We start from the raw sequence: 72,089 nt of genomic DNA, 5'->3' as shown, positions 1-72,089 counted from the left end.
GATCGGAGAGTGGACCCGGCCCAGTATAAAGGATCGGAGAGTGGACCCGGCCCAGTATAAAGGATCGGAGAGTGGACCCGGCCCAGTATAAAGGGTCGGAGAGTGGACCCGGCCCAGTATAAAGGATCGGAGAGTGGACCCGGCCCAGTATAAAGGATCGGAGAGTGGACCCGGCCCAGTATAAAGGATCGGAGAGTGGACCCGGCCCAGTATAAAGGATCGGAGAGTGGACCCGGCCCAGTATAAAGGATCGGAGAGTGGACCCGGCCCAGTATAAAGGGTCGGAGAGTGGACCCGGCCCAGTATAAAGGATCGGAGAGTGGACCCGGCCCAGTATAAAGGATCGGAGTGTGGACCCGGCCCAGTATAAAGGATCGGAGAGTGGACCCGGCCCAGTATAAAGGATCGGAGAGTGGACCCGGCCCAGTATAAAGGATCGGAGAGTGGACCCGGCCCAGTATAAAGGATCGGAGAGTGGACCCGGCCCAGTATAAAGGATCGGAGAGTGGGCCCGGCCCAGTATAAAGGATCGGAGAGTGGACCCGGCCCAGTATAAAGGATCGGAGAGTGGACCCGGCCCAGTATAAAGGATCGGAGAGTGGACCCGGCCCAGTATAATGGATCGGAGAGTGGACCCGGCCCAGTATAAAGGATCGGAGAGTGGACCCGGCCCAGTATAAAGGGTCGGAGAGTGGACCCGGCCCAGTATAAAGGATCGGAGAGTGGACCCGGCCCAGTATAAAGGATCGGAGAGTGGACCCGGCCCAGTATAAAGGATCGGAGAGTGGACCCGGCCCAGTATAAAGGGTCGGAGAGTGGACCCGGCCCAGTATAAAGGGTCGGAGAGTGGACCCGGCCCAGTATAAAGGATCGGAGAGTGGACCCGGCCCAGTATAAAGGATCGGAGAGTGGACCCGGCCCAGTATAAAGGGTCGGAGAGTGGACCCGGCCCAGTATAAAGGATCGGAGAGTGGACCCGGCCCAGTATAAAGGATCGGAGAGTGGACCCGGCCCAGTATAAAGGATCGGAGAGTGGACCCGGCCCAGTATAAAGGATCGGAGAGTGGACCCGGCCCAGTATAAAGGATCGGAGAGTGGACCCGGCCCAGTATAAAGGATCGGAGAGTGGACCCGGCCCAGTATAAAGGATCGGAGAGTGGACCCGGCCCAGTATAAAGGATCGGAGAGTGGACCCGGCCCAGTATAAAGGATCAGAGAGTGGACCCGGCCCAGTATAAAGGATCGGAGAGTGGACCCGGCCCAGTATAAAGGATCGGAGAGTGGACCCGGCCCAGTATAAAGGATCGGAGAGTGGACCCGGCCCAGTATAAAGGATCGGAGAGTGGACCCGGCCCAGTATAAAGGGTCGGAGAGTGGACCCGGCCCAGTATAAAGGATCGGAGAGTGGACCCGGCCCAGTATAAAGGATCGGAGAGTGGACCCGGCCCAGTATAAAGGATCGGAGAGTGGACCCGGCCCAGTATAAAGGATCGGAGAGTGGACCCGGCCCAGTATAAAGGATCGGAGAGTGGACCCGGCCCAGTATAAAGGGTCCGAGAGTGGACCCGGCCCAGTATAAAGGATCGGAGAGTGGACCCGGCCCAGTATAAAGGGTCGGAGAGTGGACCCGGCCCAGTATAAAGGATCGGAGAGTGGACCCGGCCCAGTATAATGGATCGGAGAGTGGACCCGGCCCAGTATAAAGGATCGGAGAGTGGACCCGGCCCAGTATAAAGGATCGGAGAGTGGACCCGGCCCAGTATAAAGGATCGGAGAGTGGACCCGGCCCAGTATAAAGGATCGGAGAGTGGACCCGGCCCAGTATAAAGGATCGGAGAGTGGACCCGGCCCAGTATAAAGGATCGGAGAGTGGACCCGGCCCAGTATAAAGGATCGGAGAGTGGACCCGGCCCAGTATAAAGGGTCGGAGAGTGGACCCGGCCCAGTATAAAGGATCAGAGAGTGGACCCGGCCCAGTATAAAGGATCGGAGAGTGGACCCGGCCCAGTATAAAGGATCGGAGAGTGGACCCGGCCCAGTATAAAGGATCAGAGAGTGGACCCGGCCCAGTATAAAGGATCGGAGAGTGGACCCGGCCCAGTATAAAGGATCGGAGAGTGGACCCGACCCAGTATAAAGGATCGGAGAGTGGACCCGGCCCAGTATAAAGGATCGGAGAGTGGACCCGGCCCAGTATAAAGGATCGGAGAGTGGACCCGGCCCAGTATAAAGGATCAGAGAGTGGACCCGGCCCAGTATAAAGGATCGGAGAGTGGACCCGGCCCAGTATAAAGGATCGGAGAGTGGACCCGGCCCAGTATAAAGGATCGGAGAGTGGACCCGGCCCAGTATAAAGGGTCGGAGAGTGGACCCGGCCCAGTATAAAGGATCGGAGAGGGGACCCGGCCCAGTATAAAGGATCGGAGAGTGGACACGGCCCAGTATAAAGGATCGGAGAGTGGACCCGGCCCAGTATAAAGGATCGGAGAGTGGACCCGGCCCAGTATAAAGGATCGGAGAGTGGACCCGGCCCAGTATAAAGGATCGGAGAGTGGACCCGGCCCAGTATAAAGGATCGGAGAGTGGACCCGGCCCAGTATAAAGGATCGGAGAGTGGACCCGGCCCAGTATAAAGGATCGGAGAGTGGACCCGGCCCAGTATAAAGGGTCGGAGAGTGGACCCGGCCCAGTATAAAGGATCGGAGAGTGGACCCGGCCCAGTATAAAGGATCGGAGAGTGGACCCGGCCCAGTATAAAGGATCGGAGAGTGGACCCGGCCCAGTATAAAGGATCGGAGAGTGGACCCGGCCCAGTATAAAGGATCGGAGAGTGGACCCGGCCCAGTATAAAGGATCAGAGTGTGGACCCGGCCCAGTATAAAGGATCAGAGAGTGGACCCGGCCCAGTATAAAGGATCGGAGAGTGGACCCGGCCCAGTATAAAGGATCAGAGAGTGGACCCGGCCCAGTATAAAGGATCGGAGAGTGGACCCGGCCCAGTATAAAGGGTCGGAGAGTGGACCTGGCCCAGTATAAAGGATCAGAGAGTGGACCCGGCCCAGTATAAAGGATCGGAGAGTGGACCCGGCCCAGTATAAAGGATCGGAGAGTGGACCCGGCCCAGTATAAAGGGTCGGAGAGTGGACCCGGCCCAGTATAAAGGATCGGAGAGTGGACCCGGCCCAGTATAAAGGGTCGGAGAGTGGACACAGCCCAGTATAAAGGATCGGAGAGTGGACCCGGCCCAGTATAAAGGATCGGAGAGTGGACCCGGCCCAGTATAAAGGATCGGAGAGTGGACCCGGCCCAGTATAAAGGATCGGAGAGTGGACCCGGCCCAATATAAAGGATCGGAGAGTGGACACAGCCCAGTATAAAGGATCGGAGAGTGGACCCGGCCCAGTATAAAGGATCAGAGTGTGGACCCGGCCCAGTATAAAGGATCGGAGAGTGGACCCGGCCCAGTATAAAGGATCAGAGAGTGGACCCGGCCCAGTATAAAGGATCGGAGAGTGGACCCGGCCCAGTATAAAGGATCGGAGAGTGGACCCGGCCCAGTATAAAGGATCGGAGAGTGGACCCGGCCCAGTATAAAGGATCGGAGAGTGGACCCGGCCTAGTATAAAGGATCGGAGAGTGGACCCGGCCCAGTATAAAGGATCGGAGAGTGGACCCGGCCCAGTATAAAGGATCAGAGAGTGGACCCGGCCCAGTATAAAGGATCGGAGAGTGGACCCGGCCCAGTATAAAGGATCGGAGAGTGGACCCGGCCCAGTATAAAGGATCGGAGAGTGGACCCGGCCCAGTATAAAGGATCGGAGAGTGGACCCGGCCCAGTATAAAGGATCGGAGAGTGGACCCGGCCCAGTATAAAGGATCGGAGAGTGGACCCGGCCCAGTATAAAGGATCGGAGAGTGGACCCGGCCCAGTATAAAGGATCGGAGAGTGGACCCGGCCCAGTATAAAGGATCGGAGAGTGGACCCGGCCCAGTATAAAGGATCGGAGAGTGGACCCGGCCCAGTATAAAGGGTCGGAGAGTGGACCCGGCCCAGTATAAAGGGTCGGAGAGTGGACCCGGCCCAGTATAAAGGATCGGAGAGTGGACCCGGCCCAGTATAAAGGATCAGAGAGTGGACCCGGCCCAGTATAAAGGATCGGAGAGTGGACCCGGCCCAGTATAAAGGATCGGAGAGTGGACCCGGCCCAGTATAAAGGATCGGAGAGTGGACCCGGCCCAGTATAAAGGATCGGAGAGTGGACCCGGCCCAGTATAAAGGGTCGGAGAGTGGACCCGGCCCAGTATAAAGGGTCGGAGAGTGGACCCGGCCCAGTATAAAGGATCGGAGAGTGGACCCGGCCCAGTATAAAGGATCGGAGAGTGGACCCGGCCCAGTATAAAGGATCGGAGAGTGGACCCGGCCCAGTATAAAGGATCGGAGAGTGGACCCGGCCCAGTATAAAGGATCGGAGAGTGGACCCGGCCCAGTATAAAGGATCGGAGAGTGGACCCGGCCCAGTATAAAGGGTCGGAGAGTGGACCCGGCCCAGTATAAAGGATCGGAGAGTGGACCCGGCCCAGTATAAAGGATCGGAGAGTGGACCCGGCCCAGTATAAAGGATCGGAGAGTGGACCCGGCCCAGTATAAAGGGTCGGAGAGTGGACCCGGCCCAGTATAAAGGATCGGAGAGTGGACCCGGCCCAGTATAAAGGATCGGAGAGTGGACCCGGCCCAGTATAAAGGATCGGAGAGTGGACCCGGCCCAGTATAAAGGATCGGAGAGTGGACCCGGCCCAGTATAAAGGGTCGGAGAGTGGACCCGGCCCAGTATAAAGGATCAGAGAGTGGACCCGGCCCAGTATAAAGGGTCGGAGAGTGGACCCGGCCCAGTATAAAGGATCGGAGAGTGGACCCGGCCCAGTATAAAGGATCGGAGAGTGGACCCGGCCCAGTATAAAGGATCGGAGAGTGGACCCGGCCCAGTATAAAGGGTCGGAGAGTGGACCCGGCCCAGTATAAAGGATCAGAGAGTGGACCCGGCCCAGTATAAAGGATCGGAGAGTGGACCCGGCCCAGTATAAAGGATCGGAGAGTGGACCCGGCCCAGTATAAAGGATCGGAGAGTGGACCCGGCCCAGTATAAAGGATCGGAGAGTGGACCCGGCCCAGTATAAAGGGTCGGAGAGTGGACCCGGCCCAGTATAAAGGATCGGAGAGTGGACCCGGCCCAGTATAAAGGATCGGAGTGTGGACCCGGCCCAGTATAAAGGATCGGAGAGTGGACCCGGCCCAGTATAAAGGATCGGAGAGTGGACCCGGCCCAGTATAAAGGATCGGAGAGTGGACCCGGCCCAGTATAAAGGATCGGAGAGTGGACCCGGCCCAGTATAAAGGATCGGAGAGTGGGCCCGGCCCAGTATAAAGGATCGGAGAGTGGACCCGGCCCAGTATAAAGGATCGGAGAGTGGACCCGGCCCAGTATAAAGGATCGGAGAGTGGACCCGGCCCAGTATAATGGATCGGAGAGTGGACCCGGCCCAGTATAAAGGATCGGAGAGTGGACCCGGCCCAGTATAAAGGGTCGGAGAGTGGACCCGGCCCAGTATAAAGGATCGGAGAGTGGACCCGGCCCAGTATAAAGGATCGGAGAGTGGACCCGGCCCAGTATAAAGGATCGGAGAGTGGACCCGGCCCAGTATAAAGGGTCGGAGAGTGGACCCGGCCCAGTATAAAGGGTCGGAGAGTGGACCCGGCCCAGTATAAAGGATCGGAGAGTGGACCCGGCCCAGTATAAAGGATCGGAGAGTGGACCCGGCCCAGTATAAAGGGTCGGAGAGTGGACCCGGCCCAGTATAAAGGATCGGAGAGTGGACCCGGCCCAGTATAAAGGATCGGAGAGTGGACCCGGCCCAGTATAAAGGATCGGAGAGTGGACCCGGCCCAGTATAAAGGATCGGAGAGTGGACCCGGCCCAGTATAAAGGATCGGAGAGTGGACCCGGCCCAGTATAAAGGATCGGAGAGTGGACCCGGCCCAGTATAAAGGATCGGAGAGTGGACCCGGCCCAGTATAAAGGATCGGAGAGTGGACCCGGCCCAGTATAAAGGATCGGAGAGTGGACCCGGCCCAGTATAAAGGATCGGAGAGTGGACCCGGCCCAGTATAAAGGATCGGAGAGTGGACCCGGCCCAGTATAAAGGATCGGAGAGTGGACCCGGCCCAGTATAAAGGATCGGAGAGTGGACCCGGCCCAGTATAAAGGATCGGAGAGTGGACCCGGCCCAGTCTGAAGCATTACCGTGAGATCGGAATCGAAAAATGACGAACAATTCTGAAAGCAACGTCACAAGAGAAGGAGGATTGCTGAGGGATAAGTCAGTCAGTATTTAATTTATTTTATTTAATTTTTTTAATAGTTGTTGTTTTCAGTGTTTGGTGACTTTAGTGGTTGGTTAGCGTTTATTGGTGATTCGTGTTTCAGTGTTAGCTGAGCAATAAATTGCCTTTAACCTGAACAAACAGTTTAAATAACTGTAGCTAACGTAGCAGGACAGCTGCGGCCCATCCCATGCTGCACCATGCGGGAACTACACAACACTTCGTGAGTCCTGGAAAACCACATGTGCAGGAAGTGCCGCCAACTGCTCGAGCTCGAGCTCAGAGTTTCTGATCTTGAGGGGCGGCTGGCGTCACTACAGTGCATATGGGAAGCTCAGAGTTTCATGGATAGCACGTTTCAGGAGGTGGTCACCCTGCAGCTCCAGAGAGTTCAGGAGGAGAGGGAATGGGTGACCACCAGACAGACTAGGAGGAATATTCCGGGTTGAATACCAGTCCACACCTTGGGGGAGTGCAGTCAGGAGCAAATCCACGGCACTGTGGGAGACTCGGCTGCACGGAGGGGGGCAGCATGAGAACTGCAGTGGTTAATGGGGATTCGATCGTCAGGGAGATAGATCGGCATTTCTGCAACTGTCAATGTGAGTCTGCATGGTGTGTCGCCTCTCTGGTGCCAGGTTAAAGGACATCACGGAGAGGGTCCAGAACATTATGAGGGAGGAAGGGGAACATCCAAAAGTCATTGCCCATGTGGGAACTAATGACATAGGAAGGAAAAGGGCTGAGGTCCTGCAGTCAGTGTTTCAGGAGCTACAGAGGAAGTTAAAAAGCAGGACCTCAAAGGTAGTAATCTCTTGATCACTCCCAGTGCCAAGCGCTAGTGAATATAGGAATAGTCGGATAAGACAGGTTAATGCATGACTGCAGCAATGGCGCAGGAGGGAGGGCTTCAGATTCCTGGGACATTGGGTTCTGGGGCAGGAGGAATCTGTTCAAGATGGACAGGTTGCACCTCAACAGAGCTGGGACCAATGTCCTCACGGGGAGGTTCACTCGTGCTGTGGGGGAGGGTTTAAACTAATTTGGCAGAGGGTTGGGCTCCAGGATGAAACATCAGAGAGGAGAAACAAGGTGCACAGAGGACTAGGAGGGACAAATAGCACTAGAGTAAAGAATAATTCAGAAATTGGAGAGATCAGACATGGGGCAAATGCGAGGCAGTCTAAGATGAGATTGGAGGACATGGGTGTCATTTTAGCACCCGCTATCGGAGGGGCTCCGAAAATCGGAGAATCTCGGAGCTGGACCTGAGCCCGCCCCGAACCCGCGCACTTCCGGGTTCCCCATTGACGCGCCGGCGTGCGCACGCAGCCCCCGCTGGTGGGAATCCCGCAGGCAATTAAAGCCAGCGGGATGCCACTTGAAAGTATTTATTTAGGTATTTCAGGTCATTAACTGACCTGATTGAGTTATTATGTGAGGAGGGGTGGGATTTTAGAGCAAACTGGGACTGTTTCCCACACTGGGGGAAACACTCCCAGTTGAAGTGGACGTGTTGCAACTGTCAGCCTGTGGCAGCTGCAAAGGTCCATTTGACAGGTGGTGGGGGGAGACCCTCACCCATTGCAGGAGGCCACTCTGTCACTTGGGACAAAAGCCTCCACCACCCTCCTCCTGACAGTCAAATTCACCAACCTGCACACTTACCCCGGGGTCCGGAGACATGTACATACCTTGCGGACCCCCTCAGATGTACATCTTCTGGATGGGGGCCGCTGTTGCTGCAGTCATGACCTCCTCGGAGGGTGAACAGCATCACCAGCCTCACCAGCCTCGCCATCCACGCCGTCCACCTCTGACACGTGGAGCTCCACAACAGAGTGCTGTGACACATCCACCTGTACAGCAGGAGGGAGGGCTACCGCAGAGAGAGATGCGTCGCAGAGGGCACTACCCTCGCCACAGGGTCTACAGACCGAGGCTCAGCCTCCTGGATCTCTCTGAGCAGCAGTGCACACAGAGGCTCAGAGTCACTCGACATGTAGTCGTGGACATCTGCAGCCTCTTTCATGCCGAGCTGCTCCTGGCTGGCCTGAGCACCATCTTCTTACCTGTCGCTGTCAAAATCACCACTGCCCTCAACAACTTCTCCTCCGCATCCTTCCAGGGTGCCACCGGGGACATCGCCGATGTCTCTCAGTCTTCTGCACAGAAGAGCCCTGCAAATACACCTACACCCACTCTGCAGTGACACAATGGGTGGCATCAGTTGTGGGTCCTCATAGTGATCCTCAGGAGTGGGCATTATTGCACAAACCAGACAGGATTCGCGAAGACGTGGCAGTAGTGGTGCCAATATAATATGTGATGTGAGTTGTTCAGAAATTCAACATAAGTAACACCCATGACAAACCCTCAGACACCCTTGTGCATCCCCTTCATGCTCACGACACGTTTGCCTTACGCTGCCTACTGCACATATGTGATGCATGCCCTGTGGCTGCAGCACAGGTAGTGGCAGGTTGAGTGAGGCTGACCGTGAAAGAGATGCATGAGAGGGTGAGTATGAGATAGAGCCATGAGATTGTATGAGGATTGGGTTGAGTGGTAGTGGCTGGATGAGTACTGGCGAGGTGAGTAAGTGCAGGTAAGATGAGGATGAGGTTTGAATGGGTGTGAGGAGTGATGTGACAGAGTAGTGTTGGCAGTGCAGAAGGAGATGTGGGGTGGGGGCAGTGATGTGGCAGACGGAGTGTAGGGGAAAGACTACGTGTACTCACTTTGGCTGACCTACTGAGGTCATTGGAGCGCCTCCTGCACTGTATGCAGGTGGGCGATATGTTGGTGGTGCAGGTGACCTCCTCTGCCACCTCGAGCCAGGCCTTCCTGGTGGCAGAGGCAGGCCGCATCCTCCCGCCCGCCGGGGGGAAGATCTCTGTCCTCTCTCCTCCTCACCCCGTGTATTGATACCTGGAGTGAGGCATCATTAAACTGGGAGCAGCCTTCCCCCTGGGCTGCTCCATGCTGTAATTTTTTCTGTTTGTTGCAGCATCTGTCAGTGGAGGACTGCCCCTTTAAATAGAGCTCCTCCAGCTGACAGATCTTACTGCACATGCGCAGCCCGCCCGACGCGCAGATCAGCAGTGGGGAACCCGGAGGAGCAGGTAAGTGGATCCAATTAGTGGATTGGATGCTACAATCGCGCGGGAAGCTGACTAATTTCACCGGGCGCGTTACCCACGCGCCCGATAGCCCCCCCGCCGAGAACCCGCAGCCCTGCTAACATCGGGCCCCATGTGTGTAAATACACGTAATGTGGTGTTAAGGTTGGTGAGCTGCAGGCTCAAGTCACCACATGGGACTATGATATAGTGACAATAACAGAGAGCTGGCTCAAAGAAGGGGAGGATTGGGGACTTAAAGGAAAGTGTGGCAGTATTGATCAAATAAACTATTATAGCACTGGAAAGGGATGATGTAGTTGAGGGGTCAAAGACAGAATCTATTTGTTTAGAATTAAGGAACAATAGAGGAGCTAATACACTGCTGGGTGTATACTGTAGGCCACCAAATAGTGGGAAGGAGATAGAGGAGCAAATTTGTAGGCAAATTACAGAAAGATGCAAGAACTATAGAGTAGTGATAATGGGGGACTTCAATTATCCCAATATAGACTGGGACAGTAACAGTGTAAAGGACAAAGAGAGGGAGGAATTCCTGAAATGTGTTCAAGAAAACTTTCTTGATCAGTATGTTTCCAGCCCAACGAGGAAGGAAGCAGTGCTGGATCTAATTCTGGGGAATGAAGTGGGGCAAGTGGAGCATGAGTCAGTGGGGGAGCATTTGGGGAACAGGGATCATAATTCCTAACAGCACTGTGGGAGAACCTTCACCACACGGACTGCAGCGGTTCAAGAAGGCGGCTCACCACCACCTTCTCAAGGGCAATTAGGGATGGGCAATAAATGCCGGCCTCGCCAGCGATGCCCACATCCCATGAACGAATAAAAAAAAGGTAGTAAGGACATTGGATAGGATAAAAATAGATAAAGAGGAGGTACTTAAAAGATTGGCAGGACTCAAAGTAGAAAAGTCACCCGGTCCAGATGGGACGCATCCTCGGTTACTGAGGGAAGTAAGGGGGGAAATTACAGAGACTCTGGGCACAATCTTCCAATCCTCCTTAGATATGAGGCGGTGCCAGAGGACTGGAGGAGTGTAAATGTTACACTCTGTTCAAAAAAGTGGAGAGGGATAAACCCGATAATTACAGGCCAGTCAGGCTAACGTCGGTGGTGGGGAAACTTTTGGAGGCAATAATCTGGAACAAAATTAAGTGGCACTCGGAAAAGTCTGGGCCAATAAATAAAAGTCAGCACGGATTTGTTAAAGGAAAATCGTGTTTGACTAACTTGATTGAGTTCTTTGATGTAGTAATGGAGAGGGTTAATGAGGGCAGTGCGGTTGATGTTGTGTACATGGACTTTCAAAAGGCATTTGATAAAGCCCCACATAATAGACTTGTTAACAAAATTAAAGCCCATAGGATAAAAGGGACAGTGGCAGCATGGATACAAAATTGGCTCAGGGACAGAAAGCAGAGAGTTGTGGTGAACGGTTGCTTTTCAGACTGGAGTGAAGTTTACAGTGGTGTTCCCCAGGGGTCGGTATTAGGACCACTGCTCTTTTTGATATATATTAATGATCTGGACTTGGGTATAGAGGGTTTAATTTCAAAGTTTGCAGACGACATGAAACTTGGAAATGTAGTAAACAATGTGGGGGATAGTGACAGACTTCAGGAGGACAGAGACAGACTGGTGAAATCGGCAGTCACATAGCAGATGAAATTTAATGCAGAGAAATGTGAAGTGATACATTTTGGTAGGAAGAATGAGGAGAGGCAATATAAACTAAATGGTACAATTTTAAAGGGAGTGCAGGAACAGAGAGACCTGGGGGTGTATGTACACAAATCTTTGAAGGTGGCAGGACAAGTTGAAAAGGCCGTTAGAAAAGCATATTGGAGGTATCGAGTACAAATGCAAGGAAGTTATGCTAAACCTTTATATGAACATTGGTTAGGCCTCAGCTAGAGTATTGTGTTCAACTCTGGGCACCGCACTTTAGCAAAGATATCAAAGCCTTAGAGAGGGTGCAGAAGAGATTTACTAAAAAGGTACCAGGGATGAGGGACTTCAGTTATGTGGATAGACTGGAGAAGCTGGGGTTGTTCTCCTTAGAGCAGAGAAGGTTGAGAGGAGATTTGATAGAAGTGTTCAAAATTATGAGGGCTTTTGATAGAGTAGATGGGGAGAAATTGTTTCCATTGGCAGGTGGGTCAGTAACCAGAGGACACAGATTTAAGATAATTGGCAAAAAAAGTTAAGAGGGAGATGAGGAGCTGCTACGATGTTAGGCCATACCTCGGCTCCAACTTTTATGGTGCATTAGAACGATGTTCAGCCAGAGGAGTGCAATTTCCTGAAAAGCCTGGACAGGGCCCTGGAACATCCTTGATATATATTTTCTAAGATCTGTCCCATGGAATGGCACCAAACTTCTTTCATTGCAGTGCAAACCCAGCAGAAAACTTGGCACTGGCGCAAGAATCAAAACCCTGAGTTTCTGCACCCTCTGCGTCACACTTGCTCCTGCATCGCTGACACAAATGAGCACAATTTCAGACCCTCAGAAACCATCCGCTCATTTAAAGTTTGTCTGCATCAATAAACAACTGGATCAGGTAACATCTGATTGACTTTCTACTGTCCACTTGGTTTGCCAATGTTATGTTTCAAGATTTTTAATTACTTTTTTTCAGCTCAGAAAGGATTTGGGAAATAGTAATGATTAAGTGTTGTGTTTCTCTACCCACTCCTGCACCGTTATCTCAAGAGTCCTCCGAGGATCAATCTTTGGTCCCCTTCTCTTCCTCGTTTACATGCTGTCCCTTGGTGACATCATCCATAGGCCTCGATTTTAACCCAACTCACTTGGCGGGAATTGGGCTAGCGAATAGTTAAAATATCAAAAATTGGCTTACCGGCCTGTTCACACCAGGAAGTCTCTGACCGCCATTTTAACTGGCCAACTGAAATGTAAAATAAATAAATAAATGTAGATCAGGGTCCCATGATGTCATTGGGATCCCAACCTATTTTAACCTGGTGGGCCAGCAGTCCAGGCAGCCAACCCACTGAGTAAAACCGTGTAGGATTGGCCTCAGAAATGTACTGAGGTGACTGGAAGCAATATTTAAAGGGGCACACACCTGCAGGCACTCAGGACATTAGGTTCATAAGAACATAAGAAATAGGAGCAGGAGTAGGCCATACGGCCCCTCGAGTCTGCTCCACCATTCAATCAGATCACGGCTGATCTTCGACCTCAACTCCACTTTCCCACCCAATCCCCATATCCCTTGATTCCCCTAGAGTCCAAAAATCTATCGATCTCAGCCTTGAATATACTCAATGACTGAGCATCCACAGCCCTCTGGGGTAGAGAATTCTATTAATTCACAACCCTCTGAATGAAGAAATTCCTCCTCATCTCAGTCTTAAATGTCCGACCCCTTATCCTGAGACTGTGCCCCCTAGTTCTAGACTCTCCAGCCAGGGGAAACAGCCTCTCAGCATCAACCCTGTCAAGCCCCCTCAGAATCTTATATGTTTCAATGAGATCACCTCTCATTCTTCTAAACTCCAAAGAATATAGGCCCATTCTACTCAATCTCTCTTCATAGAGGGGACAACCCTGTCATCCCAGGAATCAATCTGGTGAACCTTCGTTGCACCCCCTCAGGGTAAGTATATCCTTCCTTAGATGAGCAGACCAAAACTGGCTCAGAGCTCACGGGGTCTATAGGCTGAGTCAGTTCCCTGGATATCTTTGAGGAGCAGTGCAGGAAGAGGCTGTGCTACACCGGGCAGGCTGTCACTGACCTATGCAGCCTCCTGCAGCAGGGCCTACTGCCTGCTGGACCATGGGGACCATGTCTTGCTAGTGGCCCTCAATGTTAACTTTTTTATCTCAGGTTCCTTTCCAGCCTGTTGCAGGGGACATCACCCGCACCTCCCAGTCTGCAGTGCAGCAAGCAGGTCACCGATGCCCTCTTGGCCAGGGCCAACCAATGCAGCACCTTTGCTATGGACGCCAACAATCAGAATGAGAGAGCTGTGGAATTTGCATCAGTGGGTAGCTTCTCAGGGGATAATAGACTGCACTCACATAACTATCAGAGCATCAGAATATAAGGCAGGAACTTACGCGAGCAGGATGGGCTTCCCGTCTATCAAGATACAACTGGTGTGTGATCTCTGCCGAAGGATAATGTAAGCCTGGGCCAGTTTCACTGGCAGCTGCAACAATGCCTCCATCCTGTATCACTCATCCATCCCAGCAACGTCAGAGGATGGCTGCTCGGGGACAAGGGATACTCACTCCGCACATGGCTGATGACCTCTGCAACCTCACCAGTCCTAAATGTCCCAGGTACAATCAGAGTCATTGGATTATCAGGAACATCAAAGATCATATCATTGGCTTATCGCAGCCCTGGGAGCTCCCAAAAATAAGGCCCAAAGTGGGCCGCATCATTGTAGTTTGTTGCATTCTGCACAACATGTAAATACAAAGAGGATTGGAGCTAGAGGAGGCACAGCAACAAGAAGAGGCAACGGCAAGGGAGAACAACAAGAAGGAGGGGCAGCAGAATGCCTTGTAATTGGAAAGGCCAGGGAGCAATTGATGCAGCAGCACTTTTAGTGACATCCTCAATCCCCTTACCTGAAAAGTGACAAAAAGCACCTCCGCATTGACAATCCTTGTTACCCTTTCACCACTCCCTAGGTTCTGCATTAAAGAACACTGGGAGTACTTTTGACATTGGGTGTAACACGGGCGATATCGATTCAGTCGCCTATTATACATCTCTTCCAATTCTCATTTCCATTGACTCGGGCCTTTTCTGACATTGAATCCAGATCGCGGAGGTGATGATCCTGGAGCTGACCACCTCTGCCACCTCCCTCCAGGTCTGGTGGGCCTCATGCTTAGGCTCCCTCCCTGCAGTGCTGGAGTAAAGGACTTCCATCCTCTCACTCACCTCTTCCAGCAGGATCTCCAGGGAGGCTTCAAAGAACCTGGGGACTTGTTTCCTTGACTATACTGACCATACCCAGCTCTACCTGGCTACTTCCTTTAAAAGTTATTATGTTACTCTCGGAGTATAATGTGTGACCCAAAATTTCTTCCAGCTGAATGTTGGCAAGACTAAGGATGTCCTAATTGTTTCCTATCAACAGCTCCATGCTTCTGGGCTTCAAACCATCAACCACCCCAGCTAACATTGTCAGCTGAGTTAGGTAGTGCGTAACCTTAGGTTCTGTCTGACCCTTCACTAACCTTTTCACTCTGGTGCCCAATTCTCTGATTTCTGGCAATATAAAGAACATGTGCACATTTTCTTTTTAGAGAATTGCACATCTCCCAGTGAAACCCGCTCTTTAGTTCTGAGACTATCCACATGTTCTGTTGTGTCATGCTACTACTGAGTATTCCTTGTATTGAACTGTAGTACACTGCATCGTGTAAGAAATTATCATTCTAATCTTTTTACTATTTATTGAACAATTATTTGTCTAAAAGTAGAGTGAGACCTGAGAGTACAAGTGTCAAACATGTGTTCATCTATTGGCACATTACCAGGCTCTGGGTAATCTTGGGACACTCCCATATCATTTCCATATCATCACCATATATTGTTGTATCGCACTTTGGGACTCCAATTTGCCCGTGTGGAGTTTATTCAACAGTTTATGGGCTACTTTCATGACTTAACTTCTTGCTTAAAGTTGGCATCACTGAAGTGACTATGAGTTAGAACCAGAATTATCAAGCAAGGAGCAAAATCCTCAGTGTAAGACACATTTATTGAACATTTTCTCTAATACATCGGTTGAGAGGCCATGCACATTTTATAAGCAGAAACAGGTGACAGTTATAAGCAATGGAAATACAATAATCAACAATTAATTATTTATCTTCTGGCTGTTTCCTCACAAAATGTATCAGAGTATGGATTGCTGCAGTAAAGATGGAGAACTCCTATATGGGGCAAGTTTATAGATCCCTAGGAGATCATACTGAAATATGTAGGCCAGTATTAGTAAAGAACCCACAAATGTATATAGATAAACAATAGGGGCAATTTTAACCCCACCCACCCATCGGGAAACTGACAGGGCCGGGTGCAATGCTGATTTTACACCCTGCCCGATGTTACTCTCCAGTGAAGCTATTGGAGAGTTAATATTGTGCAGGGTGTAAAACAAGCCTTCCACCTGGTCCCGTGGGCCTCCCACCTGATGAGTTTTAGAATTGACTCAAACTATAAGATTTGAAATAACATTGCCTCTTACAGCTTCCACAATGAAACCTACAGTCTGAACTAACAAGCTGCCTTTCAGAGGAAGCAGTTATACCATAAATGTCACTGATTGATGTGTGTCTGACCTGATCTTTTGTGAATATGATTGTTGAATTTAGTACTAAAAGACAGCACAACTAATGGGGTTTTCCGAGTATTTTTCTAACAAAGAATTTGTAAATGAAAGATTACCACGTATACTGGATAATCAGTGCTTTTAATCTGTCTGGGATTTAGGTTACTTCAGGCCAAGTTACTAGAGTGAAAACAACACCAATAAGCAGCCAGGTTAGTGCCAATTTCTACCATCTCAGTGGGACCCAGGTAGTGGAGGAGGAGGAAAAGTACTGAAACACATCATATTGTGTTACAAATACTACCCAGACTCCTGAGTGACAATAGGGGTGGATCTGACAAAGTGACATTGGATTATACCTTGGGTTTTTTGAATCATGACCTAAATGATTGAGTGTGTGGGAGTAATGCTGACATGTCTAGTCCCAGGGACAGGCTCATTATCAATGAAGTTTAACTTCCCTGTAGTAAATGATGGATGCACTAAGCACAAATAACAACGCTCAGTCATAATTCAAATCTTGACATCAGAAATATGCAACCAGCAGTTTCGATGTACCCCATGCCACTCATTGAGTTGGTTTCATGTAACCCGCTCTCTTGCACTAAGTTATTGTATCAGTAATAGTCTGCGTTTTTCTAAGGATTGAGTGTCTTTGTTTGGGTAACAAGTTATAGCTTGCATTGCACCTGGCCAATGCCATCGCTGCCCACTAAGAGAAATAGATGAAAACATACCATTCCTCAGCACTGGCACTGTGCATTGTGGTGAGTATTCGAACAGGTAATAACTCATAAATTGGCAACACACAGTAAACACAGTAAAAATCACCAATTAGAAATGGAAGCTGATATAATTTGTCCCAGATTTAATAGGCAAATGTTATACTTGTAATAAAGACGATCTTTAATAATTTTTCAGCAGAGCATTCAGCCAGAAATCTTCTTTTATTCTTTTAGGCCTTAATCTGGAAAGAGAAGAAACCCACTGAAGACACTGTCATGGTCTTCTTTCCCCATCACGGCATTGTAATCTGTTGGTTCCAGCCAAACCTTATCATTGACCTGCAAATGAAGCACGATCCCTCCTGAACTGACCTGATCGAAATTTCCATGATTGCAGAAGCCAGCTTTCTTCACTCTGTTCATGTTCAGACTGATGCACAAGTTATTATCTGACGTTGCATGGTACACAAAGTAATAATAGCCGGTTATGTTACAGGTGAACACACCTGTGTTGCTGTCATAGTGGTTTTGGTCGTTAGATATGACTTTACTGAATCTGATGGGGATGTCCCTGGGAGGATATGCATGTCCACCTCTTTTTGCAGAAAAGGCAGATTTCAACGTGCTCTTGTGGTCTCCGGATCGCCCCATCTCGCCTTTTCCCCCCACATTGCCTGGGTCTCCGATATCTCCAGCGGATCCTCTGCGCCCTCTTTTTCCGGTTGGGCCTGTTATTCCTGGATCACCTTTCTCCCCCATTTCACCCAGAGTGAGAGCTAAGCCAGGGGGCCCTGTTAAAAAGCACAAGAATATTAATTCTGAGAAAAAAAAAACATGCAAAGAATGATACCATTATGATAGGAACAAGAAATTAATGGTGTGAAGTACTTGGAGATGTTCCTGCGATGAACCGTTACGTAAATGTAAGCGCTTCTTTCTATAATGCAAAGAGTCTGTCGTGTTTTCTTGATTTGGCAATTCTGAATCAGCACTCAGGCATGTCCAAACTCTGGCCATGTTGGAGCCTGTCTGGAATTCAGGCAGCCCTTCCCTCTAACTGATATAACCAGACAACTGAGGAACAAAGGAAACCCAAAATGGCAGAACATTAACAACATTTCAAAAACTGTTATTGGTTCATTTATTCCACAGTTGAGGGGATTACTTTGGGCGGAGAGTCCTCCTCGAGATTTCCCTACCCCTTGAATCAGTACTGTAGGAATTCTGACAGGATTTTCCTCCTCAATCTCTGATGGGCTTCTAAGGTCACACAGTATTCCCCATAGAATGGACAGGATGGGAACCTGAGACTGGGTTTTCCAATCGGGCCCCAATTGAGACGTTCAGCCTCTGTTGGCGTCTGGGCCCTGCCTGATTTTGTGGTCAGACTCACCTATGTAATGTGGGTGATGTCCCGATATTAGACCTGGCATTGGGAACTCCCTGGAAGTGGGGAGTATGGGAAATCACATCTTTAAAGAGCTGGGTCAAACGAAAGGTATGCGACCACTTAAAGTTCTGTTTACAGGGACAAATATGTTGGAAGCCTTTCTTATAATTTGAATGCATATTTCAGGTATTGTATGAATTGTTCGGGTAATAGAAATGGCTGACAGAACCCACCAGCTGGGGCATCTAGTGTAGATGTGAAGATGCCGGTGATGGACTGGGGTTGACAAATGTCAGGAATCTTACAACACCAGGTTATAGTCCAAATGTTTTATTTGAAAATCACAAGCTTTCGGAGGCTTTCTCCTTCGTCAGGTGAGCAAGTGTGGGATTCCATGGAAGATTACCGCATTTATAGTCAGAGAACAATACCTGGTGATTACAGATAATCTTTCCAACTGCCCATTGTCAAGGCAATCAAAGTGTTCAGACAGAGTGATGTTACCGACAGGACCACCGAATACACAAACGGCCAGAACAAAAGACAGACAGAGAGAGAGAGAGAAACATCCGAAAGGAAGAGAAAGACAGAGAATGACCCGTTGTGTTAAAAACAGATAACTTTTTTTCGCTGGTGGGGTTATGTGTAGCGTGACATGAACCCAAGATCCCGGTTGAGGCCGTCCTCATGGGTGCGGAACTTGGCTATCAATTTCTGTTCGACGATTTTGCGTTGTCATGTGTCTCGAAGGCCGCCTTGGAGAACGCTAACCCGAAGATCGGTGGCTGAATATCCTTGACTGCTGAAGTGTTCCCCGACTGGGAGGGAACCCTCCTGTCTGGCGATTGTTGCGCGGTGTCCGTTCATCCGTTGTCGCAGTGTCTGCATGGTCTCGCCAATGTACCATGCTCTGGGGCATCCTTTCCTGCAACGTATGAGGTAGACAACGTTGGCCGAGTCACAGGAGTATGAACCATGTACCTGGTGGGTGGTGTCTGTGTCGATGATCTGGCATGTCTTGCAGAGGTTGCCGTGGCAGGGTTGTGTGGTGTCGTGGACGCTATTCTCCTGAAAGCTGGGTAATTTGCTGCGAACGATGGTCTGTTTGAGGTTGGGTGGCTGTTTGAAGGCGAGTAGTGGAGGTGTGGGGATGGCCTTAGCGAGGTGCTCGTTGTCATCGATGACATGTTGAAGGCTGCGGAGAACATGGCGTAGTTTCTCCGCTCCGGGGAAGTACTGGACGACGAAGGGTACTCTGTTGTTTGCGACCCGTGTTAGTCTTCTGAGGAGGTCTATCCGATTTTTCGCTGTGGCCCGTCGGAACTGTCGATCGACGAGTCGAGCGTCATATCCCGTTCTTAAGAGGGCGTCTTTCAGCGTCTATAGGTGTCCATCGCGTTCCTCCTCGTCTGAGCAGATCCTGTGTATTCGCAGGGCCTGTCCATAGGGGATGGCCTCTTTGACGTGGTTAGGGTGGGAGCTGGAAAAGTGGAGCATCGTGAGGTTGTCCGTGGGCTTGCGGTAGAGTGAGGTGCTGAGGTGCCCGTCTTTGATGGAGATTTGTGTGTCCAAGAATGAGACCGATTCTGAGGAGTAGTCCATGGTGAGCTTGATGGTGGGATGGAACTTGTTGATGTTATCGTGTAGTCTCTTCAGTGATTCCTCGCCGTGGGTCCATAGAAAGAAAATGTCGTCGATGTATCTGGTGTATAGTGTTGGTTGGAGGTCCTGTGCAGTGAAGAAGTCCTGCTCGAACTTGTGCATGAAAATGTTGGCGTATTGGGGTGCGAATTTGGTCCCCATGGCTGTTCCGTGTGTTTGGGTAAAGAACTGGTTATCGAAGGTGAAGACATTGTGATCCAGGATGAAGCGGATGAGTTGTAGAATGGCGTCTGGAGATTGGCTGTTGTTGGTGTTGAGTATTGATGCTGTCGCAGCGATGCCGTCATCGTGGGGGATACTGGTGTAGAGTGCCTTCCATGGAATCTCTGGATACGTCGAGGGCATCCTGAAACCCATCGTACAGGGAACCCCCAGCTTCTGTCGCGACACTACAGACTTCCTACAAAAACTCAGTAACCACGGACCAGTTGAACCAGGAACACTTCTCACCAAGATGGATGTCTCAGCACTCGACACCAGTTCCATCCCACCATCAAGCTCACCATGGACTACTCCTCAGAATCGGTTTCTTTCATGGACACATGTATCTCCATCAAAGACGGGCACCTCAGCACCTCACTCTACCGCAAGCCCACGGACAACCTCACGATGCTCCACTTTTCCAGCTCCCACCCTAACCACGTCAAAGAGGCCATCCCCTATGGACAGGCCCTGCGAATACACAGGATCTGCTCAGACGAGGAGGAACGCGATGGACACCTACAGACGCTGAAAGACGCCCTCGTAAGAACGGGATATGACGCTCGACTCGTCGATCGACAGTTCTGACGGGCCACAGCGAAAAATCGCATGGACCTCCTCAGAAGAATAACACGGGACGCAATCAACAGAGTACCCTTTGTCGTCCAGTACTTCCCCGGAGCGGAGAAACTACGCCATGTTCTTCGCAGCCTTCAACATGTCATCAATGATGACGAACACCTCGCTATGGCCATCCCCACACCTCCACTACTCGCCTTCAAACAGCCACCCAACCTCAAACAGACCATCGTTCGCAGCAAATTACCCAGCTTTCAGGAGAACAGCGTCCACGACACCACACAACCCTGCCACGGCAACCTCTGCAAGACATGCCAGATCATCGACACAAACACCACCATCACACGAGAGGACACCACCCACCAGGTACATGGTTCATACTCCTGTGACTCGGCCAACGTTGTCTACCTCATACGTTGCAGGAAAGGATGCCCCGGAGCATGGTACATTGGCGAGACCATGCAGACACTGCGACAACGGATGAACGGACACCGCGCAACAATCGCCAGACAGGAGGGTTCCCTCCCAGTCGGGGAACACTTCAGCAGTCAAGGACATTCAGCCACCGATCTTCAGGTAAGCGTTCTCCAAGGCGGCCTTCGAGACACACGACAACACAAAATCGTTGAACAGAAATTGATAGCCAAGTTCCGCACCCATGAGGACGGCCTCAACCTGGATCTTGGGTTCATGTCACGCTACATGTAACCCCACCAGCGAAAAAAAGTTATCTGTTTTTAACACAACGGGTCATTCTCTGTCTTTCTCTTCCTTTCGGATGTTTCTCTCTCTGTCTTTTGTTCTGGCCGTTTGTGTATTCGGTGGTCCTGTCGGTAACATCACTCTGTCTGAACACTTTGATTGCCTTGACAACGGGCAGTTGGAAAGATTATCTGTAATCACCAGGTATTGTTCTCTGACTATAAATGCGGTAATCTTCCATGGAATCCCACACTTGCTCACCTGACGAAGGAGAAAGCCTCCGAAAGCTTGTGATTTTCAAATAAAACAGTTGGACTATAACCTGGTGTTGTAAGATTCCTTACAAGCATCTAGTGTAGAAAGAGGAGGGGGTTTTTGGCACTACAATTTTTGAACCCCCTGTTTGGGGGCTGGTGCAGCACACAGTGAGAGGGTGGCCTTATTTGCCACTGCAACTCACCCTACCCATGGAATAGTAACTTTCAAAAGGGTATTGGATATATACTTAAAAAGGAAAAAAATTGCAGGGCTATGGGGAAAAAGCAGGGGAATGGAACTAATTGGATAGCTCTTTCAAAGAGCCGGCACAGGCATGATGGGCCGAATGGCCTCCTTCTGTGCTGTAAGATTCTATGATTCTATGATAGTGTTGTAGTGTGCAGTGCTGGCGCTAAGTTGAATGTTGACTGCAGGTGTCCTTGCAGCAGATGGCACAATCTCAGCTCAATCACTGCCTCCCTGTTGATTCAAAGCTTCTGCAGGCAGATTCCTCTGACAAATCCAGGCCAACGTGCCTCTGCCTGTACACCAATGGTTTTTATTTCCTCTCTCATCAGGACAAAAAACAAATGGCTGAGTCAAATAAAGTTTCAGAGAAGAACTGTGAAGTGTAAAATGTATTACTACCTGACACACTCAGCGCTGGATACCAGAGATGCCTGTTCATCCACACCGTCCAGTGTTGCTATGGGTTGCCCAGGGACCAGTGAAAATTGAAATACCCCAAAGGCATATTCAATAGATCATTGAGTGTTCAATTGCACAGGCCTAGGCGGCAAATTTTATAAACGTTTTCTGTGAATTTATCCCGGCACCATCGAGGGTGCTGGTAACTGCGACACCGACCAACCCCTCGCCCATCACAGGCCCACTCCCCGCCAGACACTGCGACACCCACCAACCCCTCGCCCATCGTAGGCCCACTCCCCGCCAGACACTGTGACACCCACCAACCCCTCGCCCATCGCAGGCCCACTCCCCGCCAGACACTGCGACACCCACCAACCCCTCGCCCATCGTAGGCCCACTCCCCGCCAGACACTGTGACACCCACCAACCCCTCGCCCATCGCAGGTCCATTCCCCGCCAGACACTGCGACGCCCACCAACCCCTTGCCCATCGCAGGCCCACTCCCCGCCAGACGCTGTGACACCCACCAACCCCTCGCCCATCGCAGGCCCACTCCCCGCCAGACGCTGTGACACCCACCAACCCCTCGCCCATCGCAGGCCCACTCCCCACCAGACGTTGTGACACCCACCAACCCCTCGCCCATCGCAGGCCCGCTCCCCGCCAGATGCTGTGACACCCACCAACCCCTCGCCCATCGCAGGCCCGCTCCCCGCCAGATGCTGTGACACCCACCAACCCCTCGCCCATCGCAGGCCCACTCCCTGCTAGATGCTGTGACACCCACCAAAATGATGCAAATGGTTCCGAGGCTGAGAAATCGTCTGGGGTTTAGGGGCACACCTTCAGGACCAGCGACAGACCCACCAAAGCCCAAGACTGCCCCCAATTCGCTAACATGGACAAGCCTAGCTAATTAAAAAAAAACAGACATAACCTGTGAACAAATACACAAAAACCTGATGATGGGCAAGCAGATAGAAAGCTCCAGGTTCCTGGGATTCCACTCTCAATACTTTCAACACCTGTGCCTCAAACAAATCCCAAACTTGTGATACTCAGTGTTTGTTACTAGACATCACTGCAATTTGTAAACTTTTTAAATTGAGAATTTCATTGATGTGGTTACGTAATTCATGTTAATTTGATAGACACAATAAAACTGTACAAATATTTATATCATGTGCCCATACACTTGACTTTTGGATTATACTTACAGAAGTAGAATTATCCCTTAGGCATTAATGATATTTATACCCAGGGATCTTCACAAGCAATGTTGGGATTAAATGATGAAGCAACAGAGAGGGTCGATGAGGGTAATGCGGTTGATGTTGTGTGTATGAACTTTCAAATGACGTTTGGTAAAGTGCCGCATAATAGGCTTGTCAATAAAATTGAAGCCCATGGACTAAAAGGGGCAGTGGCAGCAAGGATATGAAATTGGCTAAGTGACAGGAAACAGAGAGTAGTGGTGAACGGTTGTTTTTCAGACTGGAGGGGTCAGTGCTAGGACCACTGCTTTTCTTGATTTATATTAATGACTTGGGCTTGGGTGTACAGGGCACAATTTCAAAATTTGCAGATGACACAAAACTTGTAAATGTCGTAAACAATGAAGAGGATAGCGATAGACTTCAAGAGGATATAGACAGGCTGGTGGAATGGGCGGACACATGGCAGATGAAATTTAATGCTGAGAATTGTGTGAAGTGATACATTTTGGTAGGAAGAACGAGGGGAGACAATATAAACTAAAGGGCACAATTCTAAAAGGGGGTGCAGGAACCGAGAGACCTGGGGGTACATGTACACAGGTCAGTGAAGGTGGCAGGGCAGGTTGAGAAAACGGTTAAGAAAGCATACGGGATCCTGGGCTTTATAAATAGAGGCACAGAGTACAAAAGCAAGGAGGTCATGATGAAACTTTATAAAACACTGGTTCGGCCACAATTGGAGTATTGTGTCCAATTCTGGGCACTGCACTTTAGGAAGGATGTGAAGGCCCCAGAAAGGGTGCAGAAAAGATTTACTAGAATGATTCCGGGGATGAGGGACTTCAGTTATGTGGAGAGACTGGAGAAGCTGGGGTTGTTCTCCTTGGAGCAGAGAAGGTTGAGAGGAGATTTGATAGGGTCTAAACAATCTAAATAAAAAAAAATTGTTCCCATTGGCGGAAGGGCCGTGAACCAGACGATGCAGGTTTAAGGTGATTGGCAAAAGAATCAAAGGCGACATGAGGAAATACTTTTTTATGCAGCGAGTGGTTAGGACCTGGAATGCATGGCCTGAAAGGGTGGTGGAAGCAGGGTCAATTGTGGCTTTCAAAAAGGAATTAGATAGGTACCTGAAGGAGAAAAATTTGCAGGGCTACGGGGAAAGAGCGGAAGAGTGGGACTAGCTAGATTGATCTGGCAGAGAGCCGGCACAGGCTCAATGGGCCGAATGGCCTCCTTCTGCGCTGTAACTATTCTATGATTCTATGATTCTATAGTGTTGAGGAGAGACTGTGAGTGAGGAGAGAGGTTAGGAGAGCTTTCTTTTCGCAGGGTGTTGTTACAGCGTGGAATGCGCTGCTATAGGAGGTAGGTGAGGTAAAGGCCGCGGGGTCAAAATCTGTCGACCCCTCTTCACCACCATAATGGCGGCAGAGGGGGTTTCAAGATCTGGCAATGACCTGTGCTCCTGACCCTGTCAGAGTATATTTTATTCACTGTGATGATGTGGGCATTGCTGGAATTTATTGCCTCTCCCTCATTACTGAGCGGCTTGCTAGGCCACTTCAGAGGCCAATTGAGAGTCAACCAAATTTGGTGTGGGACTAGAGTCACGTATAGGCTCAGGCCGGGTACGGACGGCAAGTTTCCTTTCCTAAAAGGACATTAGTGAATCAATTGGGTTTTTAATGGCAACCTGACAGCTTCATGATCACTTTTACTGATACCAATATCTGGGGTCAGAGCAGGGTCATATAGAGTCATAGAGTCATAGAGTTATACAGCACGGATAGAGGCCCTTCGGCCCATCGTGTCCGCGCCGGCCATCAGCCCTGTCTACTCTAATCCCATATTCCAGCATTTGGTCCGTAGCCTTGTATGCTATGGCATTTCAAGTGCTCATCCAAATGCTTCTTGAATGTTGTGAGGGTTCCTGCCTCCACAACCCTTTCAGGCAGTGAGTTCCAGACTCCAACCACCCTCTGGGTGAAAAAGTTCTTTCTCAAATCCCCTCTAAACCTCCCGCCTTTCACCTTGAATCTATGTCCCCTTGTTATAGTACCCTCAACGAAGGGAAAAAGCTCCTTAGTATCCATCCTATCTGTGCCCCTCATAATTTTGTACACCTCAATCATGTCCCCCCTCAGCCTCCTCTGCTCCAAGGAAAACAAACCCAATCTTCCCAGTCTCTCTTCATAGCTGAAGCGCTCCAGCCCTGGTAACATCCTGGTGAATCTCCACTGCACCCTCTCCAAAGCGATCACATCCTTCCTGTAGTGTGGCGACCAGAACTGCACACAGTACTCCAGCTGTGGCCTAACCAGTGTTTTATACAGCTCCATCATAACCTCCTTGCTCTTATATTCTATGCCTCGGCTAATAAAGGCAAGTATCCCATATGCCTTCTTTACCACCTTATCTACCTGTTCCGCCGCCTTCAGGGATCTGTGAACTTGCACACCAAGATCCCTCTGACCCTCTGTCTTGCCTAGGGTCCTCCCATTCATTGTGTATTCCCTTGCCTTGTTAGTCCCTCCAAAGTGCATCACCTCGCACTTTTCCGGGTTAAATTCCATTTGCCACTGTTCCGCCCATCTGACCAACCCATCTATATCGTCCTGCAGACTGAGGCTATCCTACTCGCTATTTACCACCCTACCAATTTTTGTATCATCAGCGAACTTACTGATCATACCTTTTACATTCATATCCAAGTCATTAATGTAGACCACAAACAGCAAGGGACCCAGCACCGATCCCTGTGGTACCCCACTGGCCACAGGCTTCCAGTCACAAAAACAACCTTCGACCATCACCCTCTGCCTTCTGCCACTAAGCCAGTTTTGTATCCAAAGTGCCAAGGCACCCTGGATTCCATGGGCTCGTACCTTCTTGACCAGTCTCCTGTGCGGGACTTTATCGAAGGCCTTACTGAAATCCATGTATACCACATCCACTGCGTTACCCTCATCCACACGCCGAGTCACCCCCTCAAAAAATTCAATCAAATTAGTCAGACATGATCTTCCCTTGACAAAGCCATGTTGACTATCCCTGATTAATCCTTGCTTCTCCAAGTGGAGACTAATTTTGTCCTTCAGAATTTTTTCCAATAATTTTCCTACCACTGATGTTAGGCTCACTGGCCTGTAGTTCCCCGGTTTTTCCCTACTCCCCTTCTTGAATAATTTAATTATTCTGACAGGCACTCACTTCAGTACGGGCACATCTCAGGCACCAGGTCAGTATGGGCACATCTCAGGCACCAGGTCAGTACGGGCACATCTCAGGCACCAGGTCAGTACGGGCACATCTCAGGCACCAGGTCAGTACGGGCACATCTCAGGCACCAGGTCATTACGGGCACATCTCAGGCACCAGGTCAGTACGGGCACATCTCAGGCACCAGGTCAGTATGGGTACATCACAGGCACCAGGTCAGTATGGACACATCTCAGGTACCAGGTCAGTACAGGCACATCTCAGGCACCAGGTCAGTATGGACTCATCTCAGGTACCAGGTCAGTAACGGGCACATCTCAGGCACCAGGTCAGTATGGGTACATCACAGGCACCAGGTCAGTATGGACACATCTCAGGTACCAGGTCAGTACAGGCACATCTCAGGCACCAGGTCAGTATGGGCACATCTCAGGCACCAGGTCAGTATGGGCACATCTCAGGCACCAGGTCAGTACGGGCACATCTCAGGCACCAGGTCAGTATGGGCACATCTCAGGCACCAGGTCAGTACGGGCACATCTCAGGCACCAGGTCAGTACGGGCACATCTCAGGCACCAGGTCAGTACGGGCACATCTCAGGCACCAGGTCATTACGGGCACATCTCAGGCACCAGGTCAGTACGGGCACATCTCAGGCACCAGGTCAGTATGGGTACATCACAGGCACCAGGTCAGTATGGACACATCTCAGGTACCAGGTCAGTACAGGCACATCTCAGGCACCAGGTCAGTATGGACTCATCTCAGGCACCAGGTCAGTAACGGGCACATCTCAGGCACCAGGTCAGTATGGGTACATCACAGGCACCAGGTCAGTATGGACACATCTCAGGTACCAGGTCAGTACAGGCACATCTCAGGCACCAGGTCAGTATGGGCACATCTCAGGCACCAGGTCAGTATGGGCACATCTCAGGCACCAGGTCAGTATGGACACATCTCAGGCACCAGGTCAGTATGGGCACATCTCAGGCACCAGGTCAGTATGGGCACATCTCAGGCACCAGATCAGTATGGGCACATCTCAGGCACCAGGTCAGTAGGGGCACATCTCAGGCACCAGGTCAGTACAGGCACATCTCAGGCACCAGGTCAGTATGGGCACATCTCAGGCACCAGGTCAGTACAGGCACATCTCAGGCACCAGGTCAGTATGGGCACATCTCAGGCACCAGGTCAGTACAAGCACATCTCAGGCACCAGTTCAGTATGGGCACATCTCAGGCACCAGGTCAGTACGGGCACATCTCAGGCACCAGGTCATAGAATCAAAGAAGTTTACAACATGGAAACAGGCCCTTCAGCCCAACATGTCCATGTCGCCCAGTTTATACCACTAAGCTAGTCCCAATTGCCTGCACTTGGCCCATATCCCTCTATACCCATCTTACCCATGCAACTGTCCAAATGCTTTTTAAAAGACAAAATTGTACCCGCCTCTACTACTGCCTCTGGCAGCTCGTTCCAGACACTCACCACCCTTTGAGTGAAAACATTGCCCCTCTGGACCCTTTTGTATCTCTCCCCTCTCACCTTAAATCTATGTCCCCTCGTTATAGACTCCCCTACCTTTGGGAAAATATTTTGACTATCGACCTTATCTATGCCCCTCATTATTTTATAGACTTCTATAAGATCACCCCGAAACCTCCTACTCTCCAGGGAAAAAAGTCCCAGTCTATCCAACCTCTCCCTATAAGGCAAACCATCAAGTCCCGGTAGCATCCTAGTAAATCTTTTCTGCACTCTTTCTAGTTTAATAATATCCTTTCTATAATAGGGTGACCAGAACTGTACACAGTATTCCAAGTGTGGCCTTACTAATGTCTTGTACAACTTCAACAAGACATCCCAACTCCTGTATTCAATGTTCTGACCAATGAAACCAAGCATGCCGAATGCCTTCTTCACCACCCTATCCACCTGTGACTCCACTTTCAAGGAGCTATGAACCTGTACTCCTAGATCTCTTTGTTCTATAACTCTCCCCAACGCCCTACCATTATCGGAGTAGGTCCTGGCCCGTTTCCATCGACCAAAATGCATCACCTCACATTTATCTAAATTAAACTCCATCTGCCATTCATCGGCCCACTGGCCCAATTTATCAAGATCCCGTTGCAATCCTAGATAACCTTCTTCACTGTCCACAATGCCACCAATCTTGGTGTCATCTGCAAACTTACTAACCATGCCTCCTAAATTCTCATCCAAATCATTAATATAAATAACAAATAACAGCGGACCCAGCACCGATCCCTGAGGCACACCACTGGTCACAGGCCTCCAGCTTGAAAAACAACCCTCTACAACCACCCTCTGTCTTCTGTCGTCAAGCCAATTTTGTATCCAATTGGCTACCTCACCTTGGATCCCGTGAGATTTAACCTTATGTAACAACCTACCATGCGGTACCTTGTCAAAGGCTTCGCTGAAGTCCATGTAGACCACGTCTACTGCACAGCCCTCATCTATCTTCTTGGTTACCCCTTCAAAAAACTCAATCAAATTTGTGAGACATGATTTTCCTCTCACAAAACCATGCTGACTGTTCCTAATCAGTCCCTGCCTCTCCAAATGCCTGTCGATCCTGTCTCTCAGAATACCCTCTAACAACTTACCCACTACAGATGTCAGGCTCACCGGTCTGTAGTTCCCAGGCTTTTCCCTGCCGCCCTTCTTAAACAAGGGCACAACATTTGCTACCCTCCAATCTTCAGGCACCTCACCTATAGCTGTCGATGATTCAAATATCTCTGCTCGGGGACCCGCAATTTCCTCCCTCACCTCCCATACGTCCTGGGATACATTTCATCAGGTCCCGGAGATTTATCTACCTTGATGCGTGTTAAGACTTCCAGCACCTCCCTCTCTGTAATATGTACACTCCTCAAGACGTCACTATTTATTTCCCCAAGTTCCCTAACATCCATGCCTTTCTCAACCGTAAACGCCGATGTGAAATATTCATTCAGGATCTCACCCATCTCTTGTGGTTCCGCACATAGATGACCTTGTTGATCCTTAAGATCCTTAAGAGGCCCTACTCTCTCCCTCGTTACTCTTTTGCCCTTTACGTATTTGTAGAAGCTCTTTGGATTCTCCTTTGCCTTATCTGCCAGAGCAATCTCATGTCCCCTTTTTGCCCTCCTGATCAGTATGGACACATCTCAGGCACCAGGTCAGTATGGACACATCTCAGGCACCAGGTCAGTATGGACACATCTCAGGCACCAGGTCAGTATGGACACATCTCAGGCACCAGGTCAGTATGGACACATCTCAGGCACCTGGTCAGTATGGACACATCTCAGGCACCAGGTCAGTACGGGCACATCTCAAGCACCAGGTCAGTATGGACACATCTCAGGCACCAGGTCAGTATGGACACATCTCAGGCACCCACAGTAAAGGGGGAGGAGCAGTGCAAGAGGCAGCACTGGAAAGCCAATCGGGGAGAGCAGGTGCAACCGGCTGAAATAGCGAACCGCATTGGAAGTTGGCCTCCTTTATAAGGGAGCGGATTCATTGTGCCCGCAGCCTTCCTGGGTTCCATGTCAAGGCTCAGGCCTGGGCACCTCTGTGGACACCGTTTACGCCCCTCCATTGACCTGGGTGCCAGCATCTTTCCTGAATCCAGATCACTCAGAGCAAAGGAGTTGGGAGCAGTGGGAATTCCGACAGTTGGTGTCATCCAGCTAGCCCCGTCCCCTTCCTGAGATGAGGCTCTGTGTGTCGCTGCCCCCAGCACCAATTCCCATGGTGAAGTCCAGAGATCCAGGGTTTCTGGGTCCCCTGCCAGGCCCCTCCCACTGTCTTTACCCCAGAACACTGCCCAGGCCCTGAGGAAATTCGGAGATTGTTGAATCTTTAAAAGGGGTTCATTCTGGACTGTTGGCACAGTCAGGATGGGCTAAAATGATCTCTTTCTGCACTGTAATTTTGTAATGTTTACAGCCCATCTCTTTGGCTGTCTCTTTGAAAGTGATAAGATCATGTTGCTTACAGTGGAATGACAGACAAATTCTTTGATCAAAATTTGAACACAAGGTGGATGTTGTTATTTGTGATTGTGTCTATTCACCTGCTTCTCCTTTTGCTCCTTTTGTGCCATCTCTGCCATCTTTGCCTGGTATTCCGGGTATTCCTGGTATTCCGTGAGTTCCGGGTATCCCAAAATTTGTTTCTAAACCTTGAACCGATGGACCCAGTACTGTCAACAGCAGCATCAGGGAAATGCATTTGGGATCCATGGTGTGTTTGTAGACGGATAGACAGAGTTTGTAGAATCTGAAACAGATGCAGCCAGAACAGGCCTGAAAACATGCAGATCTGAACATAGCACAAAAGAACTTATGCAGTATAATTAAAAAAACACAGCATCGCATTGAATAAAAGAAATGTGAGTAATTATAAAGGATTAAATTTTTCCTTATCTGTGGCTTAACATAAAAGAGGAGCTATTTCTCCATGTGTGTTGCTCCATCTAGTGGTTATGCATTTGTCATCCTGTGACGAAAGCCATCAGAATATATCGGAGGCCAGTTTTCGGCAGTGATTCTCAAACTGGGGCCCATCAGCCCTTGGGGTCTGCTTGTTTTAAATGTGAAATGTGGATTTGTGTAAGTGCACCTGTGAATCTGACAGTCCAGGTGCTGTGTGGAGTGCAGGCTGACGTAGGGTTGCCAACTCTGGTTGGAGGCATTCCTGGAGTTGGTTCATGTGATGTCCTGACCACATGATGCCTGATCATGTGACATCTACAAATGTTATTACATTGACCTTATAAAGGTTGGGTCCATCTCGTTGACTATTTTTGCTCGTGGTTTCGAGCCAGCAGCCGTTGTGAGAAGTTCCAAGAACCAGGAGGCCACTCGTGAGCAGGGAGAGGAAACAGAGGGGGGGGAAACGGAGGGTGGGGAAACAGTGGGTGAGGAAGAGGGGAAACCGAGGGCATGGAAACCGAGGGCAGGGGAGTGATATGCAAGGGGAGAACCATAGGTGGGAGGAACTTTAATTCCATCAATAACTGATGGTAACTCATCGAAGATACATCGATAAATAATAGTAATACTGGTAAAACTCAGATTTTCCTCATAACCACACCCTGACCGTACGTTGTCAGGTAACAGTGAGGATTACAGTCTGACTGTGTTAGAACATAAGAACATAAGAAATAGGAGCAGGAGCAGGAGTAGGCCATAAGCCCCTCGAGGCCGCTCCACCATTCAATCAGATCATAGCTGATCTTCGACCTCAACTCCACTTTCCCACCTGATTCCCATATCCCTTGATTTCCCTAGAGTCCAAAAATCTATCCATCTCCGTCTTGAAAAGACTCAATGGCTGAGCACCCACAGTCCATTGGGGTAGAGAATTCCAAAGATTCACAATCCTCTGAATGAAGAAATTCCTCCTCATGGCCGACCCCTTATCCTGAGACTATGCCCCCTAGTTCTAGACTCTCCAGCCAGGGGAAACCACCTCTCAGCATCTACCCTGTCAAGCCCCCTCAGAATCTTATATGTTTCAATGAGATCACCTCCCATTCTTCTAAACTCCAGAGAGTATAGGTCCATTCTACTCAATCTCTTCTCATAGGACACCCATCTCATCCCAGGAATTAATCTAGTGAACCTTCATTGCACCACCTCTGAGGCAAGTATATCCTTCCTTATGTAAGAAGACCAAAACTGTACGCAGTACTCCAGGCGTGGTCTCGCCAAAGCCCTGTACAATTGCAGTAAGACTTCCTTACTATTGTACTTCAACCCCCTTGCAATAAAAGCCAACACACCATTTGCCTTCCTAATTGCTTGCTGTACCTGAATGTTAAATTTCTGTGTTTGTGTACCAGGACACCCAAATCTCTCTGAACACCAACATTTAATAGTTTTTCACCCTTTAAAAAATATTCTGTTTTTCTATTCTTCCTACCAAAGTGAATAACCTCACATTTCCCCACATTATGCTCCATCGGCCACCTCACCTAACCTGTCTATATCCCTTTGCAAACTCTTTGTGTCCTCCTCACAGCTTACTTTCCCACCTAGCTTTGTATCATCAGCAAGCAACAGTGAGGAATATTGACTGATTCCTGGGATGAGAGGTCGTCCGTGGGCTTGCGGTAGACGGGCACCTCAGCACCTCACTCTACCGTAAGCCCACGGACAACCTTACGATGCTCCACTTTTCCAGCTTCCACCCGAACCACATCAAAGAGGCCATCCCCTATGGACAGGCCCTGCAAATACACAGGGTCTGCTCAGACGAGGAGGAACGCGATGGGCACCTACAGACGCTGAAAGACGCCCTCGTAAGAACGGGATATGACGCTCGACTCGTCGATCGACAGTTCCGACGGGCCGCAGCAAAGAATCGCATAGACCTCCTCAGAAGACAAACACGGGACACAACCAACAGAGTACCCTTCGTCGTCCAGTACTTCCCCGGAGCGGAGAAACTACGCCATGTTCTCCGCAGCCTTCAACATGTCATCGATGACGACGAACACCTCGCTAAGGCCATCCCCACACCTCCACTACTCGCCTTCAAACAGCCACCCAACCTCAAACAGACCATCGTTCGCAGCAAATTACCTAGCTTTCAGGAGAACAGCATCCATGGCACCACACAACCCTGCCACGGCAACCTCTGCAAGACGTGCCAGATCATCGACACGGATACCACCATCACACGAGAGGACACCACCCACCAGGTACATGGTTCATACTCCTGTGACTCGGCCAACGTTGTCTACCTCATATGTTGCAGGAAAGGATGCCCCTGAGCATGATACATTGGCGAGACCATGCAGACGCTGCGACAACGGATGAATGGACACCGCGCAACAATCGCCAGACAGGAGGGTTCCCTCCCAGTCGGGGAACACTTCAGCAGTCAAGGACATTCAGCCACCGATCTTCGGGTAAGCGTTTTCCAAGGCGGCCTTCGAGACACACGACAACGCAAAATCGTCGAGCAGAAATTGATAGCCAAGTTCCGCACCCATGAGGACGGCCTCAACCGGGATCTTGGGTTCATGTCACGCTACACGTAACCCCACCAGCAGGAAAAAAAAAGTTATCTGTTTTTAATACAGCTGGACATTCTCTCTCTCTGCCTTTCGGGTCTCTTTCTTTCTTTGTCTGTGTAATCTGACCCATTGTGTATTCAGTATACTGGGATGTAATGTTTTCCGTGGCTAACCTGTCTGAACACCAACGACACCTTTGATTGCTGTGACCGTCTCCCAGCCTAATATATGCTGTGCGATTTTAGAACCTCACTCACCTGACGAAGGAGAAAGTTTCCGAAAGCTTGTGATTTTCAAATAAAACTGTTGGACTATACCCTGGTGTTGTAAGATTCCTTACATAAGAAAGTACAGGCAGAGAGGGACTGGGTGGCCCCCAGACAGACAAGGAGGAGCAGGCAGGTAGCGCAGGAGTCCCCTGAAGGCATCTCACTCTCTAACCAGTATTCAGTTCTGAATACTGGTGAGAGAGAGGGTACCTTTGGGGAGTGCAGCCAGAGCCAAGTCCACAGCACCATGTGTGGCTCAGCTGTACAGGGGAGAGGAGGAAGGTCGGGAGAGCGATGGTGATCGGGGATTCCATAGTTAGGGGAACAGACAGGCGTTTCTGTGGCCGCAGACGTGATTCCAGAATGGTATGTTACATCCCTTGTGTTTCGGTCAAGAATATCACCCAGCGGCTGCAGAACATTCTGGTGGGGTCGGGGGGGCGGTGAACAGCCAGAGGTCGTGATCCATATCGGTACCAACGACATAGGTAGAAAGAGGGATGAGGTTCTGCAGGTAGATTTTAAGGAGTTAGGGAAGAGATTAAGAAGCAGGACCTCAAAGGTAGTAATCTCCGAATTACTCCCGGTACCACGCGCTAGTGAGTATAGAAAATGGAGGATAGAGCAGATGAATGCGTGGCTGGAGAGGGTGCAGGAGGGAGGGCTTTAGATTCCTGGACTATTGGGACCAGTTCTGGTGGAGGTGGGACCTGTAGAGGCCGGATGGGTTGCACCTTAACAGAACTGGGACCAATGTCCCCGCGGGGAGATTCGTTAGTGCTGTGGGGGAAGGGGGGAGGGTTGAACTAATTTGGCAGGGGGATGGGCACCAGGATGTAGCATTGGAAAGGAGAAACAAGGGGCACAAAGGATTGGGTGGGATCAGACTAAGAGAGAGTACAAGAAAGTCTAAGACTGGTTTGCAGTGCGTGTGTGTAAACGTATGAAGTGTGGTAAACAAGGTCGGTGAGCTGCAGGTACAAATAGCCTCATGGGAATATGATGTTGTGGTGATAATGGAGACCCGGCTCAAAAAAGGGCAGGATTGGGTACAAAATATTCCTGGATACAAGGTGTTCAGGAAAGATAGGGAAGGGAAGGAAGGAGTGGGTGGCAGTATTGATTAAGGAGAATATTGCAGTAGTGGAGAGAGAGGATGTCCTGGAGGGGTCAAGGACAGAATCTATTTGGTTAGAGTTAAGAAATAAAAGAGGTTCATTACACTACTGGGTGTATTCTATAGGCCACCAACTAGTGGGAAGGATATAGAGGAGCAAATTTGCAGGGAAATGGTGAGAGGTGATAGAGAGGTGCAAAAGATATAGAGTAGTGATAACTGGGGACTTCAACTATCCTAATATAGACTGGGATAACAATAATAATATATGGGGCACTGAGGGGGAGGAATTTTTGAAATGTGTTCAGGATAACTTTCTTAACCAGTACATTTCCAGCCCAATGAGGAAGGAGGCATTGCTAGACTTGGTTCTAGGGAATGAGACGGGCCAAGTGGAGCAAGTGTCAGTGGGGGAGCATTGAGGGAGCAGCGATCATATCATTAGGTTCAGAACCGCTATGGAAAAAGACACAGACCACTCTAAAGTAAAAATACTCAATTGGATGAGGGCCAATTTCAATGGGATGAGAATAGATCTGGCCCAGGTAAATTGGAATCAAAGATTTGCAGGCAAAGAGGTACTTGAAATGCTAGCTGTACTTAAAGTAGATAAGTCACCAGGTCCAGATGGGATGCATCCTAGGTAGCTGAGGGAAGTAAGGGTGGAAATTGCAGAGGTACTGGCCATAATCTTCCAAACATCCATAGACACAGGGGTGGTGCCAGATGGCTGGAGAATTGCAAATGTTACACCCTTGTTCAAAAAAGGGTGGAAGGATAAACCCAGCAACTATAGGCCAGTCAGTTTAACCTTAGTGGTAGGGAAACTTTTAGAAACGATAATCTGGGACAGAATTAACAGTCACTTGGATGAGTGTGGATTGATTAGGGAAAGCTGGCATGGATTTATTGAAGGCAAATCGTGTTTAACTAACCTGTTTTTTGATGAGGTAACAGAGAGGGTAGATTAGGGCAATGCAGTTGATGTGGTGTATATCGACTCCCAAAAGGCATTTGATAAAGTACCGCCTGGTAGGCTTATCATCAAGATTGCAGCCCATGGAATAAAGGGGGCAGTAGCAACATGGATACAGAATTGGCTAAGTGACAGGAAACAGAGAGTAGTGGTGAACGGTTGTTTTTCGGACTGGAGGGAGGTGTACAGTGGTGTTCCCCAGGGGTCAGTGCTGGGACCACTGCTTTCCTTGATATATATTAATGACTTGGACTTGGGTGTCCAGGACACAATTTCAAAATTTGCAGATGACACAAAACTTGGAAGGGTAGTAAATAGTGAGGAGGATAGTGATAGACTTCAAGAGGATATAGACAGGCTGGTGGCATGGGCGAACACGTGGCAGATGAAATTTAATGCAGAAAAATACGACGTAATACATTTTGGTAGGAAGAATGCGGAGAGACAATATAAACTTGAGGGCACAACTCTAAAAGGGGTACAGAAACATAGAGATCTAGGGGTATATGTGCACAAATCGTTGAAGTTGGCAGGGCTGGTTGAGAATGTGGTTAGAATCATAGAATCATAGAAGTTTACAACATGGAAACAGGCCCTTCGGCCCAACATGTCCATGTCGCCCAGTTTATACCACTAAGCTAGTCCCAATTGCCTGCACTTGGCCCATATCCCTCCATACCCATCTTACCCATGTAACTGTCCAAATGCTTTTTAAAAGACAAAATTGTACCCGCCTCTACTACTGCCTCTGGCAGCTCGTTCCAGACACTCACCACCCTTTGAGTGAAAAAATTGCCCCTTGGTCCCTTTTGTATCTCTCCCCTCTCACCTTAAATCTATGCCCCCTCGTTATAGACTCCCCTACCTTTGGGAAAAGATTTTGACTATCTACCTTATCTATGCCCCTCATTATTTTATAGACTTCTATAAGATCACCCCTCAACCTCCTACTCTCCAGGGAAAAAAGTCCCAGTCTGTCTAACCTCTCCCTGTAAGTCAAACCATCAAGTCCCGGCAGCATCCTAGTAAATCTTTTCTGCACTCTTTCTAGTTTAATAATATCCTTTCTATAATAGGGTGACCAGAACTGTACACAGTACTCCAAGTGTGGCCTAACTAATGTCTTGTACAACTTCAACAAGACATCCCAACTCCTGTATTCAATGTTCTGACCAATGAAACCAAGCATGCTGAATGCCTTCTTCACCACCCTATCCACCTGTGACTCCACTTTCAAGGAGCTATGAATCTGTACTCCTAGATCTCTTTGTTCTATAACTCTCCCCAACGCCCTACCATTAACGGAGTAGGTCCTGGCCCGATTCGATCTCCCAAAATGCATCACCTCACATTTATCTAAATTAAACTCCATCTGCCATTCATCGGTCCACTGGCCCAAAGCACACGGGATCCTGGGCTTTATAAATAGAGGCATAGAGTATAAAAGTACGGAAGTCATGATAAAACTTTATAAAACACTGGTTCCGCCACAACTGGATTGTTGTGTCCAATTCTGGGCACTATACTTTGGGAAGGATGTGAAGGCCTTGGAGAGGGTGCAGAAGAGATTTACTAGAATGATTCCAGAGATGAGGGACTTTAGTTACGTGGATAGACTGGAGAAGCCGGGGCTGTTCTCCTTGGAACAGAGACGGTTGCGAGGAGATTTGATAGAGGTATTCAAAATCATGAAGGGTCTAGACAGAGTAGATGGAGAGAAACTGTTTCCATTGGTGGAAAGGTCAAGAACCAGAGGACATAGATTTAAGGCAGGGCGATGGGGAAAGGGTGCGGGAGTGGGACTAGCTGGATTGCTCTTGCATAGATCCAGCATGGACTCGATGGGCCAAATGGCCTCCTTCCGTGCTGTAACCTTTCTATGATTCTATAATTCCATCAGTGAGGAGTACATTCTGACCATGTGTTGACAGGTAACAGCGAGGATTCATTTCTGAAACTTTGTTGGCCAGTAAATGTGAGGAGAGCAGTCTCACCTGTGTTAGCAGCCATAAGTGAGGAGTACATTCTGACCCTATGTTGGCAGGTACTTGTGAGGAGTACAGTTTGACTGTGTGTTGACTGGTAACAATAAGGATTTATTTCTGAACGTGTGTTGGCCAGTAAAATTGAAGACAACAGTCTGACCTGTGGTGACAAGTAACAGTTAGGGTTAAGAGTGACCATGTGTTGGCAGGTAACAGTGAGGAGTACAGTCAGACTGTGTATTGACAGGTAACAGTGAGTAGTACAGTCTTTCTGTGTGTTGACAGATAACAGTGAGGTTTACAGTCTGATGGTTTATTAACAGGTTACAGTAAGGAGTACAGTCTGATGTGTATTGACTGGTAACAGTGAGGTGTACAGTCTGACTGTAAGTTGACAGGTAACAGTGAGGTGTACAGTCTGACCATGTGTTTAGAGTTAACAGTGAGGAGCACAGTCTGACAGTGTGTTGGCCTGTAGCAGGGGTAAATACAGTCTGACTGTTCTTTAGCCGGAAACAGTGAGGAGTACATATTGACTGTTTCTTGACCGGTAACACTATGGATTACAGTCTGACTGTGTGTTGACAGGTAACAGTGAGAGCATAATGTCAAAAACTTAAACTTAATATCACTTATTCTATACAATGCATTAACTCCCAAACACTTAATTCAGACAAGGAAGAATTTATTAAGAAACTTGTACAACTGGAAGTGTACCTCAAACAATGGTTGGGGATACATCTTCGCTGAGATCAAGAAACAGCTCACGTTTATACAGTTCAGTACCGACGCTCACCTGTTATAGAATATGGGCGGACACGTACATTCTTTATTGGCTCAGGCAGTTGGTCAATCAAGTACTGAGCCCGCCCCCTCCAAACGTCCATAGCCCTTTTTTATCTTGGCACGTAGGCCTCGTAGGCCTGAGCATTCTCATCCTCCCCACATTTCTGCCCCAGTTATCAGTAGGGCTGAAGTCAGTCTCAAGGCCACATGGCCTTTCAAGAAACTGTATTCTCATTATATTTTTGTAGTCAGCAATACCCTTATCTGCTAGGGGGGGGGTGCAGACGGTACTAAGCACCTGCTCAACTAACTTAATTATCAACATACCAAGGCTTAAACGTAATTACACAATTGTGCTTCTCTGTGTGTTTTCATGAGAAACTATTATGTGAGCTTTAAATTGAATTAGCTGGTCAGTTAATATGGTCAAATATCCATCATGCATTTCTACATTCATGGGTTAGGTGTATTAGAGAGAGTTAATATGGTCAGGTATCTCTTTATGCATTTCCACAATAAGAACATAAGAAATAGGAGCAGGAGTAGGCCATATGGCCCCTCGAGCCTGCTCCTCCATTCAATCAGATCATGGCTGATCTTCGACCTCAACTCCACTTTCCCGCCCGATCTTCATATCCCTTGATTCCCCTAGAGTCCAAAAATCTATCAATCTCAGCCTTCAATATATTCAATGACTCAGCATCCACAGCCCTCTGGGGCAGAGAATTCCAAAGATTCACAACCCTCTGAGTAAAGAAATTCCTCCTCATCTCAGTCCTAAATGGCTGACCCCTTATCCTGAGACTATGCCCCCTAGTTCTAGACTCTCCAGCCAGAAGAAGCAGCCTCTCAGCATCTACCCTGTCAAGCCCCCTCAGAATCTTATATGTTTCAATGTGATCACCTCTCATTCTTCTAAACTCCAGAGAGTATAGGCCCATTCTACTCAACCTCTCCTCATAGGACAACTCTCTCATCCCAGGAATTAATCTAGTGAACCTTTGTTGCACCGCCTCTAAGGCAAGTATATCCTTCCTTAGATAAGGAGACTAGACTGTACACAGTACTCCAGGTGATTTCTCACCAGAGCCCTGTACAATTGTATTAAGACTTCCTTATAGTACTCCAACCCCCTTGCAATAAAGGCCAACATGCCATTTTCTTTCCTAATTGCTTGTTGTACCTGCATGCTAACTTTCTGTGTTTCTTGTACGAGGACACCCAAGTTTCTCTGAACACCAACATTTAATAGTTTCTCACCATTTTAAAAAAATATTCTGTTTTTATATTCTTCCTACCAAAATGAATAACCTCACATTTCCCCACATTATATTCCTACTGTAAGGAGTCCAGATTGACCATTTGGCCAGTAACGGTGAGGAGTCCAGTCTGATCATGTGCTGTGAGTCAATAGTGAGGAGTACAGTCTGACTGTGTGTTGACAGGTAACAGTGAGGAGTGCAGTTTGACTGTGTGTTGACAGGTAGCAGTGAGGAGAGCAGTCTAACCCTGTGTTAGCAGCCATAAGTGTGAAGTACAGTCTGACCGTATGTTGGCAGGTACTTGTGAGGAGTACAGTTTGTCTGTGTGTTGACTGGTAACAGAAAGGATGTATTTCTGAACATGTGTTGGCCAGTAAATGTGAGGAGAACAGTCTGACCTGTGGTGACATGTAACATTTAGGGGGTAAGTGTGACCGTTTGTTGGCAGGTAACAGTTAGTAGTACAGTCTTTCTGTGTGTTGACAGATAACAGTGAAGTGTCAAGTCTGACTGTATATTAACAGGTTACAGTGGGGAGTACAGTCTGACTATGCATTGGCAGGTATTTATGAGGAGTACAGTCTGAATGTGCATTGGCCGGTAGCAGTTGGGTATACAGTCTGACCGTGTGTTGGCAGGTAAGAATGATGAGCATAGCATGTCTGTGCAGGTAGCAGTGAGGATTACAGTCTGACTGTGTGTTGGCTAGCAAAAGTAAGGAGAACCGTCTGATGTGATGTTGACATGTAAAAGTAAGGAGTACAATCTGAACGTGTATTGACAAGTAACAGTGAGGAGTAAATTCTGACTGTGTGTTGGAAGGTACTTGTGAGGAGTACAGTCTAATCATGTGTTAGCAGCCATTTGTGAAGGATACAGTCTGACTGTATGTTGGCAGGGATCTGTGAGGTATACAGGCTGATTATGATTTGGCAGGTATTTATGAGGAGTACAGCCTGACTGTTTGTTGGCTAGTAAAAGTAAGGAGAACATTCTCACCATATATTGGCAGGAAACCATGAGGAGTACAGTCTGACTGTGTATTGGCAGGTAACAGTGAGCAGTACAGTCTGTTCATGTTTTAGCAGGTATTTATGAGAAGTAAGGTCTGACCGCGTATTGACAGGTAACAGTGAGAAGTACAGTCTGACCGTGAATTGACAGGTAACAGTGAAGATTACAGTGTGACTGTTTGTTGGCCAGCAAAAGTGAGGAGAACAGTCTGACATTGTTTTGGCATGTAACAGTTAGGAGTGCAATCTGATCAAATGTTGGCAGGTAACAGTGGGTAGTACAATCTGACTGTGTGTTGGCAGATAACAATGAGGAGAAGAGTCTTACCATGTGTAGGCAAGAAACCGTGCAGAGTAGAATTTGACTATACTTTGGCCGATAACACTGAGGAATACAGTCTGACCATGAGTTGACAGGTATCAGATAAGAGTACAGTCTGATAGTTGATAGGTAACAATGAGTAATACATTCTGACTGCTTGTTGACAGGCAACGGTAAGGAGTTCCATCTGATGTGTTTTGGCAGGTATCTGTGGGGTGTACAGTCTGATTGTATGTTGACTGGTAACAATGAGGAGTACAGTCTGACTGGGTTTTGACAGGTAACAGTGATCAGTACAGTCGGACCATGTATTGACAGGTAACAGATAGGAGCACAGACTGACTACATTTTGGCATGTACCAGTGAGGAGTACAGTCTGACTGTGGCATGGCCAGTATAAGTGAGGAGGACAATCTCATTGTGTGTTGGCAGGAAACCGTTGGGAGTACTATCCGACTGTGTTTTGGCAGGTAACACTGAAGAGCAGTGTTAACAGGTAATATATCGGACAACAGTCTGACTGTGTCTTGACAGTTAACAGTGAAGAGCACAGTCTGACTGTATTGACAGGTAACAGTGAGGAGTGCAGTTTGACTATGTGTTGACAGGCAACGGTGATGATTCATTTCTGAATGTGTGGTGGCCAGTAATATTGAGTAGAACAGTCTGACCTGTGTTGACATGTAACAGTGAGGAGTACAGTCTAACTATGTGTTGACAGGCAACAGATAGGAGTAAAGTCTGACTGTGTGTTGAGAGTGAACAGTGAGGAATACAGTCTGACTGTGTATTGACAGGTAACACTGAGGAACACAGTCTGACTATGTGTTGATAGACAACAGATAGGAGTACAGTCTGACCGTGTATTGGCAGGTTCTTGTTAGGATTACAGTCTGACTGTGTGTTTTACAGGTAACACTGAGGAGTACAGGTAAGAGTTAGGAGTAAAGTCTGACCATGTGTTGATAGGTATCTGTGAGGAGTACAGTCTGACCATGTGTTGACAGGTATCTGTGGGGAGTCATTTATCACTAATAATCACTAGAGGGTGTGAAGTCACTGACTGGGTTGTGGCACGTTATTTGACGTTATTTGATGTTCAGCTCCCTCTGGCTGTCAACGATTATCATTTCTTAAACAATGTACATGAAGTTGACAAGCTGCAGAGAGAAGCTTGTGCAATGACAATAATAATAAAAGTTCCACATACTTTTTATTTGGAGTTAACTATCTGGCCCTTTGCAGAACCGAGATCTATTAAAATTATTCAAAGATGTGACAGCGTTTTTTTTAACCCTCTGAAGAGTACAATAGCATTTTAATGACAAAGTCCTTAATATTACTGTTTGAAGTTGTTTCACTTTATTTCACAGTTACTATAAACGATAAAATATTCTCTGCTCTACATTTCTGGAGTGTTACTTTAATGTTTCACACCAAAGATTTACAGAAGAGCCTTTTTAGAATTGTTTAGTGGTTAAGGGGTTAAGTTTTTTTGAAATTTCCAAACATGATGCACTCTTTGAAATGCCTATGCCATAAAATATGTTAATATTTGAAAAGATTTATTCATCAGAATTTTATCCAAAGGATTAAGTTCTTACCTTATGGTTTCTTGAAGCTTTAGAAGGAGAATACTGAGAAGCACACTTTAACGGAGCCTGGGAGGTTTGCACAATTCTGAATTTTCTTGGTTAACATGAAGCTTCTCGGAGGGAGGGTCATACTGGAAGTGTGATGTCATGGGGCTGGCCTTCGGGCCGACTCTTCTGTCTGAACTCCATTAATGCCAACTTTCAGTTCCCTTTTTTATTACTTTTATTATTGTTGGCATTAAATTTGATTGTGAAATATTTATTTTTTAATTTAAGCTAAGGATGAGAAACACATGTCAAGATCAACCCAGCCTCTTTATTTCACTGAGTTCACCGTTTATGACAGTGAGTTGATTCACAAAATACTGAACACTCTGGCAATCTTAATGATCAACTTATCAGAATGGGAAATGGCAGCTTTATGCATTTTTATCTCCTGATCACACATATTGCCTTATTTATCAAAATTGCTGGATTTTAGAGTTCAGCAGCAAGGTCTGTAAATACTGTAAATGTTAAATGCTGAATTGTGCTGGAGTCTGTTGAGTTATGAGGAGGGACTCTCTCCCAGCATAGCAAGAACTAAGACCACGTCTTCGACTCAGTGGCAGCATTCCCCCCTCGGAGTCAGAAGATGCAGAGTTCGAACCCCACTCCAGACAGTCCCGGGGAGCGGAGACCGGAGCTCCAGACAGTCCCGGGGAGCGGAGACCGGAGCTCCAGACAGTCCCGGGGAGCGGAGACCGGAGCTCCAGACAGTCCCGGGGAGCGGAGACCGGAGATCCAGACAGTCCCGGGGAGCGGAGACCGGAGCTCCAGACAGTCCCGGGGAGCGGAGACCGGAGCTCCAGACAGTCCCGGGGAGCGGAGACCGGAGCTCCAGACAGTCCCGGGGAGCGGAGACCGGAGCTCCAGACAGTCCCGGGGAGCGGAGACCGGAGCTCCAGACAGTCCCGGGGAATGGAGACCGGAGCTCCAGACAGTCCCGGGGAGCGGAGACCGGAGCTCCAGACAGTCCCGGGGAGCGGAGACCGGAGCTCCAAACAGTCCCGGGGAGCGGAGACCGGAGCTCCAGACAGTCCCGGGGAGTGGAGACCGGAGCTCCAGACAGTCCCGGGGAGTGGAGACCGGAGCTCCAGACAGTCCCGGGGAATGGAGACCGGAGCTCCAGACAGTCCCGGGGAGCGGAGACCGGAGCTCCAGACAGTCCCGGGGAGTGGAGACCGGAGCTCCAGACAGTCCCGGGGAATGGAGACTGGAGCTCCAGACAGTCCCGGCGAGTGGAGACCGGAGCTCCAGACAGTCCCGGGGAGCGGAGACCGGAGCTCCAGACAGTCCCGGGGAGCGGAGACCGGAGCTCCAGACAGTCCCGGGGAGGGGAGACCGGAGCTCCAGACAGTCCTGGGGAGGGGAGACCGGAGCTCCAGACAGTCCCGGGGAGCGGGGACCGGAGCTCCAGACAGTCCCGGGGAGTGGAGACCGGAGCTCCAGACAGTCCCGGGGAATGGAGACCGGAGCTCCAGACAGTCCCGGGGAGCGGAGACCGGAGCTCCAGACAGTCCCGGGGAGCGGAGACCGGAGCTCCAGACAGTCCCGGGGAGCGGAGACCGGAGCTCCAGACAGTCCCCGGGGAGTGGAGACCGGAGCTCCAGCCCTGAATTCTGAGTTGACATCCAGCGGGATTCTCATGTCCAGTGGGTGTGGGTGGCCCCCCCCTCATCTTATGGGTTGTGGGAGTCCATTAAACCCTCCTGTTAGATAGGACTTGTCCCCCATATTTGCCAGTATAAAGATGGTTATGGCCATGGAAGGAGCGTTCAGGTCCCGACCTGTCAGACTGTTAATCAGCCGGCGAATCCTCCTTCTAATTCACACTGTTGTCCAAGGGAAGAATGTGAAAATACGCAAACAACAACATATCTAGAACTGAAATCAGATCCTCTCCCAATTACCCAACCAGCACTTCCATTCTGTCTAAGTATTTATTAAATCATGTGTAGAATTTGTTGCATTGTTCTGAAGCAGTGAGTTATCTATAAAGTTAACTCCCCTAAAGTTAGGTTGAATAATGATGCATCTTCTGAAACATTGGGCTCCTCTACCTCCACTGGCTGAGGGGCATCGACATTCCCCGCAGCTGAAATGAGAAAGAGGGGCAAGAGTTAGCTTGTGGTGTGAGGGAGAGCAGAGAGAGAGGAGTGGGTGTTGAAAGTATCTGCAGCCTGTGGGGTGAGGGAGAAGTGAGAAGGGACAAAGAGAATCAGATATGAAGAAACCCCGCACGGTGTCTCCTCCAACGTCACCAGTGCCCACGGCCTCCACTCTGCCCCTCCCCACGATGGCCCGCACTCTCTCTTCAAGGGTGTACAAATGGGATCTTCCTCCTCCGGTGTCAGCCTGCTGTCTGGTGATGTGTGCCACCTTCTCCTGCAAGAAAGAGGGAAGTGTGTTCATGAGAATCGTGTGGCTGTCATGGAGGAATAGCTGACAGTCTGTGTGTAAGTGAGGGTTGTAATAGTGGTGTGTGTGTATGAGGATTAGTGAGTGTGGTGCAGTGATTGTAGGAGAGTGCAGGGTAGCGAGGGAGGGCAGTGTTGAGTGTGCTGTAATTAATGAGGTTGTGAATGTTGCAGCTGTAATGAGAATATATTTCAGCAATCTTCTTACCTTAACAACTACATTTGGATCATTCAATTTTTCACTGCGCACATGTGAACATTGGAACTTGCTCCTCGATTTCACTCACTGTTCTTTTTTAAGCAATTTCTGAGCCAATAGATTGTGCCACAAAAATCTACAGTAAGTATTTGAGTTCATCAGAAAGGCAATCTAGTGACTATAATCTGTTTGGAATTTGGGAGGCAGGCAATAAAATTTAATTCATTATGTTTATAAAGAGCATTGAAACTCCGGAAATTAATGACAGATTAGATACATGAACTGTAAACTGTTTTGGTGATAGAAAGCAGAAGGTGATAAGGAAAAGTTCTGTCTGAGGTCCACTGAATAATAGGGTTTTGAAGGAGTCTTTTCTGAATACTCATAAATCAGATAGAAGAAGATACTTCCTGTAATATTATAAAATGTTCTGATGGGAGCAAACTCTGTGGTCAGGAAGGGCTGAAGACCTGAGAATCAGGAGAATGTTTTGTGGCCAGATGAGTGTCTAACACTTGTGGAAACACATCACGATGCTTAAGAGCCTCCAGTCTAAGCTACCGAGAAATTCAGAGGTAGAGTTTCAGTTTCCCCGATATGCAGTGCACATCTCTCCTTATAGGAACACACTCCACTTAGAGGGATTTAACATTGAGGACAAGGATTTGAAATGTGATGCTTTGAGGTTTGTGGAGTCAGTGTATATCAGGAAGGACAGTGTGATGGGTTTTGGGATTGAACTGCTAAGTTTAGGATCCTTGCAACCACTGGAGTCACCAATCAACCCTGAGCTGAGTTTACAACCCTTTATTCTCTCCATCACAAAGACTGCTAACTTCTATATCCATAACATCACTCTTTACAGGTCCTACCTCAGCCCCTCCATCACTCCAACCCTTGTACATGCCTCCGACACCTTCAGTCTCAAACATTCCGACACATCCTTAACCTTCCATAAGTCCCAGTTTGTCCACAATTGTGCTCGGCATATCCTATCCTGTATTCCATCCTACACCTGACATTGGCTTGGTTCACCCTGAGTCAGTGGCCAGGAAGAAGGTGGAATTAGGTACAAGGGAATGGAGTTTGTCATAGCAGTCAAAGATGATGGCTTCAGTCTTCCCGATGTTGAGATGAAGGTATAACTTATCCAAGAGCACATGTTGGACAAGCCGTCTGGCAGCACAGAGAAAGTCAAGGAGTGGAGATGTGCTCATCTTACTCTTCAACCCAAGACTGTGGTGAAGTGCCCATATAGTGAGTGGAGCAGGCTGGTATGGGCCTGTTGGGATGGTTGTGACCGTAAACAACGATAACTTGCATTTATATAGCGCATTAAACGTCCCAAGGCACTTCACAGGAGCTATTATCAGACAAAATTTGACACCGGGCCACATAAAGAGATATTAAGACAGCTGGCCAAAAGCTTGGTCAAAGAGGTAGATTTTAAGGAGGGCCTTAAAGGAGGAGAGAGAGGTGGAGAGACAGAGAGGCTTAGGGAGGGAATTCCAGAGCTTAAGGTCCAGGCAGCTGAAGGCACGGCCACCAATGGGGGCACAAAGAAAATTGGGGATGTGCAAGAGGCCAGAATTGGAGAAGCACAGAGATCTCGGAGGGTTGTAGGGTTGGAGGAGGTTACAGAGATAGGGAGGGGGAAGGCCATGGAGGGATTTGAAAACAAGGATGAAAATTTTAAAATCGAGGCATTGTAGGACTGGCAGCCAATGTAGGTCAGTGAGCACAGGGGGTGATGGGAGAACGGGACTTGGTGCAAGTTAGGAAAGGGGCTGCAGAGTTTTGAATGAGCTCAAGTTTGTGGAGGGTGGAAGATGGGAGGTCAGCCAGGAGAGCATTGGATTAATCAAGTCTGGAGGTAACAAAATTATGGATGAGGGTTTCATCAGTAAATAAGCTGAAGCAGGGGCAGAGACAGATGATGTTCTAGAGGTGGAAATAGGCGGTCTTGGTGTTGGAGAGGATATGTGGTCAGAAGCTCATCTCAGGGTCAAATAGGACGGCAAGTCTGTGAACAGTCTGGTTCAGCCTCAGACAGTGAGAGGGAGAGGGATGGAGTCGGTGGCTGGGAACTGAGTTTGTGGTGGGAACTGAAGACAGTGGCTTCGGTCTTCCCAATATTTAATTGGAGAATATTTCTGCGCATCAAGTACTGGATGTCGGACACACAGTGTGACAAATCAGGGGCAGTGGGGGGATTGAGGGAGGTGGTGGTGAGGGAGAGCTGGGTGTCGTCAGCGTACATGTGAAACCTGACATTTGAATTTTCAGATGATGTCACCAAGGGGCAGCATGTAGATGAGAAATAGGAGGCGGCCAAGGATAGATCCTTGGGGGAACCTTTAAGTGCAGGAGCCACATCCAACAATGCAGAACCTGCCATGCTCTGTCACTTGCTCAATCCTTTGAGGAGCCTGGCTGGAGTTGCAGAATGTGCAGACAGCTCGAAAGGAAGCCGCCTGACTAGACCCTTGACACTCCTCTGGTACTGGGAGAGAAGACTGGAGACTTGGTATAACGATAGCTGTTAGTCCTGCAGGAAAGCACAGAGCTCCCAAGTTTTCTAAGGCAAAAGTGGAAGTGAGGAAGAGGAGAAAGGGCCTTTTCTGACACAAAGCAGCGAAGGCCCCAAAAGGATCTGCTCAGACTCAGTGGAAGGAGGTGGCCAGGGCAGCGAGTGCCAACTGCACAACTCCACACGTGGGAAGTTAATGTCACAAAAACTTTAATGACGTTACTAGATTAGGCAAGGTAAGAGAAGCCAGCCATGCCTCCCAATAATGCATGATACCAAACATATCTGCAACATACAACCACCTCCCCCTCACTGTTAATGAGATTCAAGAATTGGTTATTAATGTCCATGAGGCCCTGTGCAACCCCAGTCTTAGATGTAATCACCTTAATGAAACTCTCACATGATATGTAATTGTTTGGTTCATGCTGATGTCATCGCCCTGATCCCTGCTGGCACCTGGGACTCTATCTCATAGCAAATAGAGGGCACTCTCTCTTTTTGCATTCTTTTTCAAGGAGAAGACAGCCCATAGCACCAGATTTAAATTCCTCTCACCTCATGTGAGATCTTTGAGAGAGTGTGATCCTTCCCTGATACACAATGGGATTGGTCAGGGGAACACATACGGGTATAACCAGGTGGGTGCAATCAATGACTTCTTGGACCTTGGCCAATCCGACACTCTGAAGAATTGCAGGGCCTGTTACGCTGCTGCTGTTCGTCCGTGGGGAGTGTGAAGAAGTAGTTGGTTCTAGCAAATGATGCATCTGTGACTTCCTTTATGCCTCTGTGCACGGTTAATTGACTAATGCCACTGATGTGGTCAGTGGCAGCTTGGAATGACCCCATAGCATAAAAATTCAGAGTTGTTGTGACCTTCAGAACCAATGGTAGTTCTGTCCCACTGGCGGAGGGGGTGAGTTTTAAATCCATGATTTGCATGTTGGTGGTCTTCACATTTATTTCAAGATGACGCCCCCGCAAATGTGTTTGTGCTGCTGTCCCATGGCAGAAATAACCCAAGCAGCATTTCAGGTACTCCTGCAGTCTGCCTTAGAGGGAGTTGATAAAAGGGTAACATTGGTACCAGGCAGTAGGTGGAGAAACTGGGAAAACAAGTGGGGTTATGAAGAGTGCAGGAATAAGAGGAGGGGGCTTATATGACAGTGAGGTTTCTCTTTTTATTCTGGGTGAGTGGATTAGTTGTATGGTCAGGGGGACGAGATGTCCCTCGGGTACTGAAACAATTAATAGTGGCTGAGGAGAGGGCCAGGTGAATGACTTCTGCAGCTGTCAGAGTTGGGGGGGTGTCTTGTGGTTTTTGCCCCTCATTTACCTCCAAATAAGGCATATTGTAAAAGGGGTGTGATTTAGTGCCAAACACGGTCTCCATCATTAAGTGTGAAGTACTGACAGCATTCTGCAACAAATACTGAAGCAGCAAAGCCATTTGCTTGTTGTACAAAAAGTAAAAAATAAAGACCTATTTTGACAATACCAGCCAGTCTCCTAAGAGAGAGAGAGTGACAGCTCAGGAAACTGTAGTGCCAGGCTTTCCCAGGAGCAGTTCAGCCCTGGTCTGCACCCGGTGCTGTTAGAGGAACTCTGCCTGCCCTCTGTCCCTTTAATCAGCCTCGGGCCTCTAAGGCTCTGGGACTTCCTTTCACCTGGGCGGCCTGCTCCGATTGTTCACTTCCATAAGGGCACAAAGCCCACCCTCTCTGTTCAGATGAGTGCATCCAGGAAATGCAGGCACTCCAGTTCTTTCTGATTCGCAAGTGGATCTGAGTATTGTCCACTCACATAAATGGCCCTAATATGTCATCCCTGTATTCTACCTCCCAAAATATATCACCTCACATTATCTCTCTACATTAAATTTCAACTGACATCGATCTGCCCAATCTACCACCCTGTCACTTACTGTCCTCCTCATTTTTGCATCATCTGCAAATTGTGATATTGTGCCCCTTATACCTAAGTCCAGATCATTTACATATATTGAGAAAAGCAATGGTCTTAACACTGTCCCAGGGGGGACACTACTGTATACATCATTCCGATCCACAACATTTCTTTAACCACTACTCTCTGTTTTCTGTCCTTTAACCAAATTCTTATCATGCTGCCACAATCCCTTTCCTACTGTGTGCATTAATTTTAGCAACAAGCCTCCTCAGCAGCACCTGATCAAGAAGGTTTCGAAAATCTCTGTACGCAACATCCATGTTATTCCCTTTATCAACGCGGTCCTTTATTTCATCACAGAGCTATATTAAATTTATTAGACACGACTCACCTTTTACAAATATAAGCTGGCTGTCCTTAATTAACCCACATTGCTTGTGAACTAAATTATCACCAGTTAGTTTAGGGACAGCTAGCTTGAAATTGAGGTTTGCTTAAAGTAATAGCAGAGTTGAGTAATTTTAATATTTTCGGGGTATAAGAAGTTGATAAATCTTGTTGCGCAAACTGTATTCTGTGCATTCACGTATTGTATGTAAAATAAACCAGTTTGTTGGTTTACAATCAGTCTCATATGCCTAGACCCTAACCCTAACCCTTACTCTAACCCTAATACTTTCCAGTGTGTCTCCCATAAAAATAGAACTCACATGCAAGATCACAGAGTCCAGTACAAGTAGCAAGGGATCTCTGTTACTAACCCCCAGCTCATGTTATTATCCAACTCGATATTGGGCGGCAAAGATGATCATAGGGGTGGCCACAGTTGCTGAGCCCAAAAGGATATCCAGTGCCCTACCCTTTCTTTAACTATTCTTTTACTTATTGTGTGTTTATAAAATCTCTTACTATTTATTTTTGTCTTACCTGCTAGTTTTTCCTCATACCTCCTCTTAGTCTTTCTAATCTTAGTCCTTGCTCTCTATATTTATATATTTGACTTGATTTTCTTTTGTAATGTTAACCCTAGAATTGTCATTTGCTTCCTTTTTAAGTCTTATCTAATTTTAATTACTCTACTGATCCAAGGAGTTCCAGTTTCTGCTGTGCCCCTTGTCTTCTTGTGAGAATATGTTTAACTCTAATCTGAACTCTAATCATCTCCTGCTCCATGTTTTGCATTAGAATCATAGAATGAATCATAGAATCATAGAAAGGTTATAGCTCAGAAGGAGGCCATTCGGTCCGTCAAGCCTGTGCCGGCTCTGCAAGAGCAATCCAGCTAGTCCCACACCCTGTTCTTTCCCCATAGCTCTGCAATTTTTTTCCTTTAAATACTTGTCCAATTCCCTTTTGAAGGCCATGATTGAATCTACCTCCACCACACCCCCCCAGGCAGAGCATTTCAGATCCTAACCACTCGCTGTGTAAAAATATTTTTCTTCATGTTGCCTTTGTTTGTTTTACCAATCACCTTAAATCTATGTCTTCTGGTTCTTGACCCTTCCGCCAATGGGAACAGTTTCTCTCTATCTACTCTGCCTAGACCCTTCATGATTTTGAATATCTTTATCAAATCTCCACTCAACCTTTTCTGCTCTAAGGAGAAAAACCCCAGCTTCTCCAGTCTATCCACGTCACTGAAGTCCCTCATCCCTGGAATACCCCCAGGTCTCTCTGTTCCTGCACTCACTTTAAAATTGTACCATTTAGTTTATATTGCCTCTCCTCATTCTTCCTACCAAAATGTATCACTTCTCTGCATTAAATTTCATCTGCCATGTGAACGCCCATTTCACCAGCCTGTCTATGTCCTCTTCAAGTCTATCATTATCTTCCTCACTGTTCACTACATTTCCAAGTTTTGTGTCATCTGCAAATTTTGGAATTGTGCCCTGTACACCCAAGTCCAAGTCATTAATATATATCAAAAAAGCAGTGGTCCCAGCACCGACCACTGGGGAACACCACTGTACACCTCCCTCCAGTGTGAGAAATAACCGTTCACCACTGCTCCCTGTTTCCTGTCACTTAGCCAATTTCATATCCATGCTGCCACTGCCCCTTTTATTCCATGGGCTTCAACTTTGATAACAAGCCTATTCTGCGACACTTTATCAAACTTTTGAAAGTCCATATACACAACATCAATTGCATTATCCTCATCAACCCTCTCTGTTACCTCATCAAAAAGTTCAGTCAAGTTAGTTATACATGATTTGCCTTGTTTATCTTTTTGTTAATTCTTCTTTCAAGTTTATCTGGGCTAGCTCCCTTCTATCTCACTGAAATTTGTTTTTTCCCATCAAGTGCCTTTATCTTTGACAATTCTTGCTTCTTTTAAGCTTTTACATTGAACCTAATCATGTTCTGGTCACTGTTTACTCGATGTTCCCCACCCTTACATTACCTACGAGCCCGCTTCATTCCCTCAAACCAAATCCAGTGCTGCCTCTTTCCTTGTTGGACTAAATATTATACTGAAATATAGAGTAGCTCTGGACCATTGTAGAAACTGCTTCCTTTCTTTGTCACTTTTACCCGAGTCTGTCTTTGAATAATTAAGCTCACATGACCCTGTTATGTCTGCATTTTTCTCTCATTTGTCTACCGACCTCTTCCAATTTTTTTTTGCACTGGTTCGTATTCTATGATATATTTCCAATAACTTTAACCAAATAGGTTCAGCTTTTGGACCATCCCTTACATCATCTCTATTTTCTGAGGCCTTAAAGAAATCTTTAATTACCACTAATAACCTTCCTTTTTCCTAACCCATCCCTCCTAAATATTTTATAACCAGGAATGTTTGGCTCCCAGTCTAGCCCTAGCTTAAGCTACATCTCTTGATGCTAATATATGATATCCTCTCTCCTCCATAGCAATCTGTGCCTCTAGCTCACCAATATAATTCATAATATTTTGAGCTCCCTTTCTGCTTCTTCATCTTTGTGTCTATGACGCCCCTTAAAGGCAGCAAGCACCTCTTAAAGGGGAGGTGCGTTTTAGAACATAAGAACATAAGAAATTGGAGCAGGAGTAGGCCAATCGGCCCCTCGAGCCTGCTCCGCCATTCAATAAGATCATGGCTGATCTGATCCCAACCACAAATCTAAAGAACACAAGAAGTCGGAGCAGGACCCGGCCACATAGCCCCTGGGCCCTCTCCGCCACCCACAGGGCATTGACCGATCCGAACTCAGCTTCATGTCCAATTTCCTGCCCGCTCCCCATAACCCCTAATTCCCTTTACTTCTAGGAAACTGTCTATTTCTGTTTTAAATTTATCTAATGATGTAGCTTCCACAGCTTCCTGGGGCAGCAAATTCCACAGACCGACCACCCTCTGAGTGAAGAAGTTTCTCCTCATCTCAGTTTTGAAAGAGCAGCCCCTTATTCTAAGATTATGCCCCCTAGTTCTAGTTTCACCCATCTTTGGGAACATCCTTACTGCATCCACCCGATCAAGACCCTTCACAATCTTATATGTTTCAATAAGATCGCCTCTCATTCTTCTGAACTCCAATGAGTAGAGTCCCAATCTACTCAACCTCTCCTCATATGTCCGCCCCCTCATCCCCGGGATTAACCGAGTGAACCTTCTTTGTACTGCCTCGAGAGCAAGTATGTCTTTTCTTAAGTATGGAGACCAAAACTGTATGCAGTATTCCAGGTGCGGTCTCACCAATACCTTATATAACTGCAGCAATACCTCCTTGTTTTTATATTCTATCCCCCTAGCAATAAAAGCCAACATTCCGTTGGCTTTCTTGATCACCTGCTGCACCTGCATACCAACTTTTTGATTTTCTTGCACTAGGACCCCCAGATCCCTTTGTACTGCAGTACTTTCCAGTCTCTCGCCATTAAGAAAATAACTTGCTCTCTGATTTTTCCTGCCAAAGTGCATAACCTCACATTTTCCAATATTATATTGCATCTGCCAAATCTCCGCCCACTCACCCAGCCTGTCTATATCCCCTTGCAGGTTTTTTATGTCCTCCTCACTCTCTACTTTCCCTCCCATCTTTGTATCATCTGCAAATTTTGATATGTTGCACTCGGTCCCCTCTTCCAAATCGTTAATATAGATTGTAAAGAGTTGGGGACCCAGCACCGACCCCTGTGGAACACCACTGGTTACTGGTTGCCAGTCCGAAAATGAACCATTTATCCCAACTCTCTGCTTCCTGTTCGATAACCAATCCTCCACCTATGCCAGAATATTACCCCCAATCCCGTGATTTTTTATCTTAAGTAATAATCTTTTATGTGGCACCTTGTCGAATGCCTTCTGGAAGTCTAAATACACTATGTCCACTGGTTCCCCTTTATCCACCCTATACGTTTTAGCTGCAGCCAACAGGGAAACACTTTTGGAAGGAGAGATATGGCTGAAGTAGGTGCTGAGAGAGCACCAAGATTCTCGGATGCTGCTTTGGAGGCCCTGGTGCAGGCAGTGGACAGGAGGAGGAACATGCCCTACCCCCACCCCCAGGATCCCTCATGATGGTGAAGTTGTGGAGCATGCAGCGGACAACCACAATCTGGATACCCACTCAGGGCTGTACTGCACAGCTCCTCCTGAATGGTCCAGGCAGCGCGAGCATTGCTTGAGCATGCCGACTGTTTTCCCGAGGATGTTTCTTGTGACAGCATGGCCCTGGATGGAGTTGGATTGGGTGCAGTATCTCTGTGAAAAGGTGGGAGTTGGATTGGGTACATTCCCTTGAGGAATAAAAACAACACGGGAAAAATGATCCAACTGTGGCTAACTAGAGAAGTTAAGGATAGTATTAGATTAAAAGAAGATGCTAAAAATGTTTAAAAAAAGATTAGTAAGCCTGAGGATTGGATTTAGAAATCAGCAAAGGATGACCAAGAAATTGATAAAGAGGGAGAAAATTGAATCTGAGCGTAAACTAGCAAGAAATATAAAAACAGATTGTAAGAGCTTCTACAAGTACATAAACAAGAGATTAGCGACAGTAAACGTGAGTCCCTTAGAGACAGAGACAGGAGAAATTATAATGGGGAATAAGGAAATGGCACAGACGTTAAACAAATATTTTGTATCTGTCTTCACAGTAGAAGACACAAAAAACATACCGGAAATAGTGGGGAACCAAGGGGCTAATGATAGTGAGGAACTTAAAGTAATTAAGATTAGTAAAGAAAAAGTACTGGAGAAATTAATGGGACTAAAAGCCAACAAATCCCCTGGGCCTGATGGCCCACATCCTAGGGTACTAAAAGAGGTGCCTGCAGAGATAGTGGTTGCATTGGTTTTGAGCTTCCAAAATTTCCAAGATTCTGGAACAGTCCCAGTGGATTGGAAGGTAGCAAATGTAACCCTGCTATTCAAGAAATGAGAGAGAGACAAAACAGGGAACTATTGACCAGTTAGCCTGACATCGGTCATTGGGAAAATGTTAGAATCTATTATTAAGGACGTAGTAACAGGGCACTTAGAAAAATCATAGAAAAATTTGAGTCAGCACTGTTTTACGAAAAGGAAATTGTGTTTGACAAACCTATTAGAAATTTTTGAGGGTGCAAGTAGCAGGGTAGATAAGAGGGAACCAGTATATGTAGTATATTTGGAATTTCAAAAGGCATTTGATAAGGTGCCACACAAAAAGTTGTTACTCAAGATTAGGGCTCATGGAATTGAAAGTAATATATTAGCATGGATTGAGGATTTTGTTAACAGACAGAAAACAAAGAGTAGGAATAATCGGGTCATTTTCAGGTTAGCAGGCTGTAACTAGTGAGGTGCTGCAAGGATCAGTGCTTGGGTCTCAGTTGTTTACAATATATATCAATGACTTAGATGAGGGGACCAAGTGCAATGTATAATGTGCAAGTTTGATGATGATACAAAGTTAGCTGTGAGGAGGATGCAAAGAGTCTGCAGAGGTTAAATGAATGGGCAAGAAGGTGGCAGATGGAGTATAATGTGGGGAAATGTGAAATTATCCACTTTGGTAGGAAGATTGGAAAAGCAGAATATTTTTAAAAGGTGAGAGACTAAGAAACGTTGATATTCAGAGGGATTTGGGTGTCCTTGTACACGAATCACAGAAAGTTAACAGGCAGGTACAGCAAGCAATTAGGAAGGCAAATGGAAAGTTGGCCTTGGTTGCAAGGGGGTGGAGTATAAGAGTAAGGAGGTCTTGCTGCAATTAAAAAGGGCTCTGGTGAAACCACACCTGGAGTACTGTGTGCAGTTTAGTCTCCTTACCTAAGGAAGGATATACTTGCCTTAGAGGGGGTGCAACGCATGTTCACTAGATTGATTCCTGAGATGAGATGGTTATCCTATGAGGAAAGATTGAGTAGAATGGGCCGATATTCTCTGGAGTTTAGAAGAATGAGAGGTGATCTCATTGAAACGTATAAAATTCTTAGAGAGTTTGACAGGGTAGATACTGAGAGGCTGTTTCCCCCTGGCTGGAGAGCCTAGAACTAGGGGTCATAGTCTCAAGCTAAGCCGTTTGGGACCAAGATGAGCAAAGATTTCGTCACTCAGACGGTTGTGAATCTTTAGAATTCTCTATCCTAGTGGGCTGTGGATGCTCAGTTGCTCAAGACTGAGAGCAATAGATTTTTGAGGACTAAATCAATCAAGGGATATGGGGATATGGCGGGAAAGTGGAGTTGAGGTAGAAGATCAACCATGATCTTATTGAATGGTGGAGCAGGCTCGAGGGGCCAAAAGGCCTACTCCTGCTCCTATTTCTTATGTTTTTATGGTACAATGCCTCTGTGAGAGGGTGGGGAGTTGGATGGGGTACAGTGTGTGTGTGAGAGGGTGGGGAGTTGGATGGGGTACAGTGTCTGTGTGAGAGGGTGGGGAGTTGGATGGGGTACAGTATCTCTGTGAAAGGGTGGGGGGTTGGATGGGGTACAGTGTGTGTGTGAGAGGGTGGGGAGTTGGATGGGGTACAGTGTCTGTGTGAGAGGGTGGGGAGTTGGATGGGGTACAGTGTGTGTGTGAGAGGGTGGGGAGTTGGATGGGGTACAGTGTGTGTGTGTGAGGGTGGGGAGTTGGATGGGGTACAGTGTGTGTGTGAGAGGGTGGGGAGTTGGAGGGGGTACAGTGTGTGTGAGAGGGTGGGGAGTTGGATGGGGTACAGTGTGTGTGTGAGAGGGTGGGGAGTTGGATGGGGTACAGTGTCTGTGTGAGAGGGTGGGGAGTTGGATGGGGTACAGTGTGTGTGTGAGAGGGTGGGGAGTTGGATGGGGTACAGTGTGTGTGAGAGGGTGGGGAGTTGGATGGGGTACAGTGTGTGTGAGAGAGGGTGGGGAGTTGGATGGGGTACAGTGTGTGTGTGAGAGGGTGGGGAGTTGGATGGGGTACAGTGTGTGTGAGAGGGTGGGGAGTTGGATGGGGTACAGTGTGTGTGAGAGGGTGGGGAGTTGGATGGGGTACAGTGTGTGTGAGAGGGTGGGGAGTTGGATGGGGTACAGTGTGTGTGTGAGAGGGTGGGGAGTTGGATGGGGTACAGTGTGTGTGAGAGGGTGGGGAGTTGGATGGGGTACAGTGTCTGTGTGTGAGGGTGGGGAGTTGGATGGGGTACAGTGTGTGTGAGAGGGTGGGGAGTTGGATGGGGTACAGTGTGTGTGTGAGAGGGTGGGGAGTTGGATGGGGTACAGTGTGTGTGTGAGAGGGTGGGGAGTTGGATGGGGTACAGTGTGTGTGAGAGGGTGGGGAGTTGGATGGGGTACAGTGTGTGTGTGTGAGGGTGGGGAGTTGGATGGGGTACAGTGTCTGTGTGAGAGGGTGGGGAGTTGGATGGGGTACAGTGTGTGAGAGAGGGTGGGGAGTTGGATGGGGTACAGTGTGTGTGTGAGAGGGTGGGGAGTTGGATGGGGTACAGTGTGTGTGTGAGGGTGGGGAGTTGGATGGGGTACAGTGTGTGTGAGAGGGTGGGGAGTTGGATGGGGTACAGTGTGTGTGAGAGGGTGGGGAGTTGGATGGGGTACAGTGTGTGTGTGTGAGGGTGGGGAGTTGGATGGGGTACAGTGTGTGTGTGTGAGGGTGGGGAGTTGGATGGGGTACAGTGTGTGTGTGAGAGGGTGGGGAGTTGGATGGGGTACAGTGTGTGTGAGAGGGTGGGGAGTTGGATGGGGTACAGTGTGTGTGAGAGGGTGGGGAGTTGGATGGGGTACAGTGTGTGTGTGAGGGTGGGGAGTTGGATGGGGTACAGTGTGTGTGTGAGAGGGTGGGGAGTTGGATGGGGTACAGTGTGTGTGTGTGAGGGTGGGGAGTTGGATGGGGTACAGTGTGTGTGTGAGAGGGTGGGGAGTTGGATGGGGTACAGTGTGTGTGAGAGGGTGGGGAGTTGGATGGGGTACAGTGTGTGTGAGAGGGTGGGGAGTTGGATGGGGTACAGTGTGTGAGAGAGGGTGGGGAGTTGGATGGGGTACAGTGTGTGTGAGAGGGTGGGGAGTTGGATGGGGTACAGTGTGTGTGTGAGAGGGTGGGGAGTTGGATGGGGTACAGTGTGTGTGTGAGGGTGGGGAGTTGGATGGGGTACAGTGTGTGTGAGAGGGTGGGGAGTTGGATGGGGTACAGTGTGTGTGTGAGAGGGTGGGGAGTTGGATGGGGTACAGTGTGTGTGTGAGAGGGTGGGGAGTTGGATGGGGTACAGTGTGTGTGTGAGAGGGTGGGGAGTTGGATGGGGTACAGTGTGTGTGTGAGAGGGTGGGGAGTTGGATTGTCGTGCAGTATGTCTGTGAACATGGGAAGGGGGCTGAACGTGGGGGAGTATCTATTGAGGTAACTATTGGGGATGGGATGGTCTGTTTGCTGTGTTGGAAAATCTAAATATCATTTTGTTTCCTTTTTAAAATTAAAAATCTATTAATTGTGAAGTGTAAAATTAACCAGAATGCATCTTTTGTATTGTAAAAACTCACTGTTTTCCAGGGATAACACTCCTGGAACATTATCCCCCATTAAAGCATCACCAATGTTGTGTCCCCATCATTCAGGGTTTGATCTGAATATGAGAGGTCCAAATTTCTGGATGCCAAGTATACCTGCTTCATGCGGGCGAATTTACTGCTGGCCGTATAACAAGTGGAACTTGTGGGATTTCCCGGGAATCCCAGCATCCCCCAGTCCTGCCCCCATTAGTGACATCACACGCGAGTGGGGGTGGGGTAGGGTGGGCAGAAGAAAGATCTTCCCCTCCATCGCTATTTATCAAAGGGGACAGAAAGAGGCATAAACCTGGCAGAAACAGGTTCCAGCTCAAATTCCTGTCCCTCTTCTCCCACCGTATCTCCACATATATCCCCCCAAAACCCCAGAATTTCATGGCTCATGTTTTTATTTTTCTCCAATACAATTAAAGGGTGAAGGACTGTTGTGTATACCCATAGCTTAAGTACACAGCCCCAATAACAGCTTGTATTCATGTGTTATAAGCTTAAAAGTCAAGATCAATCATTGAGGTGTCAGTTTTTCAGTCTGTAGGTCAGTTTTCACCCATTATCTAGGCTGTCCCACATGAACCCAGTGCCTCTCCATCTTTAATTTGAACTTGTTTTGCATTCTTTATAGTCCAAGACTGAATAAAATGATTCGTTTTATTTAAGTTTTAAAAACATATATACAGAAGCTTTTGCTCACAGAACCAATTTCAGGCTCTCTTTACGGGTCAGACTGCTTCAAACTGGTTGGTTTTGTTGGTACATTGTCAGATACTGATTGCTAAGGCAACGATTCTAATTTACATACTGAAATTGAAGCATTTCACACTTACAGAAGTAAAGGCACATCTCTCAATGTTCATATTCTATAATTACAGTGAGGACCAAAGGCAAATGCAGATCTGCAACTGAATGTGAGACTGATTTCATAATCTGACTTTGCACTGCCAGTGAGAGCAAACATGTGAAATTTGACCATGCACAGGACACAGTCTTCTGACCAGGAGTGGAAAGGCAACACATAACCCATTATACGTTATTTTTTTTTTAAATCTTAAAATTGGCAGCTACATAAATGATCAAATAAAGCAGAATTGTTAATGTCTGATTAATTGCGGAGGCCTTGAAACGATCCAATTGGATAGGAGACAGTAGTTGTTCAAATGGTAAAACATTTGTCTGAAATCCCTCTCTGCCGTTATGTGAGAGATTAACCATTTTATTTTAAATGGGTTAACACCCTCATTAAAATACAGCAGAGAGGGATTTCAGACTCTTGTGTTAAGTGTATGCTCGTATCATATGGTGTCATTTCAAGGCCTTGGTTTTTCAATATAAATTTCTTAACACTTCTACTATAGATACAACTTTGATCAAACACATAGCATTCAGCTGTGATGCCATGTCATCTCCCAGTTGTCGTCTTAATCTGGGAATAAGAGGAATCCATTGAAGATGCTGTCAGCTCCATCCACTCCCAGCATCGAATTGGACTCTGTTGTTTGAAGCCAGACTTCATCAGCTTGGTTCAGTTTAAGGACGACTCCTCCTGAACTGACCTGGAACGTATTGTACACCTGATCACAGAAACCAACCTTCTTTTCTGTATTCTGCATGATGTTGACACAAAGGTTGCCCTTGGAAGTTGCATGATATGTGAAGTAATACAAGCCTGGTATAGTGCACTGGAATTTTCCTGATCTAGGTGCATAACTCTTTTGGTCATTGGTTATCAATTTTTCAAATCTTATTGGATAGGTTTTTCTAGGGCTGATATTTGTGCTTCTGGCCATGGAAAAGGCCGATTTCAGGGTACTTGTGTGATCTCCAACCTCTCCTTTTTCACCCTTTTCCCCCGCTGAGCCCTTCTCTCCTTTTTCTCCTCTTACACCATCAGGTCCCACTTTTCCAGTTGATCCCTCGAAGCCTTGCTCACCCTTCTGTCCTTTAATACCCGCCACACCAGCTGATCCAGGGGGACCTGTCAACAGCACAAGTCTTACAGTTAGTGACTGAATTAATTGATTGGAATCGTACTTCTGATTCATGTTTTACCAAGTTTTGACACTTGAAAGTTTTATTTCTAAATGTTGAGACTGCGGAGCCAAACCAAGTCAGGTTGGGCCTGGGCTCAAGGTTTACTCTAATGGGGCCGTTGTGCTTCTTCTTTGCACCTGGGAAGCGATTAGTTCCTGAGCACAGTTAAGAGGAAAAGAGGGAAAGACTTGTGTTGCTTGGTCTCCCCTTCTTTGCCGGGGAATCCCCGGGGGTTGGAGGCATGGTCCTCGTGCTCGGAACATTTCAAACGGGTGGCAGCTCTGCAGATGAAGCAGGAGGGCCCGACTGGCACTTTCCAGCTCACATTCTGAAGGTGTGCTGGGCAGGTGCCCATTAGGAAGGATTGAGAGGAACAAGCGGCAAGCTGAGAAATCGAAGCTAAGCCCATGGAGATCTCAGGGTGGGAACCATCTGGCTGCAGTTTTGGACAGCAGTCAGTGGCCATTACCACCACTGTAGGCCCACCGGGGCCAGTATATCACATCCCATTAACTCTTAATTGAGACATCTTTATAGCCATAAACTTCAGACAATGCTCACGGATCACATATTCCTGATGAGCTGCCCCAGTAAGGATGTTTTAAATTCTCCAGTATCATCATTTTGACAATAGGTCTGAAAATCTGGCCGTCTGTAAATTACCTGGCTTTCCTTTCTCTCCAGGTGATCCATCCCTGCCATTTTTACCAGGTGCTCCAGCCCTCCCGGGGAGTCCAGGTGACCCATGAATGCCATCTGAGGCCTGACAGGTATCTTGAGCTGATGACACCACCACTAACAAGAGTAGTACCAGTCCCACATGGTTCATTTGATGTGACTTTGCCATGTCAGACCACTGTAAAATAAGAATATATCTGTAAGTAGAGCATCCTGTTCAGTATTTGAAACAAACTATCAGCTATTTATTTTTTCCAGTATATACTAATGGAAAAATACATTATTTCTGAACATGTCATAATGGAGATGTCTATGGAGAATTTGAACTAGTGCTGTAACTAATTCATTACTGAAGGGAGTTTCAATCTTTCTTGAATCTTGGATTCTCTCTGGATATAGACATTAAGATACACCTTGGGGATAATTTGATCAAGCTCCAAACAGTTACAGTGACTAACTGTAAATCCCGAGAGAAATGAGATTAGCACATGGAAATGATTGTAACAAAACCATTCGTATTTAATGGGACACCACCCTCATGAAAAAAAAATGTTTTCAAACTTTTTGTGGGTAGAATGGGAGAAGATGTAGAAGATCCATGGGCCATTGCCATCTCAATGGTTTCACCAGTACCACAGAGATTCAACCAATCATACAAAGCAGCTCAATCCGGAGAACAAACATTCACATTCTCAAGCAGTGATTTGAGTGCCATGCTTGTGCCTTACCATGTGTATTTTTGCTTTGTCCTGTAAGGCCTGCCTACTCCTTTGCACAAGGGGCCGTCCCTCAGTAATTTCCTTGTGGTAACAGTTCCACTGTTGGCGGATATTAGCGGTGTGCAATTTGTGATGCGGACTCAGTGGCAGGATCTGCAACACTCCCTGATCTATACTATCCATGGCCGTGGGAGTGCAGATTGCTTTCCAGTGGCCAATAAGTGGGAGTCCTTCAAAAATGTGTTAACCAGGGTTCAGGGTAAGCACATTCCTTATAAACTAAAGGGCAAGGCTGGTAGAAGTAGGGAAATTTGGATGACTCGAGAGATTGAGGCCCTAGTCAGAAAGAAGAAGGAGGCATATGACATGCATAGGCAGCTGGGATCAAGTGGATCCCTTGAAGAGTATAGAGATTGCCGGAGTAGAGTTAAGAGAGAAATCAGGAGGGCAAAAAGGGGACATGAGATTGCTTTGGCAGATAAGGCAAAGGTGAATCCAAAGAGCTTCTACAAATACATAAAGGGCAAAAGAGTAACTAGGGAGAAAGTAGGGCCTCTGAAGGATCAACAAGGTCATCTATGTGCGGAACCACAAGAGATGGGTGAGATCCTAAATGAATATTTCGCATCGGTATTTACGGTTGAGAAAGGCATGGATGTTAGGGAACTTGGGGAAATAAATAGTGATGTCTTGAGGAGTGTACATATTACAGAGAGGGAGGTGCTGGAAGTCTTAACGCGCATCAAGGTAGATAAATCTCCGGGACCTGATGAAATGTATCCCAGGACGTTATGGGAGGTTAGGGAGAAAGTTGCGGGTCCCCTAGCAGAGATATTTGAATCATCCACCGCTACAGGTGAGGTGCCTGAAGATTGGAGGGTAGCAAATGTTGTGCCTTTGTTTAAGAAGGGCGGCAGGGAAAAGCCTGGGAACTACAGAGCGGTGAGCCTGACATCTGTAGTGGGTAAGTTGTTAGAGGGTATTCTGAGGGACAGGATCTACAGGCATTTGGAGAGGCAGGGACTGATTAGGAACAGTCAGCATGGTTTTGTGAGAGGAAAATCATGTCTCACGAATTTGATTGAGTTTTTTGAAGGGGTAACCAAGAAGATAGATGAGGGCTGTGCAGTAGACGTGGTCTACATGGAATTCAGCAAAGCCTTTGACAAGGTACCGCATGGTAGGTTGTTACATAAGGTTAAATCTCATGGGATCCAAGGTGAGGTAGCCAATTGGATACAACATTGGCTTGACGACAGAAGACAGAGGGTGGGTGTAGAGGGTTGTTTTTCAAATTGGAGGCCTGTGACCAGCAGTGTGCCTCAGGGATCGGTGCTGGGTCCACTGTTATTTGTTATTTATATTAATGATTTGGATGAGAATTTAGGAGGCATGGTTAGTAAGTTTGCAGATGACACCAAGATTGGTGGCATTGTGGACAGTGAAGAAGGTTATCTAGGATTGCAACGGGATCTTGATCAATTGGGCCAGTGGGCCGATGAATGGCAGATGGAGTTTAATTTAGATAAAAGTGAGGTGATGCATTTTGGTCGATCGAATCGGGCCAGGACCTACTCCGTTAATGGTAGGGCGTTGGGGAGAGTTATAGAACAAAGAGATCTAGGAGTACAGGTTCATAGCTCCTTGAAAGTGGAGTCACAGGTGGATAGGGTGGTGAAGAAGGCATTCAGCTTGCTTGGTTTCATTGGTCAGAACATTGAATACAGGAGTTGGGATGTCTTGTTGAAGTTGTACAAGACATTAGTAAGGCCACACTTGGAATACTGTGTACAGTTCTGGTCACCCTATTATAGAAAGGATATTATTAAACTAGAAAGAGTGCAGAAAAGATTTACTAGGATGCTACCGGGACTTGATGGTTTGACTTAGACTGGGTTGGATAGACTGGGACTTTTTTCCCTGGAGAGTAGGAGGTTTCGGGGTGATCTTATAGAAGTCTATAAAATAATGAGGGGCATAGATAAGGTCGATAGTCAAAATATTTTCCCAAAGGTAGGGGAGTCTATAACGAGGGGACATAGATTTAAGGTGCGAGGGGAGAGATACAAAAGGGTCCAGAGGGGCAATTTTTTTCACTCAAAGGGTGGTGAGTGTCTGGAACGAGATGCCAGAGGCAGTAGTAGAGGCGGGTACAATTTTGTCTTTTAAAAAGCATTTGGACAGTTACATGGGTAAGATGGGTACAGAGGGATATGGGCCAAGTGCAGGCAATTGGGACTAGCTTAGTGGTATAAACTGGGCGACATGGACATGTTGGGCCGAAGGGCCTGTTTCCATGTTGTAAACTTCTGTGATTCTAATAGTGGCCCTTCTACAGACAGGTGGCCAGACAGGTCTCATGAACAGGATGCTGACTTGACATCTTGGCACTCCTGCCCCACAAGGAAACCTGAAATACAAGTTTAACACTTACCATCGGGACCTCTTCTGGCCCAGGGTCTGCTCCAGGTTTTGCTTCATGGGGGAGCTGACACTGCCCCCTCCCCCCTACCCCTTCCCCTCTCCCTCTCCTCCTCCCCTTCTCCCTCCCTCTTTCCCTCCCTTCCCCCTCTCTCTCCCCTCCCCCTCCCTCCCCCTCTCCCTCCCCCTCTCCCTCCCCTTCTGCTCCTCCCCTTCCTCCTCCCTCTCCCTTCCCCCTCCCCTCCCACTCCCTCCCCCTCTCTCTCCCCCTTCCCCTCCCTTTCCCCCTCCCCCTCCACCACTCAAGCCTCTGGTTGAAATTGCAGATCTATTCCTGATGCCATCACCTGACCCCACTGCCTTCCTGCGGGTGACCCGCTCGTCTGCTCAAAAAAGCAGGTTAATATGGAGACCTGGCGGGGAGGAGGTGGGATTGGAGGGGATAAGTGGATCACGTTGTTTTAACTGCCCCCCGGCCCGGTTTCCACTGGTGGGAGGAGTTAAAATCAGGACCCAGGAGTTCACAAGTGCAAATGCAGTCACACTCATGGAACTGCACACCAACACACCAACACACCAACACTCTGAGTCATCAGCTCACCATATAATAGTGATTATAACATGGATTCTCATAACATAGGCTCACTCTGGTATCAGGCGAGAGAAACACAGAAAGAACAATGAACATGAGTTGCTTGGAACCCACTGCTCTCCTTTGAATGGGAATTCGTACAATGGCGGAGGGGTAGATTCCTCTCTTTGAGTGTAAAGCATCACTTCAGCCTAGCTCATTGAGGGAAATTGGGTGGGGAGGACCGCAGACCTGTGATAGTTCACACGACTGAGTGTGTGTCGTTCTCCCTGCACAAGGTCTCCTGTATGTGCTGTACCCCAGTGATACTTTATACCCAAGTGTTGGAGAGAAACATCTGTCCCAGTGACGCAATGGGCACAAACTGAGACACGCAGGCTAGGATGTTGCAGAGTTTAATGCCTGTGATGCTAGAGTGGCAGTGGGGGTATTTCAATGGGCCTCAGTGCCCGGGCTAGAGTGGCAGTGGGGGTATTTCAATGGGCCTCAGTTCCCGGGCTAGAGTGGCAGTGGGAGTATTTCAATGGGCCTCAGTGCCCGGGCTAGAGTGGCAGTGGGGGTATTTCAATGGGCCTCAGTGCCCGGGCTAGAGTGGCAGTGGGGGTATTTCAATGGGCCTCAGTGCCCAGGCTAGAGTGGTAGTGGGGGTATTTCAATGGGCCTCAGTGCCCGGGCTAGAGTGGCAGTGGGGGTATTTCAATGGGCCTCAGTGCCCGGGCTAGAGTGGCAGTGGGGGTATTTCAATGGGCCTCAGTGCCCGGGCTAGAAAGGGGAAAATCAGCCACAATTCCCAATCACTATCTATTGGCCAATTCTGGAATGTACAAATATGCCAACGTGGGTGTGGCCAGGACGATGCTCCGAAGCCGTCCACAGTCAAACAGCCTGTCACAACCCATGCATGAAGAATGGTAATTTGGTTGATATATCAGAGAGCTATTTGTGCCTGTGGAACCACAGACTAGCACAAGACCACTCCTCCTCCACTCCTCCTCCACTCCTCCTCCACTCCTCCCCCACTCCTCCTCACTCCTCCTCCACTCCCCCCCCACACTCCTCCTCCACTCCTCCTCCACTCCCCCCCCACACTCCTCCTCCATTCCTCCTCCACTCCCCCCCACACTCCTCCACTCCCCCCCACTCCTCCCCCACTCCTCCTCCACTCCCCCCCATTCCTCCTCCACTCCTCCTCCACTCCCCCCCACTCCTCCTCCACTCCCCCCCACTCCTCCTCCACTCCCCCCACTCCTCCCCCACTCCTCCTCCACTCCCCCTCACTCCCCCTCCACTCCTCCTCCACTCCCCCCCACTCCTCCTCCACTCCCCCCCACTCCCCCTCCACTCCCCCCCACTCCTCCTCCACTCCCCCCCACTCCCCCTCCACTCCCCCCCACTCCTCCTCCACTCCCCCTCACTCCCCCCCACTCCTCCTCCACTCCCCCCCACTCCCCTCCACTCCTCCTCCACTACCCCCCCACACCCCGCCCAGGACAGCAGCAAGGGGAATAAAAATAACCTCAGAAATAAAGTGAAGCTATAAACTATCTGTAAGAAAATATTGAACAGTTCTTTTTGTGTCAGGAATACATATTTTTACAAAAGGTTTCAAGTTGTAAAATTTTTATAAATATTTTATTACAAGAAGAATTTAAATCCACAAGCACACACCAAAAGATCAGAAATTGCAGAAACAAAAATTCTGAACAATTCTTAATTCACTAATGACATCAATAAAAATAATCGTCTCCAAATCTCTCACCAACCAAAGAGTTAACCCTGGATTCCCAGACACGTCCACAGGTCTCGAATCACTGACGAGTATTTCAATTTACCAGTGTTAGTATAAAACTATATTTACTGAAATATTGAAACATTAGGGTTTGCTCCAGCTTACCTTGAACGCTGCCTGAAAGTTTAGTGAACAAATGAAGCCGGAGGAAATATTACACAATTCTAACTTATTCTTTCAAAAAAAAATCCAAAACACCAAAGAAGGGAGGTCCGTGCAACATGCATGACAAATGGAACTGGCAGACATCAACGTGATAAAAACCCTCAGACTAGCGCCAGTGTTTGTCCTGATCCTGAGTTCAACTTGCACCAATGCCAAGTTTCACTTCCCTCTTTACAAGAAATTGATTGAGTCATGTTCTCTTGTGCACTTTGCCATTGAATTCATTCTGTAATATAAACACATGCGGAATTTGCAACTACCTTAAACATTCGCTCAAAGACTGATCCCTGTGATTTGGTTTTGTTGTGTTTCCTCCTCTCCCATTTATCCCCTCCTCTGTTGGAAAAACTAACTCTTACTGGGCACCTTCCTGTAGCTCACCCAAGTTACAAATCTTCATGAGTGAGGTTAGACCAATTATTATTGTGTTGGTAGGCTATTCAACCATGGGGAAAATCACAGCCGAGCCCAATCCTGTCCCCACCAGGTGTCCACTCCTGACAGATGTTCCTCTGCCTGGTCCAGGTCACTGAGCACAGACGGGATCAGGTCCGAAGCCTTCCAATTTGTATGGCTGAGTTACACACTGTCTCTACCGAACTCAGCCAGGGGGAGAGCTCAAGCTTTAAAACTTTTTCGAAATGTGCGACTTTATATTTTAAAGGAAAGGCACATGGTAAAGGTTCTGGTCAGTCAGGCAACAGAGTGCAGGCAAGACACTGCTCGACAGCATGGGAGTAAAAAAATCAGATCCAGAGACAAAGCACAAGGCTCTCATGTCGGGTACGGTAGCATAGTGATTATGTTACTGGACTAGTAATCCGGAGTTATGAGTTCAAATCCCACCTCGGCAGCTGGGGAATTTAAATTCAATTAATTAAATAACATCTGGAATTAAAAAAACTAGTATCGGTAATAGTGGTCATGAAACTATTGGATTGTCATAAAAACCCATCTGGTTCACTAATTTCGTTTGGGGATGGAAACTCTGCTGTCCTTACCCAGTCTGGCCAATATGTGACTCCAGCCCCACAGCAATGTGGTTGATTCTTAATCGCCCTCTGAAATGGCCGAGCAAGCCACTCAGTTGTAAAATCTTGCTTAAAAAAGTCATAATATGAATAAAACCGGAAGGACCACGAGGCACCGGACACGACAGTCGATCCTGAGTCGACCCTGCAAAGTCCTCCTCACGAATATCTGGGGACTTGTGCCAAAATTGGAAGAGCTGTCCCACAGGCGAGTCAAGCAACAGCCTGACATAGCCATACTCACAGAATCATACCTTTAAGCCAACCTCCCAGACTCTTCCATCACCATCCCTGGGTATGTCCTGTCCCATGGGCAGGACAGACCCACCAGAGGTGGCGGTACAGTGATATACAGTCAGGAGGGAGTGGCCCTGGGAGTCCTCAACATTGACTCTGGACCCCATGAAATCTCATGGCATCAGGTCAAACATGGGCAAGGAAACCTCCTGCTGATTACCACCTATTGCCCTCTCTCAGCTGATGAATCAGTCCTCCTCCATGTTGAACACCACTTGGAGGAAGCACTGAGGGTAGTAAGGGCACAGAATGCACTCTGGGTGGGGAACTTCAATGTCCATCACCAAGTATGGCTCGGTAGCACCACTACTGACCGAGCTGGCCGAGTCCTGAAGGACATACCTGCGAGACTGGGACTGCAGCAGGTGGTGAGTGAACCAACATGAGGGAAAAACCTACCAGACCTCGTCCTCACCAATCTACCTGTCGCAGATGCACCTGTCCATGACAGTATTGGTAGGAGTGACCACTGCACAGTCCTCGTGGAGATGAAGTCCAGTCTTCGCACTGAGGACACCATCCACCATGTTGTGTGGCACGATCACCATGCTAAATGGGATAGATTCAGAACAGATCTAACAGCTCAAAACTGGGCATCCATGAAACTCTGTGGGAAATCAGCAGCAGCAGAATTGTATTCCAGCACAACCTGTAACCTCATGGCCCGGCATATTCCTCACTCGACCATTACCAACAAGCCAGGGGATCAACCCTGGTTCAATGAGGAGTGTGGAAAAGCATGCCAGGAGCAGCAGCAGGCGTACCTAAAAATGAAGTGCCAACCTGGTGAAGCTACAACTCAGGACTACATGCATGCTAAACAGCGGAAACAACATGCTGTAGACAGAGATAAGCGATTCCACAACCAACGGATCAGATCAAAGCTCTGCAGTCCTGCCACATCCAGTCGTGAATGGTGGTGGACAATTAAACAACTAACGGGAGGAGGAGGCTCTGTAAACATCCCCATACTCAATGATGGCGGAATCCAGCACGTGAGTGCAAAAGACAAGACTGAAGCGTTTGCAACCATCTTCAGCCAGAAGTGTCGAGTGGATGATCCATCTCGGCCTCCTCCCAATATCCCCACGATCACAGAAGCCAGTCTTCAGCCAATTTGATTCACTCCGCGTGATATCAAGAAACGGCTGAGTGCACTGGATACAGCAAAGGCTATGGGCCCCGACAACATCCCGGCTGTAGTGCTGAAGACTTGTGCTCCAGATCTAGCCACGCCTCTAGCCAAACTGTTCCAGTACAGCTACAACACTGGCATCTACCCGACAATGTGGAAAATTGCCCAGGTATGTTCTATCCACAAAAAGCAGGACAAATCCAATCCAGCCAATTACCGCCCCATCAGCCTACTCTCAATCATCAGCAAAGTGATGGAAGGCATCGTCGACAGTGCTATCAAGCGGCACTTACTCACCAATAACCTGCTCACCGATGCTCGGTTTGGGTTCCGCCAGCACCACTCGGCTCAGGGCCTTATTACAGCCTTGGTCCAAACATGGACAAAAGAGCTGAATTCCAGAGGTGAGGTGAGAGTGACTGCCCTTGACATCAAGGAAGCATTTGACCGAGTGTGGCACCAAGGAGCCCTAGTAAAATTGAAGTCAATGGGAATCAGAGGGAAAACTCTCCAGTGGCTGGAGTCATACCTAGCACAAAGGAAGATGGTGGCCATTGTTGGAGGCCAATCATCTCAGCCCCAGGACATTGCTGCAGGAGTTCCTCAGGGCAGTGTCCTAGGCCCAACCATCTTCAGCTGCTTCATCAATGACCTTCCCTCCATCATAAGGTGAGAAATTGGGATGTTCGCTGATGATTGCACGGTGTTCAGTTCCATTCGCAACCCCTCAGATAATGAAGCAGTCTGTGCCCGCATGAGCAAGACCTGGGCAACATCCAGATTTGGGCTGATAAGTGGCAAGTAACATTCGCACCAGACAAGTGTCAGGCAATGACCATCTCCAACAAGAGAGAGTCTAACCACCTCCCCTTGACATTCAATGATATTACCATCGCCGAATCCCCACCATCAATATCCTGGGGGTCACCATTGACCAGAAACTTAACTGGACCAGCCACATAAATACTGTGGCTACAAGAGCAGGTCAGAGGCTGGGTATTCTGTGGCGAGTGACTCACCTCCTGACTCCCCAAAGCCTTTCCACCATCTACAAGGCACAACTCAGGAGTGTGATGGAATACTCTCCACTTGCCTGGATGAGTGCAGCTCCAACAACACTCAAGAAGCTCGACACCATCCAGGACAAAGCAGCCCGCTTGATTGGCACCCCATCCACCACCCTAAACATTCATTACCTTCACCACGGGCGCACTGTGGCTGCAGTGTGTACCATCCACAGGATGCACTGCAGCAACTCGCCAAGGCTTCTTCGACAGCACCTCCCAAACCCGCGACCTCTACCACCTAGAAGGACAAGAGCAGCAGGCACATGGGAACAACACCACCTGCACGTTCCCCTTCAAGTCACACACCATCCCGACTTGGAAATATATTGCCGTTCCTTCATCGTCGCTGGGTCAAAATCCTGGACCTCCCTTCCTAACCGCACTGTAGAGGAACATAGGAACATCGGAACAGGAGTCGGCCGTTCAGCCCCTCGTACTTGCTCCGCCATTTCATAAGATCATGGCTGATCTGTGATCTAACTCCATCTACCTGCCTTTGCCCCAATTCCCTTAATTGCTTTGGTTGCCAAAAAGCTATCTATCTCAGATTTAAATTTAGCAATTGAGCTAGGGAGTGATACAGCAACAGATACAGCAACAAGTTCTTTGCAAATCCCCCTCTCAGTCAGTAATGTTATAACCCCTGGGAAAATTGGGAAAAGAGGGAGAAAATGGGGGCCATTTCCCTTTGCATAACATCCTGTTTCCTGGGCCTTACGGAGAAAGAAATCTGGGAGTCTGTTTGGGCCTGGTCTCTGTCCCCAGTGTGTATTTCTGGTTGGGATTTAAGTGGAGGCAGAATCATTGGGGGTAATTAAACTTTGGGCAATAGTGTAAAATATAAATAGTATTGGATCAGCCACCTGTACATATTGATTTCAATGGAAATTCTAATTGGGAGAGATATATAACGATCAGCTGATACAATATCACCCATTTTACTTTATCGCCCAAAGTCAAAATGGCCCCCATTGTTCCTGAAGTGGACGCTGCAATGCAAATAAAATGTTAAAGACTGAAAAGTGACAGCATTCTGGCCTCTTATCAATTTCCTCCCCTGACACTGGTCACAGGTTATATGTTAACACCACCCATATCAATCGGATCTTTTCAGCTGCTAGGTTGCATCTGAAATCCACACATACGTAAAGGGATGGGCACCAACTGGACAGGTGAGTAGCTAATTGACTTTTGGATAATTACTTTGAAAGTCTGTCCTTGCAATAGGACTGCACTGTGTCCAGGAGCATTAAAGGAGAGCTGGTGAATTACACAT

The 72,089-nt window shown here is 48.1% G+C and overlaps 2 protein-coding genes across 2 annotated transcripts; both read right to left on the bottom strand.

Annotated features, from left to right (window-relative positions):
- Nucleotides 1-15,257: 15,257 nt before the first annotated feature.
- Nucleotides 15,258-42,969, bottom strand: LOC137301219 (complement C1q subcomponent subunit C-like). The gene is made up of 3 exons (XM_067970696.1): nt 42,850-42,969; nt 30,564-30,769; nt 15,258-17,365 (listed from the first exon to the last, which is right to left on the bottom strand). The coding sequence occupies exons 2-3, from the start codon at nt 30,730-30,732 to the stop codon at nt 16,812-16,814; spliced, it is 723 nt and encodes a 240-aa protein (XP_067826797.1). The 5' UTR covers nt 30,733-30,769; nt 42,850-42,969; the 3' UTR covers nt 15,258-16,811.
- Nucleotides 42,970-59,525: 16,556 nt separating this feature from the next.
- LOC137301218 (complement C1q subcomponent subunit B-like) lies at nt 59,526-67,336 on the bottom strand. Its single transcript, XM_067970695.1, has 3 exons — nt 67,224-67,336; nt 61,583-61,775; nt 59,526-60,863 (listed from the first exon to the last, which is right to left on the bottom strand). Exons 2-3 carry the CDS (start codon nt 61,764-61,766, stop codon nt 60,307-60,309), a joined length of 741 nt encoding a protein of 246 aa, XP_067826796.1. The 5' UTR covers nt 61,767-61,775; nt 67,224-67,336; the 3' UTR covers nt 59,526-60,306.
- Between the last annotated feature and the right edge of the window lie 4,753 nt (nt 67,337-72,089).

Source organism: Heptranchias perlo, chromosome 32, assembly GCF_035084215.1.
Source record: "Heptranchias perlo isolate sHepPer1 chromosome 32, sHepPer1.hap1, whole genome shotgun sequence".
NCBI lineage: Eukaryota > Metazoa > Chordata > Chondrichthyes > Hexanchiformes > Hexanchidae > Heptranchias > Heptranchias perlo.
Note: the sequence above shows the minus strand (reverse complement) of the source record. Positions and strands in the feature narration are given on the sequence as shown.

What these genes read in the sequence shown, in the direction of transcription:
- LOC137301218 (XM_067970695.1), bottom strand. Translation starts at nt 61,766, where the DNA reads ATGGCAAAGTCACATCAAATGAACCATGTGGGACTGGTACTACTCTTG. An exon ending in TGGAGAGAAAGGAAAGCCAG is followed by an intron (nt 60,864 to 61,582) that starts GTAATTTACAGA and finishes TGCTGTTGACAG; the next exon opens with GTCCCCCTGGATCAGCTGGT.
- LOC137301219 (XM_067970696.1), bottom strand. Translation starts at nt 30,732, where the DNA reads ATGGATCCCAAATGCATTTCCCTGATGCTGCTGTTGACAGTACTGGGT. An exon ending in AGGAGCAAAAGGAGAAGCAG is followed by an intron (nt 17,366 to 30,563) that starts GTGAATAGACAC and finishes GCTTTTTAACAG; the next exon opens with GGCCCCCTGGCTTAGCTCTC.